This window comes from Lissotriton vulgaris, chromosome 8 (genome assembly GCF_964263255.1).
Source record: "Lissotriton vulgaris chromosome 8, aLisVul1.2, whole genome shotgun sequence".
Lineage (NCBI taxonomy): Eukaryota > Metazoa > Chordata > Amphibia > Caudata > Salamandridae > Lissotriton > Lissotriton vulgaris.
In genome coordinates, this window is record NC_141696.1 from 1,209,408,658 (window position 1) to 1,209,480,746 (window position 72,089).

Here is a 72,089-nt window from a genome sequence, read left to right on the forward strand (position 1 = left end):
GTGCCCCCAGTGCCCAGCATCAGAGTGTGTGCCTAACACCCCCCCCAGTGCCCAGCATCAGAGTGTGTGCCTAACACCCCCCCACCAGTGCCCCCCAGTGCCCAGCATCAGAGTGTGTGCCTAACACCCCCCCACCAGTGCCCCCCAGTGCCCCCCAGTGCCCAGCATCAGAGTGTGTGCCTAACACCCCCCCACCAGTGCCCCCCAGTGCCCACCAGTGCCCAGCATCAGAGTGTGTGCCTAACACCCCCCCACCAGTGCCCCCCAGTGCCCAGCATCAGAGTGTGTGCCTAACACCCCCCCACCAGTGCCCCCCAGTGCCCAGCATCAGAGTGTGTGCCTAACACCCCCCCCAGTGCCCCCCAGTGCCCAGCATCAGAGTGTGTGCCTAACACCCCCCACACCAGTGCCCCCCAGTGCCCAGCATCAGAGTGTGTGCCTAACACCCCCCACCAGTGCCCCCCAGTGCCCCCCAGTGCCCAGCATCAGAGTGTGTGCCTAACACCTCCCCCCACCAGTGCCCCCCAGTGCCCCCTAGTGCCCAGCATCAGAGTGTGTGCCTAACACCCCCCCACCAGTGCCCCCCAGTGCCCAGCATCAGAGTGTGTGCCTAGCACCCCCCCCACCAGTGCCCCCCAGTGCCCAGCATCAGAGTGTGTGCCTAACACCCCACCACCAGTGCCCCCCAGTGCCCAGCATCAGAGTGTTTGCCTAACACCCCCCCACCAGTGCCCCCCAGTGCCCAGCATCAGAGTGTGTGCCTAACACCCCCCCCACCAGGGCCCCCCAGTGCCCAGCATCAGAGTGTGTGCCTCACACCCCCCACCAGTGCCCCCCAGTGCCCAGCATCAGAGTGTGTGCCTAACACCCCCCCCAGTGCCCCCCAGTGCCCAGCATCAGAGTGTGTGCCTAACACCCCCCCCACCAGTGCCGCCCAGTGCCCAGCATCAGAGTGTGTGCCTAACACCCCCCCACCAGTGCCCCCCAGTGCCCCCCTGTGCCCAGCATCAGAGTGTGTGCCTAACACCCCCCCCCCACCAGTGCCCAGCATCAGAGTGTGTGCCTACCACCCCCCCACCAGTGCCCCCCAGTGCCCCCCAGTGCCCAGCATCAGAGTGTGTGCCTAAAACCCTCCCACCAGTGCCCCCCAGTGCCCAGCATCAGAGTGTGTGCCTAACACCCCCCACCGGTGCCCCCCAGTGCCCACCAGTGCCCACCAGTGCCCAGCATCGAAGTGTGTGCCTAACACCCCCCCACCAGTGCCCCCCAGTGCCCAGCATCAGAGTAGGTGCCTAACACCCCCCACCAGTGCCCCCCAGTGCCCCCCAGTGCCCAGCATCAGAGTGTGTGCCTAACACCCCCCCCACCAGTGCCCCCCAGTGCCCAGCATCAGAGTGTGTGCCTAACACCCCACCACCAGTGCCCCCCAGTGCCCAGCATCAGAGTGTGTGCCTAACACCCCCCCACCAGTGCCCACCATCAGAGTGTGTGCCTAACACCCCCCACCAGTGCACCCCAGTGCCCAGCATCAGAGTGTGTACCTAACACCCCCCCCCACCAGTGCCCCCAGTGCCCAGCATCAGAGTGTGTGCCTAACACCCCCCCACCAGTGCCTCCCAGTGCCCAGCATCAGAGTGTGTGCCTAACACCCCCCCACCAGTGCCCCCCAGTGCCCAGCATCAGAGTGTGTGCCTAACACCCCACCACCAGTGCCCCCCAGTGCCCAGCATCAGAGTGTGTGCCTAACACCCCCCCACCAGTGCCCCCCAGTGCCCAGCATCAGAGTGTGTGCCTAGCACCCCCCCCACCAGTGCCCCCCAGTGCCCAGCATCAGAGCGTGTGCCTAACACCCCCCCCCACCAGTGCCCCCCAGTGCCCAGCATCAGAGTGTGTGCCTAACACCCCCCCCAGTGCCCAGCATCAGAGTGTGTGCCTAACACCCCCCACCAGTGCCCCCCAGTGCCCAGCATCAGAGTGTGTTCCTAACACCCCCCCACCAGTGCCCCCCAGTGCCCACCAGTGCCCAGCATCAGAGTGTGTGCCTAACACCCCCCTCCACCAGTGCCCACCAGTGCCCAGCATCAGAGTGTGTGCCTAACACCCCCCACCAGTGCCCCCCAGTGCCCCCCAGTGCCCAGCATCAGAGTGTGTGCCTAACACCTCCCCCCACCAGTGCCCCCCAGTGCCCCCCAGTGCCCAGCATCAGAGTGTGTGCCTAACTCCTCCCCCACCAGTGCCCCCCAGTGCCCAGCATCAGAGTGTGTGCCTAACACCCCCCCCCCCACCAGTGCCCCCAGTCCCCCATAGTGCCCAGCATCAGAGTGTGTGCCTAACACCCCCCCCACCAGTGCCCCCCAGTGCCCAGCATCAGAGTGTGTGCCTAACACCCCCCCTCCAGTGCCCCCAGTGCCCAGCATCAGAGTGTGTGCCTAACACCCCCCCCCCAGTGCCCCCCAGTGCCCAGCATCAGAGTGTGTGCCTAACACCCCCCCACCAGTGCCCCCCAGTGCCCAGCATCAGAGTGTGTGCCTAACACCCCCCCACCAGTGCCCCCCAGTGCCCCCCAGTGCCCAGCATCAGAGTGTGTGCCTAACACCCCCCCACCAGTGCCCCCCAATGCCCAGCATCAGAGTGTGTGCCTAACATCCCCCCAGTGCCCCCCAGTGCCCAGCATCAGAGTGTGTGCCTAACACCCCCCCACCAGTGCCCCCCAGTGCCCAGCATCAGAGTGTGTGCCTAACACCCCCCCACCAGTGCCCCCCAGTGCCCAGCATCAGAGTGTGTGCCTAACACCCCCCACCAGTGCCCCCCAGTGCCCACCAGTGCCCAGCATCAGAGTGTGTGCCTAACACCCCCCCACCAGTGCCCCCCAGTGCCCCCCAGTGCCCAGCCTCAGAGTAGGTGCCTAACACCCCCCCACCAGTGCCCCCCCAGTGCCCCCAGTGCCCAGCATCAGAGTGTGTGCCTAACACCCCCCCCACCAGTGCCCCCCAGTGCCCAGCATCAGAGTGTGTGCCTAACACACCACCACCAGTGCCCCCCAGTGCCCAGCATCAGAGTGTGTGCCTAACACCCCCCCCACCAGTGCCCACCAGTGCCCAGCATCAGAGTGTGTGCCTAACACCCCCCCCACCAGTGCCCCCCAGAGCCCAGCATCAGAGTGTGTGCCTAACACCCCCCCCCCACCAGTGCCCCCAGTGCCCAGCATCAGAGTGTGTGCCTAACACCCCCCCACCAGTGCCCCCAGTGCCCAGCATCAGAGTGTGTGCCTAACACCCCCCCACCAGTGCCCCCCAGTGCCCAGCATCAGAGTGTGTGCCTAACACCCCCCCCACCAGTGCCCCCCAGTGCCCAGCATCAGAGTGTGTGCCTAACACCCCACCACCAGTGCCCCCCAGGGCCCAGCATCAGAGTGTGTGCCTAACACCCCCCCACCAGTGCCCCCCAGTGCCCAGCATCAGAGTGTGTGCCTAACACCCCCCCCCCACCAGTGCCCCCCAGTGCCCAGCATCAGAGTGTGTGCCTCACACCCCCCCACCAGTGCCCCCAGTGCCCAGCATCAGAGTGTGTGCCTAACACCCCCCCCAGTGCCCCCCAGTGCCCAGCATCAGAGTGTGTGCCTAACACCCCCCCACCAGTGCCCCCCAGTGCCCCCCAGTGCCCAGCATCAGAGTGTGTGCCTAACACCCCCCCCACCAGTGCCCCCCAGTGCCCAGTGTTGGACAGGCCACATGAAGGGCCCGCTCCCCCTCTGCCCGACCAGGCCCGAGCCCGGTCCCTCAAGTGTTACACACCACCTCTCCACGTTTTCCGTCCCCTCCGGGACCCCTGCCTCTGAACATCTCGACCTCTTGGGCCCGATCCCCTACTGGCCCGCGCACCCGACCTGGGCGCCATCTTGGACACTGCACCACGAGGCCGCGTGGCCTCCGATCGACCCTAACCCTGGGCCTGGCCAGGCCTCAGACATCCCGGCACCACCATCCACCCAGGAGGTGAGCGGACTACTTGGCAGGTCAATGGGAGAAAGAGGTGTCGATGGCTCTCCCCCGCCAGGTACCGCTCGCCCCCAGCCTCCCCGGGCGCTGGCTCCACCCCCCTGCTGGGTGTCTGGACTCCCTCATCCTGGACCCCCCGACCTCCAAGTGCGAGGGTCCGGACATCAAAGGGCACCAGCCCTATAACTAAGGCAGCTCCAGAGCAGGAAGGCAGTTGTATCCTGGAGTCGAGAGACGCAGAGAAGAACTCATCCTTGACGGACTACTGGCGCTGCCGTAGCCCTACCTTGTGAACTATCGTCCTGCCTGCTGGCGCTGCCGCAACCTTCGTAAACCTTCATCGTCGTCGGGACCTGCTGGCGTGGCCGCGGACCGTTTGTACCACCATCTTCATCGGGACCTGCTGGCTCCGCCGCGGACCGTCGCTACCGTCAACCACCTCGGGACCTGCCTGGCTCCGCCGCGGCCCGATCATCTAGAACGCCGAGCTCAAGGATTGAGAGCTATCCATCCACCCAATTGGTAACAAGACTGTCCCGCTACCCCTTTTCCCAACCAGAGACCCGAACCGAGGGGACCCCTGAGTCCAGACCTCCTTGTATCATTTGACCGTACTCGAAGAATTGCTGATAAAGTATCGTTTAACCTTATCCTTGTGTGGTGTCCGTCTGTGGGGGGGAAGTTACTTGTCTGTACGATCGCTGGAGACGGCTCTCCCTGGAGACCTCTCCCCTTATACTCGGCCGACCCTCCCGGTCCGTCTAACATTGGTGGCCAGCGGCGCGATCCGAATCACCGCATAATCGTACAGAGAGTAGCTCACCCCACGACGAAATCACGATGACAACCAAAGAAAGCGGATCCACCGAGAAATTTCAGATGGAGAAATTGGAAGAATACAGCCATCGTGAATTAAAACAATTCTGCATCGAACTAGGTATCGCTACCACCGGTCTAAGTACCAAAGACGATTTCAAGCATGCCCTGGAGTCCTGGGCAGAAACCGGGGCCGTCAGACCCCCGGACCAAAATATCGCAGCAGTAGAAAAAGATACCGCGGCTCCCGAGGAGCGAAGAACGGGCCTCTCGCAAGACGAGATCCAGGAACGAGAAAGAACAAGACTACATGAACTAGAAATGGCCCGGCTCAAAATGGATGGTGAACTCAAGTTGGCCGAACAGAAACTGAACTTAGAACATCTGAGGCTCCGAGAAGAAAGAGAGGAAAAACAGAGACAAAGAGAGCTCGAGGAAAAAAGACTGGCATACGAGCATGAGCGCAAATTAGCCGAGATAGACTTACGCAAGCAAAACAAGGAATCAGGGGCGACCGAGCAACCCCGCACCCCGGGAGCAACAGATAAGAAGGTACACATCCCCAAGGATGTCGTCCGAGAATACTTCCGAGAGGACGACATCCAACAATGGTTCAAGGCCTACGAAATAGCTATGACCTCCCACCGGATCGATCGAAGCGACTGGGGAGCCGGTCTATGGGGGAGATTCCTCAATGAGGGCCGCGATGCCCTGCTACAGCTCCCGGACCATCTGATGACCTCCTATGACCACATGAAAGCGGCCCTCCTCACCCGCTATGGGCTCACACCCGAGATGTACCGCCAGAGGTTCCGAGACTGCACCCGGATCCCGGGTACAACTTGGGTGGAGTACGTGAACTATTTCAGCAGAGCCTTCGAGGGTTGGATCAAAGGAAGCAATGTCACAACTTACGAACAGCTCTTCAACCTCATGGTGTGGGAGCATCTGTCAAACAATTGCTTCATCGAGCTCCGGCAGCACCTCCTCGACAGCAAATTGACTGATCCACGGCAGCTCGCAGCCGAAGCTGACCGGTGGGAAATCACCAGAGTGGGCCGAAATGGGTCCTATGAACAGAACCGAAACCACCACGGTCAGCACCGTCCCCGAGGAGGAGGAGGAGGGGGCCAAGGACGAGGAAGAGACAGCGCTCCGGCCGCCCCCGCTGCCAGCACCACCCCCCCGGCCAACCGGGGCAGCACCCCGGCACGACCGGGATATAGGGCCAATGTCACGTGTCACCGATGCCAGCGAGTCGGCCACTACGCAAACGACCCAAATTGCCCACAGAACCAGAGCCCGAGACCCCGCCAGGTGGCTGCTGCTGCCCTGGGGGAAGAACAGATCTCCGAGGAACAAGAAGAATATGAGCAAGAACATCAAGAATGGGAGCCAGCCGCCATGGCTCTAGCCTGCTTAGGGGGGAAAGACATGGTCCCGCGGGTCCCCCTACCCGCTAACACCCGGAAGTACAGTCAATGGGTGAGCATCAATGGACGCCGGGCCGAAGCCCTCCGTGACACCGGGGCCAGTGTAACAGCCGTCCGCTGTCACCTGGTGACCCCAGAACAGTTCCTACCAAATATTCTCTGCCCTGTCCGTTCAGCCGATAACTCGGAGAGTCTGTGTCGGATGGCCTGCGTCCCTTTCGAATGGGGAGGAGTCTCCGGCATGTTGAAGGTGACGGTCCGAGATGATGCTCCCGTAGACTGCCTCCTGGGGAATGACCTTGAAAGCTCTCCGTGGGCAGCCGTAGAACGAAGAGAACACCTGGGGATGTTAGGCATCCCGGACTGGGCGTGCGTCACCACCCGGTCCATGGCCGCCCGTGCCAATCCCCAACCCGAGGAACCTGAATGGCCGGCGCCTCCTCCCCCGGTCGCTCCAGTAGAAGACGCCGACCGTGCCGTCCCCCCAGAACCAGCTCAATCCCCGGACCTCTCTGGCCTCGACCAGTGGCATCAAGAGGGGGGGCCCACACAGGAGCAGTTTCGCCAAGAGCAGAAGACCTGTCCCTCCCTCGAGGGACTCCGCCAACAAGCCCTCGCCCAGAGCGCAGGGGATACCTCCGGAACACATTGGGTCTATTGGGACAATGATCTGCTATACAGTGAACAAAGGATCGCGGAGTTGGGGGCCAGTCGAGTGCTAGTGGTGCCCCTCCGTTTTAGAGACTTCTTGCTAAATCTGGCCCACGATGTCCCCCTGGCTGGGCACCTGGGTCAGGATAAAACTTACAGCCGCCTAGTGACCCACTTCTTCTGGCCTAAAATGAGGAATGATGTACTCCAGCATTGCCGATCTTGCCCCACGTGCCAAGCCAGTGGGAAGAGCGGCCGCAAACTAAAAGCCCCCCTGCAACCATTTCCAGTGGTCACCACCCCGTTCGAGAGGGTCGGGATAGACATTGTGGGGCCCCTGGACCCCCGTACAGCACAAGGACATCGGTTCATCCTGGTACTGGTGGACCACGCCACCCGCTACCCCGAGGCTGTTCCCCTGCGAACTGTGACAGCCCCGGTAGTCGGCCGGGCCCTGATGGGGATCTTCTCCCGTGTGGGCTTCCCCCGAGAAGTCGTCAGTGACAGAGGCACGAACTTTATTTCAAAATATATGAAGTCCCTCTGGCAACAGTGTGGGGTCACCTACCGATTCACGACCCCCTATCACCCTCAAGGAAACGGACTCGTTGAGCGGTTCAACCGCACGCTCAAAGGGATGATTGGGGGGTTGGAAGAGCCCCTCCGTCGCCAGTGGGATGTGCTACTGCCGTGCCTCCTCTTCGCATATCGAGAAGTCCCCCAGAAGTCCCTCGGCTTCAGCCCGTTTGAACTGTTGTATGGACACCCCGTACGGGGGCCGCTCAGCCTAGTCAAGGAAGGCTGGGAAATGCCCCCTCTAAAGAACCCTCCAGATGTCTTCAAATACCTCCTAACCCTCCGCAACCAGACCCGACGATTCAGGGAGATAGCGAAAGCAAATTTGGAGGCCAGTCAAGAGGACATGAAAAAGTGGTATGACCAAAATGCCTCCTCCATCGAATTTGAACCCGGCCAACAAGTATGGGTAATGTCCTCCACCGAACCATGCGCCCTGCAAGACAAGTGGACGGGGCCCTTCAAAGTAGTCGAGCGCAAGGGCCCTGTCACCTATCTCATCGGCATGGAATCTTCACGGAACCCCCTCCGGGTCCTCCACGCTAATAGACTGAAACCCCATTTCGTGCGTTCAGAACTCAGCCTCCTGATGGCCACAGACAATGGAGCCGAAGAAGACTCCGAACCCCTCCCTGACCTCCTACGGACTCGGGAGAAAGACGGCTCCGTGGACGGGGTCCGACTCTCGGAGGCCCTCACCCTGGAACAACGCCAAGAATGTCGAGACCTTCTGCTGCAGTTCGCCAGCCTGTTCTCCCTCACCCCAGGTGTCACCTCCTGGTGTGTGCACGACGTGGACACGGGGGACAGCCCCCCTATCCGCCACCGGGCCTACCGCGTACCAGATCGGGTACGGGCCTGCATCCAAGAAGAAGTAACCAAGATGCTCACGCTCGGGGTCATTGAGCCCTCAGACAGCCCCTGGGCCAGCCCAGTAGTACTGGTCCCCAAAGCAGCCACCCCCGGCACCACACCGGAACTCCGGTTCTGCGTCGACTACCGGGGCTTGAATGCGGTCACCAGAACAGACGCACATCCCATCCCCCGGGCAGATGAACTAATCGACCGCATGGGAGCTGCCCGCTACCTCAGCATTTTCGACCTGACGGCGGGCTACTGGCAGATCGGCCTCACACCCGGGCCCAAGAACGATCTGCGTTTTCCACTCCTGACGGCCATTATCATTTCAAGGTCATGCCCTTCGGCATGAAGAATGCCCCAGCAACATTTCAGCGACTCGTTAATCAGGTCTTGGCCGGACTCGAAGGATTCAGTGCCGCCTACCTAGACGACATCGCTGTATACAGCCACCACTGGTCCGACCACCTCCGCCACCTCCGAGAGGTGCTACAGGCCCTTCAGCGAGCTGGCCTCACGATCAAGGCCAGCAAATGCCAGATTGGTCAGGGGTCCGTGACCTACCTCGGACACCAGGTGGGAAGCGGCCTGGTGGCCCCTCTGCAGCTCAAGATCGCCGCCATCCAGTCCTGGCAGCCCCCCATCACCCAGACCGAGGTACGCGCCTTTCTGGGACTCACGGGCTATTACCGACGGTTCGTGAAGGACTATGGTAGCATAGTGGGGCCCCTCACAGAACTCACATCCAAAAATCAACCAAAGAAGGTCAACTGGACCCCAGATTGTCAAACAGCCTTCGAACAACTAAAGGCCGCCATGTGCTCCGCCCCTGTGCTCCAGGCCCCCGACTACAGCCGGGAATTCGTCGTCCAGACGGATGCCTCCGACCACGGCATTGGGGCGGTCCTGTCTCAATTGAACCCCGAAGGCCTTGATCAACCAGTGGCCTTCATCAGCAGGCGACTCCTGCCTCGAGAGCAACGCTGGAGCACCATTGAGAGGGAGGCCTTCGCCGTGGTATGGGCCCTCAAAAAGCTCCGGCCCTATCTCTTTGGCACACACTTTCGGGTACAGACCGATCATCGACCCCTGCAGTGGCTGATGCAGATGCGGGGGGAGAACCCAAAACTACTACGTTGGTCCATCTCCCTACAGGGGATGGACTTCACTGTGGAACATCGACCTGGACAAGACCACGCCAACGCGGATGGCCTGTCACGCTTTTTCCGCCTCGACGAGGAGAGTCCCCAAGAGGATGGGTGACTCTCCCCGCCTTCAGCTGGGGGGGACGCATGTTGGACAGGCCACATGAAGGGCCCGCTCCCCCTCTGCCCGACCAGGCCCGAGCCCGGTCCCTCAAGTGTTACACACCACCTCTCCACGTTTTCCGTCCCCTCCGGGACCCCTGCCTCTAAACATCTCGACCTCTTGGGCCCGATCCCCTACTGGCCCGCGCACCCGACCTGGGCGCCATCTTGGACACTGCACCACGAGGCCGCGTGGCCTCCGATCGACCCTAACCCTGGGCCTGGCCAGGCCTCAGACATCCCGGCACCACCATCCACCCAGGAGGTGAGCGGACTACTTGGCAGGTCAATGGGAGAAAGAGGTGTCGATGGCTCTCCCCCGCCAGGTACCGCTCGCCCCCAGCCTCCCCGGGCGCTGGCTCCACCCCCCTGCTGGGTGTCTGGACTCCCTCATCCTGGACCCCCCGACCTCCAAGTGCGAGGGTCCGGACATCAAAGGGCACCAGCCCTATAACTAAGGCAGCTCCAGAGCAGGAAGGCAGTTGTATCCTGGAGTCGAGAGACGCAGAGAAGAACTCATCCTTGACGGACTACTGGCGCTGCCGTAGCCCTACCTTGTGAACTATCGTCCTGCCTGCTGGCGCTGCCGCAACCTTCGTAAACTTTCATCGTCGTCGGGACCTGCTGGCGTGGCCGCGGACCGTTTGTACCATCATCTTCATCGGGACCTGCTGGCTCCGCCGCGGACCGTCGCTACCGTCAACCACCTCGGGACCTGCCTGGCTCCGCCGCGGCCCGATCATCTAGAACGCCGAGCTCGAGGATTGAGAGCTATCCATCCACCCAATTGGTAACAAGACTGTCCCGCTACCCCTTTTCCCAACCAGAGACCCGAACCGAGGGGACCCCTGAGTCCAGACCTCCTTGTATCATTTGACCGTACTCGAAGAATTGCTGATAAAGTATCGTTTAACCTTATCCTTGTGTGGTGTCCGTCTGTGGGGGGGAAGTTACTTGTCTGTACGATCGCTGGAGACGGCTCTCCCTGGAGACCTCTCCCCTTATACTCGGACGACCCTCCCGGTCCGTCTAACACCCAGCATCAGAGTGTGTGCCTAACACCCCCCCACCAGTGCCCCCCAATGCCCAGCATCGGAGTGTGTGCCTAACACCCCCCACCAGTGCCCCCCAGTGCCCAGCATCAGAGTGTGTGCCTAACACCCCCCACCAGTGCCCCCCAGTGCCCACCAGTGCCCAGCATCAGAGTGTGTGCCTAACACCCCCCCACCAGTGCCCCCCAGTGCCCAGCATCAGAGTAGGTGCCTAACACCCCCCCACCAGTGCCCCTCAGTGCCCAGCATCAGAGTGTGTGCCTAACACCCCCCCACCAGTGCCCCTCAGTGCCCAGCATCAGAGTGTGTGCCTAACACCCCCCCACCAGTGCCCACCAGTGCCCAGCATCAGAGTGTGTGCCTAACACCCCCCCACCAGTGCCCCCCAGTGCCCAGCATCGGAGTGTGTGCCTAACACCCCCCCACCAGTGCCCCCAGTGCCCAGCATCAGAGTGTGTGCCTAACACCCCCCCCACCAGTGCCCCCCAGTGCCCAGCATCAGAGTGTGTGCCTAACACCCCCCCACCAGTGCCCCCCAGTGCCCAGCATCAGAGTGTGTGCCTAACACCCCACCACCAGTGCCCCCCAGTGCCCAGCATCAGAGTGTGTGCCTAACACCCCCCACCAGTGCCCCCCAGTGCCTAGCATCAGAGTGTGTGCCTAACACCCCCCCCACAAGTGCCCCCCAGTGCCCAGCATCAGAGTGTGTGCCTAACACCCCCCCCCCAGTGCCCCCCAGTGCCCAGCATCAGAGTGTGTGCCTAACAACCCCCCCACCAGTGCCCCCCAGTGCCCAGCATCAGAGTGTGTGCCTAACACCCCCCCACCAGTGCCCCCCAGTGCCCAGCATCAGAGTGTGTGCCTAACACCCCCCTCCACCAGTGCCCCCTAGTGCCCACCAGTGCCCAGCATCAGAGTGTGTGCCTAACACCCCCCACCAGTGCCCCCCAGTGCCTCCCAGTGCCCAGCATCAGAGTGTGTGCCTAACACCTCCCCCCACCAGTGCCCCCCAGTGCCCCCCAGTGCCCAGCATCAGAGTGTGTGCCTAACACCCCTGCCACCAGTGCCCCCCAGTCCCCCCCAGTGCCCAGCATCAGAGTGTGTGCCTAACACCCCCCCACCAGTGCCCCCGCAGTGCCCAGCATCAGAGTGTGTGCCTAACACCCCCCCTCCAGTGCCCCCAGTGCCCAGCATCAGAGTGTGTGCCTAACACCCCCCCCAGTGCCCCCCAGTGCCCAGCATCAAAGTGTGTGCCTAACACCCCCCCACCAGTGCCCCCCAGTGCCCAGCATCAGAGTGTGTGCCTAACACCCCCCCCCACCACTGCCCCCCAGTGCCCCCCAGTGCCCAGCATCAGAGTGTGTGCCTAACACCCCCCCACCAGTGCCCCCCAGTGCCCACCAGTGCCCAGCATCAGAGTGTGTGCCTAACACCCCCCCACCAGTGCCCCCAGTGCCCATCATCAGAGTGTGTGCCTAAAACCCCCCACCAGTGCCCCCCAGTGCCCAGCATCAGAGTGTGTGCCTAACACCCCCCCCAGTGCCCCCCAGTGCCCAGCATCAGAGTGTGTGCCTAACACCCCCCCACACCAGTGCCCCCCAGTGCCCAGCATCAGAGTGTGTGCCTAACACCCCCCACCAGTGCCCCCCAGTGCCCAGCATCAGAGTGTGTGCCTAACACCTCCCCCCACCAGTGCCTCCCAGTGCCCCCCAGTGCCCAGCATCAGAGTGTGTGCCTAACACCCCCCCACCAGTGCCCCCCAGTGCCCAGCATCAGAGTGTGTGCCTAGCACCCCCCCACCAGTGCCCCCCAGTGCCCAGCATCAGAGTGTGTGCCTAACACCCCACCACCAGTGCCCCCCAGTGCCCAGCATCAGAGTGTGTGCCTAACACCCCCCCACCAGTGCCCCCCAGTGCCCAGCATCAGAGTGTGTGCCTAACACCCCCCCCCCACCAGGGCCCCCCAGTGCCCAGCATCAGAGTGTGTGCCTCACACCCCCCCACCAGTGCCCCCCAGTGCCCAGCATCAGAGTGTGTGCCTAACACCCCCCCAGTGCCCCCCAGTGCCCAGCATCAGAGTGTGTGCCTAACACCCCCCCACCAGTGCCGACCAGTGCCCAGCATCAGAGTGTGTGCCTAACACCCCCCCACCAGTGCCCCCCAGTGCCCCCCAGTGCCCAGCATCAGAGTGTGTGCCTAACACCCCCCCAGTGCCCAGCATCAGAGTGTGTGCCTAAAACCCTCCCACCAGTGCCCCCCAGTGCCCAGCATCAGAGTGTGTGCCTAACACCCCCCACCAGTGCCCCCCAGTGCCCACCAGTGCCCAGCATCAGAGTGTGTGCCTAACACCCCCCCACCAGTGCCCCCCAGTGCCCAGCATCAGAGTAGGTGCTTAACACCCCCCCACCAGTGCCCCCCAGTGCCCAGCATCAGAGTGTGTGCCTAACACCCCCCCACCAGTGCCCCCCAGTGCCCAGCATCAGAGTGTGTGCCTAACCCCCCACCACCAGTGCCCCCCAGTGCCCAGCATCAGAGTGTGTGCCTAACACCCCCCCACCAGTGCCCACCATCAGAGTGTGTGGCTAACACCCCCCCACCAGTGCCCCCCAGTGCCCAGCATCAGAGTGTGTACCTAACACCCCCCCACCAGTGCCCCCAGTGCCCAGCATCAGAGTGTGTGCCTAACACCCCCCCACCAGTGCCCCCCAGTGCCCAGCATCAGAGTGTGTGCCTAACACCCCCCCACCAGTGCCCCCCAGTGCCCAGCATCAGAGTGTGTGCCTAACACCCCACCACCAGTGCCCCCCAGTGCCCAGCATCAGAGTGTGTGCCTAACACCCCCCCACCAGTGCCCCCCAGTGCCCAGCATCAGAGTGTGTGCCTAGCACCCCCCCCACCAGTGCCCCCCAGTGCCCAGCATCAGAGCGTGTGCCTAACACCCCCCCCACCAGTGCCCCCCAGTGCCCAGCATCAGAGTGTGTGCCTAACACCCCCCCCAGTGCCCAGCATCAGAGTGTGTGCCTAACACCCCCCCACCAGTGCCCCCCAGTGCCCAGCATCAGAATGTGTGCCTAACACCCCCCCACCAGTGCCCCCCAGTGCCCACCAGTGCCCAGCATCAGAGTGTGTGCCTAACACCCCCCTCCACCAGTGCCCCCCAGTGCCCACCAGTGCCCAGCATCAGAGTGTGTGCCTAACACCCCCCACCAGTGCCCCCCAGTGCCCCCCAGTGCCCAGCATCAGAGTGTGTGCCTAACACCTCCCCCCACCAGTGCCCCCCAGTGCCCCCCAGTGCCCAGCATCAGAGTGTGTGCCTAACACCCCCCCCCCACCAGTGCCCCCAGTCCCCCCCAGTGCCCAGCATCAGAGTGTGTGCCTAACACCCCCCCCACCAGTGCCCCCCAGTGCCCAGCATCAGAGTGTGTGCCTAACACCCCCCCTCCAGTGCCCCCAGTGCCCAGCATCAGAGTGTGTGCCTAACACCCCCCCCAGTGCCCCCCAGTGCCCAGCATCAGAGTGTGTGCCTAACACCCCCCCACCAGTGCCCCCCAGTGCCCAGCATCAGAGTGTGTGCCTAACACCCCCCCACCAGTGCCCGCCAGTGCCCCCCAGTGCCCAGCATCAGAGTGTGTGCCTAACACCCCCCCACCAGTGCCCCCCAGTGCCCACCAGTGCCCAGCATCAGAGTGTGTGCCTAACACCCCCCCCCACCAGTGCCCCCCAGTGCCCAGCATCAGAGTGTGTGCCTAACACCCCCCCACCAGTGCCCCCCAGTGCCCAGCATCAGAGTGTGTGCCTAACACCCCCCCCCAGTGCCCCCCAGTGCCCAGCATCAGAGTGTGTGCCTAACACCCCCCACACCAGTGCCCCCCAGTGCCCAGCATCAGAGTGTGTGCCTAACACCTCCCCCCACCAGTGCCCCCCAGTGCACCCCAGTGCCCAGCATCAGAGTGTGTGCCTAACACCTCCCCCCACCAGTGCCCCCCAGTGCCCCCCAGTGCCCAGCATCAGAGTGTGTGCCTAACACCCCCCCACCAGTGCCCCCCAGTGCCCAGCATCAGAGTGTGTGCCTAGCACCCCCCCATCAGTGCCCCCCAGTGCCCAGCATCAGAGTGTGTGCCTAACACCCCACCACCAGTGCCCCCCAGTGCCCAGCATCAGAGTGTGTGCCTAACACCCCCCCACCAGTGCCCCCCAGTGCCCAGCATCAGAGTGTGTGCCTAACACCCCCCCACCAGTGCCCCCCAGTGCCCATCATCAGAGTGTGTGCCTAACACCCCCCCACCAGTGCCCCCCAGTGCCCAGCATCAGAGTGTGTGCCTAACACCCCCCCACCAGTGCCCCCAGTGCCCACCAGTGCCCAGCATCAGAGTGTGTGCCTAACACCCCCCTCCACCAGTGCCCCTCAGTGCCCACCAGTGCCCAGCATCAGAGTGTGTGCCTAACACCCCCCACCAGTGCCCCCCAGCGCCCCCCAGTGCCCAGCATCAGAGTGTGTGCCTAACACCTCCCCCCACCAGTGCCCCCCAGTGCCCAGCATCAGAGTGTGTGCCTAACACCTCCCCCCACCAGTGCCCCCCAGTGCCCAGCATCAGAGTGTGTGCCTAACACCCCCCCCACCAGTGCCCCCAGTCCCCCCCAGTGCCCAGCATCAGAGTGTGTGCCTAACACCCCCCCCACCAGTGCCCCCCAGTGCCCAGCATCAGAGTGTGTGCCTAACACCCCCCCTCCAGTGCCCCCAGTGCCCAGCATCAGAGTGTGTGCCTAACACCCCCCCCCAGTGCCCCCCAGTGCCCAGCATCAGAGTGTGTGCCTAACACCCCCCCCCACCAGTGCCCCCCAGTGCCCAGCATCAGAGTGTGTGCCTAACACCCCCCCCACCAGTGCCCCCCAGTGCCCCCCAGTGCCCAGCATCAGAGTGTGTGCCTAACACCCCCCCCCCACCAGTGCCCCCCAGTGCCCACCAGTGCCCAGCATCAGAGTGTGTGCCTAACACCCCCCCCACCAGTGCCCCCCAGTGCCCAGCATCAGAGTGTGTGCCTAACACCCCCCCACCAGTGCCCCCCAGTGCCCAGCATCAGAGTGTGTGCCTAACACCCCCCCAGTGCCCCCCAGTGCCCAGCATCAGAGTGTGTGCCTAACACCCCCCACACCAGTGCCCCCCAGTGCCCAGCATCAGAGTGTGTGCCTAACACCCCCCGACCAGTGCCCCCCAGTGCCCCCCAGTGCCCAGCATCAGAGTGTGTGCCTAACACCTCCCCCCACCAGTGCCCCCCAGTGCACCCCAGTGCCCAGCATCAGAGTGTGTGCCTAACACCCCCCCCCACCAGTGCCCCCCAGTGCCCAGCATCAGAGTGTGTGCCTAGCACCCCCCCACCAGTGCCCCCCAGTGCCCAGCATCAGAGTGTGTGCCTAACACCCCACCACCAGTGCCCCCCAGTGCCCAGCATCAGAGTGTGTGCCTAACACCCCCCCACCAGTGCCCCCCAGTGCCCAGCATCAGAGTGTGTGCCTAACACCCCCCCACCAGTGCCCCCCAGTGCCCAGCATCAGAGTGTGTGCCTAACACCCCACCACCAGTGCCCCCCAGTGCCCAGCATCAGAGTGTGTGCCTAACACCCCCCCACCAGTGCCCACCATCAGAGTGTGTGCCTAACACCCCCCCACCAGTGCCCCCCAGTGCCCAGCATCAGAGTGTGTACCTAACACCCACCCACCAGTGCCCCCAGTGCCCAGCATCAGAGTGTGTGCCTAACACCCCCCACCAGTGCCCCCCAAGGCCCAGCATCAGAGTGTGTGCCTAACACCCCCCCACCAGTGCCTCCCAGTGCCCAGCATCAGAGTGTGTGCCTAACACCCCACCACCAGTGCCCCCCAGTGCCCAGCATCAGAGTGTGTGCCTAACACCCCCCCACCAGTGCCCCCCAGTGCCCAGCATCAGAGTGTGTGCCTAACACCCCCCCCACCAGTGCCCCCCAGTGCCCAGCATCAGAGCGTGTGCCTAACACCCCCCCCCACCAGTGCCCCCCAGTGCCCAGCATCAGAGTGTGTGCCTAACACCCCCCCCCAGAGCCCAGCATCAGAGTGTGTGCCTAACACCCCCCCACCAGTGCCCCCCAGTGCCCAGCATCAGAGTGTGTGCCTAACACCCCCCCCACCAGTGCCCCCCAGTGCCCACCAGTGCCCAGCATCAGAGTGTGTGGCTAACACCCCCCTCCACCAGTGCCCCCCAGTGCCCACCAGTGCCCAGCATCAGAGTGTGTGCCTAACACCCCCCACCAGTGCCCCCCAGTGCCCCCCAGTGCCCAGCATCAGAGTGTGTGCCTAACACCTCCCCCCACCAGTGCCCCCCAGTGCCCAGCATCAGAGTGTGTGCCTAACACCTCCCCCCACCAGTGCCCCCCAGTGCCCCCCAGTGCCCAGCATCAGAGTGTGTGCCTAACACCCCCCACCAGTGCCCCCCAGTCCCCCCCAGTGCCCAGCATCAGAGTGTGTGCCTAACACCCCCCCACCAGTGCCCCCCAGTGCCCAGCATCAGAGTGTGTGCCTAACACCCCCCCTCCAGTGCCCCCAGTGCCCAGCATCAGAGTGTGTGCCTAACACCCCCCCCAGTGCCCCCCAGTGCCCAGCATCAGAGTGTGTGCCTAACACCCCCCCCACCAGTGCCCCCCAGTGCCCAGCATCAGAGTGTGTGCCTAACACCCCCCCACCAGTGCCCCCCAGTGCCCCCCAGTGCCCAGCATCAGAGTGTGTGCCTAACACCCCCCCACCAGTGCCCCGCAGTGCCCACCAGTGCCCAGCATCAGAGTGTGTGCCTAACACCCCCCCCCCCACCAGTGCCCCCCAGTGCCCAGCATCAGAGTGTGTGCCTAACACCCCCCACCAGTGCCCCCCAGTGCCCAGCATCAGAGTGTGTGCCTAACACCCCCCCCCAGTGCCCCCCAGTGCCCAGCATCAGAGTGTGTGCCTAACACCCCCCACACCAGTGCCCCCCAGTGCCCAGCATCAGAGTGTGTGCCTAACACCCCCCCACCAGTGCCCCCCAGTACCCCCCAGTGCCCAGCATCAGAGTGTGTGCCTAACACCTCCCCCCACCAGTGCCCCCCAGTGCCCCCCAGTGCCCAGCATCAGAGTGTGTGCCTAACACCCCCCACACCAGTGCCCCCCAGTGCCCAGCATCAGAGTGTGTGCCTAGCACCCCCCCCACCAGTGCCCCCCAGTGCCCAGCATCAGAGTGTGTGCCTAACACCCCACCACCAGTGCCCCCCAGTGCCCAGCATCAGAGTGTGTGCCTAACACCCCCCCACCAGTGCCCCCCAGTGCCCAGCATCAGAGTGTGTGCCTAACACCCCCCCCCCACCAGTGCCCCCCAGTGCCCAGCATCAGAGTGTGTGCCTCACACCCCCCCCACCAGTGCCCCCCAGTGCCCAGCATCAGAGTGTGTGCCTAACACCCCCCCCAGTGCCCCCCAGTGCCCAGCATCAGAGTGTGTGCCTAACACCCCCCCCACCAGTGCCGCCCAGTGCCCAGCATCAGAGTGTGTGCCTAACACCCCCCCACCAGTGCCCCCCAGTGCCCAGCATCAGAGTGTGTGCCTAACACCCCCCCCACCAGTGCCCCCCAGTGCCCAGCATCAGAGTGTGTGCCTAACACCCCCCCACCAGTGCCCCCCAGTGCCCAGCATCAGAGTGTGTGCCTAAAACCCTCCCACCAGTGCCCCCCAGTGCTCAGGATCAGAGTGTGTGCCTAACACCCCCCACCAGTGCCCCCCAGTGCCCACCAGTGCCCAGCATCAGAGTGTGTGCCTAACACCCCCCACCAGTGCCCCCCAGTGCCCAGCATCAGAGTAGGTGCCTAACACCCCCCCACCAGTGCCCCCCAGTGCCCCCCAGTGCCCAGCATCAGAGTGTGTGCCTAACACCCCCCCACCAGTGCCCCCCAGTGCCCAGCATCAGAGTGTGTGCCTAACACCCCACCACCAGTGCCCCCCAGTGCCCAGCATCAGAGTGTGTGCCTAACACCCCCCCACCAGTGCCCACCATCAGAGTGTGTGCCTAACACCCCCCCCACCAGTGCCCCCCAGTGCCCAGCATCAGAGTGTGTACCTAACACCCCCCCACCAGTGCCCCCAGTGCCCAGCATCAGAGTGTGTGCCTAACACCCCCCCACCAGTGCCCCCCAGTGCCCAGCATCAGAGTGTGTGCCTAACACCCCCCCACCAGTGCCCCCCAGTGCCCAGCATCAGAGTGTGTGCCTAACACCCCACCACCAGTGCCCCCCAGTGCCCAGCATCAGAGTGTGTGCCTAACACCCCCCCACCAGTGCCCCCCAGTGCCCAGCATCAGAGTGTGTGCCTAACACCCCCCACACCAGTGCCCCCCAGTGCCCAGCATCAGAGCGTGTGCCTAACACCCCCCCACCAGTGCCCCCCAGTGCCCAGCATCAGAGTGTGTGCCTAACACCCCCCCCCAGTGCCCCCCAGTGCCCAGCATCAGAGTGTGTGCCTAACACCCCCCCCACCAGTGCCCCCCAGTGCCCAGCATCAGAGTGTGTGCCTAACACCCCCCCACCAGTGCCCCCCAGTGCCCACCAGTGCCCAGCATCAGAGTGTGTGCCTAACACCCCCCTCCACCAGTGCCCCCCAGTGCCCACCAGTGCCCAACATCAGAGTGTGTGCCTAACACCCCCCTCCACCAGTGCCCCCCAGTGCCCACCAGTGCCCAGCATCAGAGTGTGTGCCTAACACCCCCCACCAGTGCCCCCCAGTGCCCCCCAGTGCCCAGCATCAGAGTGTGTGCCTAACACCTCCCCCCACCAGTGCCCCCCGTGCCCCCCAGTGCCCAGCATCAGAGTGTGTGCCTAACACCCCCCCACCAGTGCCCCCCAGTGCCCCCAAGTGCCCAGCATCAGAGTGTGTGCCTAACACCCCCCCCACCAGTGCCCCCCAGTGCCCACCATCAGAGTGTGTGCCTAACACCCCCCCTCCAGTGCCCCCAGTGCCCAGCATCAGAGTGTGTGCCTAACACCCCCCCCCAGTGCCCCCCAGTGCCCAGCAGCAGAGTGTGTGCCTAACACCCCCCCACCAGTGCCCCCCAGTGCCCAGCATCAGAATGTGTGCCTAACACCCCCCCACCAGTGCCCCCCAGTGCCCCCCAGTGCCCAGCATCAGAGTGTGTGCCTAACACCCCCCCACCAGTGCCCCCCAGTGCCCACCAGTGCCCAGCATCAGAGTGTGTGCCTAACACCCCCCCCCACCAGTGCCCCCCAGTGCCCAGCATCAGAGTGTGTGCCTAACACCCCCCTCCACCAGTGCCCCCCAGTGCCCAGCATCAGAGTGTGTGCCTAACACCCCCCCCCCAGTGCCCCCCAGTGCCCAGCATCAGAGTGTGTGCCTAACACCCCCCACACCAGTGCCCCCCAGTGCCTAGCATCAGAGTGTGTGCCTAACACCCCCCCACCAGTGCCCCCCAGTGCCCAGCATCAGAGTGTGTGCCTAATAAGTATGGGCGGAAAATCCGTTCCGCTCGCGGATTTTGCGGATTTTCGGTAAATTCGCAATCCGCGAGATTCGCGAATTTCCCGCAAAATCCGCAAATCCGCGAGCAGCCGATTTTATGGCTTGCTCGCACTGTTCGCGTGAGTTCGCGGCTTCCCAGTTCAACTTCGCGCTCCGCGAATAAGCGCTAAATTGCAGAAATACGATCTTAGCAAAACTGAAACTACTTACCAGGTTCAAAAGTTCAAGCTCATCATTCGTAGCCATTTCCTGTAGTGCTTCCTGAGGGGCCCCTCCAGAGTTCAGTTGCCTACTTGCAACTATTATGTGACCCTGCTCTGACCCTCAGAATAGTTACACAAAGGTCCTGAATTACAGCTAAGGCAGACAAGCAGGAGCCAGGCTGGAAGTTCAAATCCAGTGACACATTAATCAGCCTCTAATTCATTATTGTCAGTTGGGGCAGGGCAGGTGTTGTAACTAATTTTGCAACAATGAAAGCACTTAGCAAGTGCAAAAGATCACTAATCAGGAAGCACTAAGGAAGCAGGTGCCAGCTAAAAAAATATTCTGAGACACATTAATCAGCCCCAAATTAATTCAGGTCACTTGAGGCAGGGAAGGTGTGCTTTGCTTTGCCACAATAATGTACACTGGACAACCAGAGGGTGCTGTGATGAAACAGAGGGTGGCATGGGTAGGCCAGAGGGTGGCATGAGTAGTCAGAGAGTGGCAGTGGTGACAGAGAGTGGCAGTGATGAAGAAGAGTGTCCCAAACAGGCTGGACACGTAGAAACAACAAGTTCGCAAAACTTGCGACCCGACAGATAAGTTTGCGTTTGCGAAATTGTACAAAACCCTCGCGAACTGGCAGAAACCCGCGCGAACACACAAAAAAAAATCCGCAAATTCGCGAGAATTCGCGGATTTTGCAGATTGCGGGTTCGCAAATCCGCAAAATTCGTGAACGCGAGATTCGCAAAATTCGCCCATGCTTAGTGCCTAACACCCCCCCCACCAGTGCCCCCCAGTGCCCACCAGTGCCCAGCATCAGAGTATGTGCCTAACACCCCCCCACCAGTGCCCCCCAATGCCCAGCATCAGAGTGTGTGCCTAACACCCCCCCATTGCCCAACAGTGCCCAGCATCAGAGTGTGTGCCTAACACCCCCCCCACCAGTGCCCCCCAGTGCCCAGCATCAGAGTGTGTGCCTAACACCCCCCCACCAGTGCCCCCCAGTGCCCAGCATCAGAGTGTGTGCCTAACTGTTGGACAGGCCACATGAAGGGCCGCTCTCCCCCGGCCCGACCAGGCCCGAGCCCGGTCACGCAGGTACCACACACCACCATTACACGTCCTCCGTCCCCTCAGGGACCCCTGCCCTCGAACATGTCGACCTCGTGGGCCCGATCCACTGCCGGCCTGCGCGCCCATCCTGGGCGCCATCTTGGACACTCCACCACGAGGCCGCCTGGCCCCCGATCGACCTCAACCCTGGGCCTGGCCAGGCCTCAGACATCCCGGCACCACCATCCACCCAGGAGGTGAGCGGGCTACTTGGCAAGTCAATGGGAGAAAGAGGTGTCGATGGCTCTCCCCCGCCAAGTGCCGCTCGCCCATCGCCTCCCCGGGCGTTGGCTCCACCCCCCTGCTGGGTGTCTGGACTCCCTCATCCTGGACCTCCCGACCTCCAAGTGCGAGGGTCCGGACATCAAAGAACACCAGCCCTATAACTGGGGCAGCTCCAGAGCAGGAAGGCAGTTGTATCTTGGAGTCGAGAGACGTAAAGAGGAACTCATCCTGGACGGACTACTGGCGCTGCCGTAGCTCTGTCTTGTGTACCATCGTCCTGCCTGTTGGCGCTGCCACAGCCGTCGTAATCTTCATCACCTTCATCGTCGTCGGGACCTGCTGGCGTGGCCGCGGACCGTTGTAACCGCCATCTTCACCGGGACCTGCAGGCTCCGCCGCGGACCGTCGTTTTCCTTCGTCCATCTCGGGACCTGCCTGGCTCCGCCGCGGCCCGATCATCTAGAACGCCGAGCTCGAGGATTGAGAGCTATTTTCCACTCGTTGGTAACAAAGACTGTCCCGCTACCCCTTTCCTAAACCAGAGACTAGAACCGAGGGGACCCCTGAGTCCAGACCTCCTTGTATCCATCATCGTAACCTAAGAATTGCATATAAAGTCTCGTTAACCTTCAACCTTGTGTGGTGTCCGTCTGTGGGGGGGGAAGTTGCTTATCTGTACAGTCGTTGGAGACGGCTCTCCCTGGAGACCTCTCCCCGTAACCTCGGCCGACCCTCCCGGTCCGTCTAACATTGGTGGCAGCGGTGGGATCCGAATCACCGCATAAACGTACAGAGAGTAGCTCACCCCACGACGAAGTCACAATGACCACGAAAGAGAGCGGATCAACCGAGAAATTCCAAATGGAGAAATTGGAGGAGTACAACCATCGTGAACTAAAACAATTCTGCATCGAACTGGGTATCGCTACCACCGGACTGAGTACCAAGGACGATTTTAAGCATGCCCTAGAATCTTGGGCAGAGACCGGGGCTGCCGGAACCCCTGATCAAAGCACCGTAGAAAAAACGACCACGGCCCCTGAAGGACAAAGAACGGGTCTCTCGCAAGACGAGATCCAGGAAAGAGAAAGGACCCGACTACACGAACTAGAAATGGCTCGACTCAAAATGGACGTTGAACTTAAGTTGGCCGAACAAAAAATCAACTTAGAGCACCTGCGTCTCCGAGAAGAAAGAGAGGAGAAACAGAGACAAAGGGAGCTCGAGGAAAAGAAACTAGCGTACGAACACGAACGGAACCTAGCCGAGATCAACCTACGCAAGCAGAATAAAGAAGCAGGGGTGCCCGAGCGACCCCCCACCTCCGGGACCACAGACAAAAAGGTACACATCCCCAAGGATGTTGTCCGAGAATATTTCAGAGAGGACGACATCCAACAATGGTTTAAAGCCTATGAAATCGCTATGACTGCACACCGGATCGATAGAAGCGACTGGGGAGCCGGTCTCTGGGGAAGATTCCTCAATGAGGGCCGCGACACCCTGCTACAGCTCCCGGACCACCAGATGACCTCCTACGACCATATGAAAGCGGCACTCCTCACCTGCTATGGTCTCACACCCGAGATGTACCATCAGAGGTTCCGAGACTGCACCCGCATCCCGGGTACAACTTGGGTGGACTATGTAACATACTTTAGCCGAGCCTTCGAGGGCTGGATCCGAGGAAGCAACGTCACGACCTACGAGCAACTATTTAATCTGATGGTATGGGAGCATCTGTCGAACAATTGCTTCATTGAACTCCGCCAGCACCTCCTCGACAGCAAGTTAACGGATCCCCGGCAGCTCGCAGCCGAAGCTGACCGGTGGGAGATCACCAGAGTGGGCCGGAATGGGTCCTACGAACAGAACCGGAACAACAATGGTCAGCACCGACCCAGAGGAGGAGGAGGGGGCCAAGGGCGAGGAAGAGACAACGCCCCGGTCGCCCCCGCTACCAACACCACCCCCCCGGCCAACCGGGGCAGCACCCCAGCGCGACCGGGGTACAGAGCCAATGTCACGTGTCACCGATGTCAACGAGTCGGCCACTATGCGAACGACCCAAACTGCCCGCAGTACCAGAGCCCAAGACCCCGCCAAGTGGCCGCTGCAGCCCTAGGGGAAGAACAGATCTCCGAGGAACAGGAAGAATACGAACAAGAGCATCAAGAGTGGGAGCCAGCCGCCATGACTCTAGCCTGCTTAGGGGGGAAAGACATGGTCCCGCGGGTCCCCCTACCCGCTAACACCCAGAAGTACAGCCAATGGGTGAGCATCAATGGACGCCAGGCCGAAGCCCTCCGTGACACCGGGGCCAGTGTAACAGCCGTCCGCTGTCACCTGGTGGCCCCAGAACAATATCTACCGAACATTCTCTGCCCTGTACGATCAGCCGATAACTCGGAAAGCCTGTGTCGGATGGCCTGCGTCCCCTTCGAATGGGGGGGGGTCTCCGGCATGTTGAAAGTAACGGTCCGAGACGATGCCCCCGTAGACTGCCTCCTGGGCAATGACCTGGAAAGCTCTCCGTGGGCCGCCGTGGAGCGAAAGGAACACCTGGGGATGTTGGGCGTCCCGGACTGGGCGTGCGTCACCACCCGTTCCATGGCCGCCCGTGCCAACCACCGGCCAGAAGAACCCGAATGGCCGGCGCCACCGCCTCCGGTCGCCCCAGCCGAAAACACCGACCGTAACATTCCCTCCGAACCAGCTCAACCTACCGACCTCGCTAACCTCGACCAGTGGCCTCAAGAAGGGGGGCCCACGCAAGAACAATTTCGCCAAGAACAGAAGACCTGTCCCTCCCTCGAGGGACTCCGCCAGCAAGCGCTCGCCCAAAGCGCAGGGGATACCTCCGGAACTCATTGGGTCTACTGGGACAATGATCTGCTGTACAGCGAGCAAAGAATCGCCGAGCTGGGGAGCAACCGAGTACTAGTGGTACCACTCCGTTTCAGAGACTTCCTGTTAAACCTGGCCCACGATGTCCCCCTGGCAGGACATCTGGGACAAGATAAAACCTACAGTCGCCTAGTGACCCACTTCTTCTGGCCCAAAATGAGGAACGATGTGCACCAGCATTGCCGATCTTGCCCCACGTGCCAAGCCAGTGGAAAGAGCGGCCGCAAACTAAAGGCCCCCCTGCAACCTTTTCCCGTGGTCACTACCCCGTTTGAGAGAGTCGGAATAGACATTGTGGGGCCCTTGGACCCACGCACAAAACAAGGCCATCGATTCATCTTGGTGCTAGTGGACCACGCCACCCGCTACCCTGAGGCTGTTCCTCTGTGAACTGTGACAGCCCCGGTAGTCGGCCGGGCCCTGATGGGGATCTTCTCCCGTGTGGGCTTCCCCCGAGAAGTCGTCAGCGACAGAGGCACGAACTTTATTTCCAAATACATGAAGTCCCTCTGGCAACAGTGCGGGGTTACCTACCGATTCACAACCCCCTATCACCCTCAAGGGAACGGACTCGTTGAGCGGTTCAACCGCACGCTAAAGGGAATGATCGGGGGGTTGGAAGAGCCCCTCCGTCGCCAGTGGGATGTGCTGCTGCCGTGCCTCCTCTTCGCGTATCGAGAGGTCCCCCAGAAATCCCTGGGCTTCAGCCCGTTTGAACTGCTATATGGACACCCAGTGCGAGGGCCGCTCAGTCTCGTCAAAGAAGGCTGGGAGATGCCTCCGTTAAAGAACCCTCCAGATGTCTTCCGGTACCTCCTCACCCTCCGCAACCAGACCCGGCGGTTCAGAGAACTAGCGAAGGCCAACCTAGAGGCCAGTCAAGAGGACATGAAAAAATGGTATGACCAGAATGCCTCATCCATTGAATTCGAACCTGGCCAACAGGTATGGGTGATGTCCCCCACTGAGCCATGCGCCCTACAAGACAAATGGACGGGGCCCTTCAAAGTAATAGAGCGCAAGGGTCCTGCCACCTATCTCATCGACATGGAATCCTCCCGGAACCCTCTCCGGGTCCTCCACGCTAACAGACTAAAGCCCCACTTTGTGCGAACAGAGCTCAGCCTCCTGATGGCCACGGACACTGGGGTTGAAGAAGACTCCGAGCCTCTCCCTGACCTCCTACGGACTCAAGAGCAAGACGGCTCCGTGGATGGGGTCCGGCTCTCAGAGGCCCTCACCAGAGAACAACGCCAAGAGTGTCAAGCCCTCCTATCACAGTTCGCCAGCCTGTTCTCCCTCACCCCAGGTGTCACTTCCTGGTGTGTGCACGATGTGGACACCGGGGACAGCCCCCCTATCCGCCACCGGGCCTACCGCGTGCAAGACCGGGTACGGGCCTGCATCCAGGAAGAAATAGCCAAGATGCTCACGCTCGGGGTCATCGAGCCCTCAGACAGTCCCTGGGCCAGCCCTGTCGTACTGGTCCCCAAAGCAGCTGCCCCCGGCACCACACCAGAACTCCGGTTCTGCGTCGACTACCGGGGCTTGAATGCGGTCACCAGAACAGACGCACATCCCATCCCCCGGGCAGATGAACTAGTCGACCGAATGGGAGCTGCCCGCTACCTCAGCATCTTCGACCTGACAGCAGGCTATTGGCAGATCGGCCTCACACCCCGGGCGCAAGAACGTTCTGCCTTCTCCACCCCCGATGGCCATTACCATTTCACGGTCATGCCCTTCGGCATGAAGAATGCCCCAGCAACATTCCAACGGCTCGTCAATCAGGTCCTGGCGGGGCTCGAAGGATTCAGCGCCGCCTACCTAGACGACATCGCTGTATACAGCCACCATTGGACCGAGCACCTCCACCACCTCCGAGCAGTGCTGCAAGCCCTTCAGCGAGCTGGCCTCACGATCAAGGCCAGCAAGTGTCAAATTGGGCAAGGGTCTGTAACCTACCTCGGACACCAGGTGGGAAGCGGCCTAGTGGCCCCTCTACAGCTGAAAATTGCCGCCATCCAGGCTTGGCAGCCCCCCATCACCCAAACCGAGGTACGAGCCTTCCTGGGCCTCACGGGCTATTACCGAAGGTTCGTGAAAGACTATGGTACCATAGTGGGGCCCCTCACAGAACTCACGTCAAAGAACCAGCCCAAGAAAGTCACCTGGACCCCAGAGTGTCAAACTGCATTTGAACAATTGAAGGCCGCCATGTGTTCCGCCCCTGTGCTCCAGGCCCCAGACTACAGCCGGGAGTTCGTCGTCCAGACGGACGCCTCCGACCAGGGCATTGGGGCAGTCCTGTCTCAAGTGAATACCGAAGGCCTTGATCAACCGGTGGCCTTCATCAGCCGGAGACTCCTACCACGGGAGCAACGCTGGAGCACCATAGAGAGGGAAGCCTTCGCTGTGGTATGGGCCCTCAAGAAGCTCCGGCCCTACCTTTTTGGCACTCACTTTCGGGTGCAGACCGACCACCGACCCCTGCAGTGGCTGATGCATATGCGGGGGGAGAACCCAAAGTTGCTACGCTGGTCCATCTCCTTGCAAGGTATGGACTTCACAGTCGAACACCGGCCTGGGCCAGATCACGCCAACGCGGATGGCCTGTCCCGGTTCTTCCGCCTCGACGAGGAGAGTCCCCAAGAGGATGGGTAACTCTCCCCGCCTTCAGCTGGGGGGGACGCATGTTGGACAGGCCACATGAAGGGCCGCTCTCCCCCGGCCCGACCAGGCCCGAGCCCGGTCACGCAGGTACCACACACCACCATTACACGTCCTCCGTCCCCTCAGGGACCCCTGCCCTCGAACATGTCGACCTCGTGGGCCCGATCCACTGCCGGCCTGCGCGCCCATCCTGGGCGCCATCTTGGACACTCCACCACGAGGCCGCCTGGCCCCCGATCGACCTCAACCCTGGGCCTGGCCAGGCCTCAGACATCCCGGCACCACCATCCACCCAGGAGGTGAGCGGGCTACTTGGCAAGTCAATGGGAGAAAGAGGTGTCGATGGCTCTCCCCCGCCAAGTGCCGCTCGCCCATCGCCTCCCCGGGCGTTGGCTCCACCCCCCTGCTGGGTGTCTGGACTCCCTCATCCTGGACCTCCCGACCTCCAAGTGCGAGGGTCCGGACATCAAAGAACACCAGCCCTATAACTGGGGCAGCTCCAGAGCAGGAAGGCAGTTGTATCTTGGAGTCGAGAGACGTAAAGAGGAACTCATCCTGGACGGACTACTGGCGCTGCCGTAGCTCTGTCTTGTGTACCATCGTCCTGCCTGTTGGCGCTGCCACAACCGTCGTAATCTTCATCACCTTCATCGTCGTCGGGACCTGCTGGCGTGGCCGCGGACCGTTGTAACCGCCATCTTCACCGGGACCTGCAGGCTCCGCCGCGGACCGTCGTTTTCCTTCGTCCATCTCGGGACCTGCCTGGCTCCGCCGCGGCCCGATCATCTAGAACGCCGAGCTCGAGGATTGAGAGCTATTTTCCACTCGTTGGTAACAAAGACTGTCCCGCTACCCCTTTCCTAAACCAGAGACTAGAACCGAGGGGACCCCTGAGTCCAGACCTCCTTGTATCCATCATCGTAACCTAAGAATTGCATATAAAGTCTCGTTAACCTTCAACCTTGTGTGGTGTCCGTCTGTGGGGGGGGAAGTTGCTTATCTGTACAGTCGTTGGAGACGGCTCTCCCTGGAGACCTCTCCCCGTAACCTCGGCCGACCCTCCCGGTCCGTCTAACACTAACACCCCCCCCCACCAGTGCCCCCCAGTGCCCACCAGTGCCCAGCATCAGAGTGTGTGCCTAACACCCCCCCACCAGTGCCCCCCAGTGCCCAGCATCAGAGTGTGTGCCTAACACCCCCCCACCAGTGCCCCCAGTGCCCAGCATCAGAGTGTGTGCCTAACACCCCCCCCAGTGCCCCCCAGTGCCCAGCATCAGAGTGTGTGCCTAACACCCCACCACCAGTGCCCCCCAGTGCCCAGCATCAGAGTGTGTGCCTAACACCCCCCCACCAGTGCCCACCAGTGCCCAGCATCAGAGTGTGTGCCTAACACCCCCCCCACCAGTGCCCCCAGTGCCCAGCATCAGAGTGTGTGCCTGACACCCCCCCCCACCAGTGCCCCCCAGTGCCCCCCAGTGCCCAGCATCAGAGTGTGTGCCTAACCCCCCCATCAGTGCCCCCAGTGCCCAGCATCAGAGTGTGTGCCTAACACCCCCCCACCAGTGCCCCCCAGTGCCCAGCATCAGAGTGTGTGCCTAACACCCCACCACTAGTGCCCCCCAGTGCCCAGCATCAGAGTGTGTGCCTAACACCCCCCCACTAGTGCCCCCCAGTGCCCAGCATCAGAGTGTGTGCCTAACACCCCCCCCCACCAGTGCCCCCCAGTGCCCAGCATCAGAGTGTGTGCCTAACACCCCCCTCACCAGTGCCCCCCAGTGCCCAGCATCAGAGTGTGTGCCTAACACCCCCCCAGTGCCCCCCAGTGCCCAGCATCAGAGTGTGTGCCTAACACCCCCCCACCAGTGCCCCCCAGTGCCCAGCATCAGAGTGTGTGCCTAACACCCCCCCCCACCAGTGCCCCCCAGTGCCCCCCAGTGCCCAGCATCAGAGTGTGTGCCTACCACCCCCCACCAGTGCCCCCCAGTGCCCACCAGTGCCCAGCATCGGAGTGTGTGCCTAACACCCCCCACCAGTGCCCCCCAGTGCCCAGCATCAGAGTGTGTGCCTAACACCCCCCACCTGTGCCCCCCAGTGCCCCCCCGTGCCCAGCATCAGAGTGTGTGCCTAACACCCCCCCACCAGTGCCCCCCAGTGCCCAGCATCAGAGTGTGTGCCTAACACCCCCCCTCCAGTGCCCCCTAGTGCCCAGCATCAGAGTGTGTGCCTAACACCCCCCCACCAGTACCCCCCAGTGCCCAGCATCAGAGTGTGTGCCTAACACCCCCCCCCCAGTGCCCCGCATCAGAGTGTGTGCCTAACACCCCCCACCAGTGCCCCCCAGTGCCCAGCATCAGAGTGTGTGCCTAACACCCCCTCCACCAGTGCCCCCCAGTGCCCACCAGTGCCCAGCATCAGAGTGTGTGTGGCTCAGATCCCCCCACCTGCCCAGCTGTTACACAAAAACACATACCATTGTGAACCGCATTACCATCTGGAGATTGACACATATGAACATACCTAAATTACAACTTGACACCAGCTCCCAGGCACACAGCAGTCACAGACATTATCACACAAAGTCAACTTCAGAAAATAACAAGAATTGCTTTATTCAGCTGCTCCAAAAAAGAAACGCAAATAAGAGTCCCTGCTCATTAAAGGCCAATGTCCAGTCCAAAAAAGTCTGAGCAACAGTTTGTACCTCCATGGGTGTGGGCACACCCAAACTTGCCTGCACATGGCGTTTAATTTGCAGTGGAAACGATTTGGCCACCATCTGTGGAATCCTCTGGCACCGCATGGACAGGAGAGGGAAGGACAGGCGGAGTGGGTGCAGGTGTAGTGGATTCAGCCACACTGGCTGGTGTATTGCCAAAAGTAGCTTCGAAAACCTGGCTGCACACCTCAGCCAGTGCGGAAAAACTACCACCTGAACCCGGGGACACATTGGGGGTGGAGGTAGAGGGCTGTGAGTCTGTACTCCTGGGTGTGTGGATGCGTGTGTGCGTTGTGTCCCCTCTCCCTGTGGGTGTGCCTACATCCCCTTGAGATTGCGTGCGTGGAGCTTTGAGCTTTTTCTGACGTGTGGGTGTGCTGGGTGTGTGTGACCTGTGGCGTCTGCGTGTATGTTGTGTAGATATGGGAGAGGCAGAGGTGGATGGGTCTGAAGGACGGGGGGGGGAGACAGATGCTGCTGGGAGTACATTGCTGCCGTCAGTGTTGACTCTATGGCAGCCACACTCCGACGTAGATCAGACATGGCAGATGACATGCCTGTTGGACAGGCCACATGAAGGGCCGCTCTCCCCCGGCCCAAACCGGCCCGAGCCCGGTCACACAGGTACCACACACCACCATTGCACGTCCTCCGTCCCCTCAGGGACCCCTGCCTTCGAACATATCGACCTCGTGGACCCGATCCACTGCTGGCCCGCGCGCCCATCCTGGGCGCCATCTTGGACACTCCACCACGAGGCCGTCTGGCCCCCGATCGACCACAACCCTGGGCCTGGCCAGGCCTCAGACATCCCGGCACCACCATCCACCCAGGAGGTGAGCGGGCTACTTGGCAAGTCAATGGGAGAAAGAGGTGTCGATGGCTCTCCCCGCCAAGTGCCGCTCGCCCATCGCCTCCCCGGGCGCTGGCCCCACCCCCCTGCTGGGTGTCTGGACTCCCCCATCCCGGACCTCCCAACCTCCAAGTGCGAGGGTCCGGACATCAAAGAACACCAGCCCTATAACTGGGGCAGCTCCAGAGCAGGAAGGCAGTTGTATCTTGGAGTCGAGAGACGTAAAGAAGAACTCATCCTTGACGGACTACTGGCGCTGCCATAGCTCTGCCTTGTGCACCATCGCCCTGCCTGCTGGTGCTGCCGCAACCTTCGTAACCTTCGTAATCCTTCATCGTCGTCGGGACCTGCTGGCGTGGCCGCGGACCGTTTGCAACCATCATCTTCATCGGGACCTGCTGGCTCCGCCGCGGACCGTCGCTTCCTTCGTCCATCTCGGGACCTGCTGGCTCCGCCGCGGCCCGATCATCTAGAACGCCGAGCTCGAGGATTGAGAGCTATTTCCATCTTTTGGTAACCAAGACTGTCCCGCTACCCTTTCCCCAAACCAGAGACCAGAATCGAGGGGACCCCTGAGTCCAGACCTCCTTGTACCATTTTATCGTACTTTAAGAATCGCCTATAAAATCTCGTTGAACCTTACCCTTGTGTGGTGTCCGTCTGGGGGGGGAAGTTACTTGTCTGTACGGTCACTGGAGTCGGCTCTCCCTGGAGACCGCTCCCCTTATCCTCGGCCGACCCTCCCGGTCCGTCTAACATTGGTGGCCAGCGGCGCGATCCGAATCACCGCATAATCGTACAGACAGTAGCTCACCCCACGACGAAATCAAGATGACAACTAAAGAAAGCGGATCCACCGAGAAATTCCAGATGGAGAAATTGGACGAGTACAACCATCGTGAACTAAAACAATTCTGCATCGAACTAGGTATCGCTACCACCGGACTAAGTACCAAAGACGATTTCAAGCATGCCCTAGAGTCTTGGGCAGAGACCGAGGTCGCCGGAACCCCCGATCGAAGCACCGCAGCAAAAACCACCATGGCTCCTGAAGAGCAAAGAACGGGTCTCTCGCAAGACGAGATGCAGGAACGAGAAAGAACCCGACTACACGAGCTAGAAATGGCTCGGCTCAAAATGGACGTTGAACTTAGGTTGGCCGAACAGAAAATAAACCCCACACCCCAGGGACAACGGAGAAAAAGGTACACATCCCCAAGGATGTCGTTCGAGAATACTTCCGAGAGGACGACATCCAGCAATGGTTTAAAGCCTACGAAATCGCTATGACTGCACACCGGATCGATAGAAACGACTGGGGAGCCGGCCTATGGGGGAGATTCCTCAATGAGGGCCGCGACACCCTGCTACAGCTCCCGGACCACCAGATGACCTCCTATGACCATATGAAAGCTGCCCTCCTCACCCGCTATGGCCTCACACCCGAAATGTACCGTCAGAGGTTCCGAGACTGCACCCGCATCCCGGGTACAACTTGGGTGGACTATGTAACCTACTTTAGCCGAGCCTTTGAGGGCTGGATCAAAGGAAGCAAGGTTACAACCTACGAACAACTGTTCAATCTCATGGTATGGGAGCATCTATCGAACAATTGCTTTATTGAACTCCGCCAGCACCTCCTCGACAGCAAGTTAACCGATCCCCGGCAGCTCGCAGCCGAAGCTGACCGATGGGAAATCACCAGAGTGGGCCGGAATGGGTCCTACGAACAGAACCGGAACAACAATGGTCAGCACCGTCCCCGAGGAGGAGGAGGAGGCCAAGGACGCGGAAGAGACAACGCTCCGGTCGCCCCCGCGGTCAGCACCACCCCCCCGGCCAACCGGGGCAGCGCCCCGGCGCGACCGGGATACCGAGCCAATGTTACGTGCCATCGATGCCAACGAGTCGGCCACTATGCCAACGATCCAAATTGCCCACAGTACCAGAGCCCAAGACCCCGCCAGGTGGCTGCTGCTGCCCTGGGGGAAGAACAGATCTCCGAGGAGCAAGAAGAATATGAGCAAGAGCATCAGGAATGGGAGCCAGCCGCCATGGCTCTAGCCTGCTTAGGGGGGAAAGACATGGTCCCGCGGGTCCCCCTACCCGCTAACACCCAGAAGTACAGCCAATGGGTGAGCATCAATGGACGCCGGGCTGAAGCCCTTCGTGACACTGGGGCCAGTGTAACAGCCGTCCGCTGTCACCTGGTGACCCCGGAACAGTATCTACCGAACATTCTCTGCCCTGTACGTTCAGCCGATAACTCGGAAAGTCTGTGTCGGATGGCCTGCGTCCCTTTCGAATGGGGGGGGGTCTCCGGCATGTTGAAAGTCACGGTCCGAGACGATGCCCCCGTAGACTGCCTCCTGGGGAATGACCTTGAAAGCTCCCCGTGGGCCGCCGTAGAACGAAGAGAACACCTGGGGATGTTAGGCGTCCCGGACTGGGCGTGCGTCACCACCCGGTCCATGGCCGCCCGTGCCAGCCCCCGCCCAGAGGAACCCGAATGGCCGGCGCCACCGCCTCCGGTCGCCCCAGCCGAAACCACCGACCGTGACGTCCCCCCAGAACAAGCTCAACCTCCAGACCTCACTAACCTCGACCAGTGGCCTCAAGAGGGGGGGCCCACGCAAGAACAATTTCGCCAAGAACAGAAGACCTGTCCCTCCCTCGAGGGACTCCGCCAGCAAGCGCTCGCCCAAGGCGCAGGGGATACCTCCGGCACTCACTGGGTCTACTGGGACAATGACCTGCTGTACAGTGAGCAAAGAATCGCGGAGCTGGGGGCCAGCCGAGTACTGGTGGTGCCCCTCCGTTTTAGAGACTTTCTGCTAAACCTGGCCCACGATGTCCCCCTGGCGGGACACCTGGGTCAAGATAAAACCTACAGTCGTCTGGTGACCCACTTCTTCTGGCCCAAAATGAGGAACGATGTACACCAGCATTGCCGATCTTGCCCCACGTGCCAAGCCAGTGGAAAGAGCGGCCGCAAACTAAAAGCCCCCCTGCAACCTTTTCCCGTGGTCACCACCCCGTTCGAGAGGGTCGGGATAGACATCGTGGGGCCCCTGGACCCGCGCACAAAACAAGGTCATCGGTTCATCCTGGTGCTAGTGGACCACGCCACCCGCTACCCCGAGGCTGTTCCCCTGCGAACTGTGACAGCCCCGGTAGTCGGCCGGGCTCTAATGGGGATCTTCTCCCATGTGGGCTTCCCCCGAGAAGTCGTCAGCGACAGAGGCACGAACTTTATTTCTAAATATATGAAGTCCCTCTGGCAACAGTGCGGGGTTACCTACCGATTCACGACCCCCTATCACCCTCAAGGAAACGGACTCGTTGAGCGGTTCAACCGCACGCTCAAAGGGATGATCGGGGGGTTGGAAGAACCCCTCCGTCGCCAGTGGGATGTACTGCTGCCGTGCCTCCTCTTCGCATATCGAGAGGTTCCCCAGAAGTCCCTGGGCTTCAGCCCGTTTGAACTGCTATATGGACATCCAGTGCGGGGGCCGCTCAGCCTAGTCAAAGAGGGCTGGGAGATGCCCCCTCTAAAGAACCCACCAGATGTCTTCCGGTACCTCCTAACACTCCGCAACCAGACCCGGCGGTTCAGAGAGCTGGCAAAAGCCAACCTAGAGGCCAGTCAAGAGGACATGAAAAAGTGGTATGACCGGAATGCCTCCTCCATCGAATTTGAACCTGGGCAACAGGTATGGGTGATGTCCCCCACCGAACCCTGCGCCCTGCAAGACAAGTGGACGGGGCCCTTCAAAGTAGTCGAGCGCAAGGGTCCTGCCACCTATCTCATCGACATGGAATCTTCCCGGAACCCCCTCCGGGTCCTCCACGCTAACAGACTGAAACCCCACTTTGTGCGCTCCGAACTCGGCCTCCTGATGGCCACCGACAATGGGGTTGAAGAAGACTCCGAGCCCCTCCCTGACCTCCTACGGACTCAGGAGAAAGACGGCTCCGTGGATGGGGTCCGACTCTCGGAGGCCCTCACCCGAGAGCAACACCAGGAGTGTCGAGTCCTCCTGTCACAGTTCGCCAACCTGTTCTCCCTCACCCCAGGGGTCACTTCCTGGTGTGTGCACGATGTGGACACGGGGGACAGCCCCCCTATCCGCCACCGGGCCTACCGCGTGCCAGATCGGGTACGGGCCTGCATCCAGGAAGAGGTAGCCAAAATGCTCACACTCGGGGTCATCGAGCCCTCAGACAGCCCCTGGGCCAGTCCTGTAGTACTGGTCCCCAAAGCGGCCGCCCCTGGCACCCCACCGGAACTCCGGTTCTGCGTCGACTACCGGGGCTTGAATGCGGTCACCAGAACAGACGCACATCCCATCCCCCGGGCGGATGAACTAATCGACCGCATGGGAGCTGCCCGCTACCTCAGCATTTTCGACCTGACGGCGGGCTACTGGCAAATCGGCCTCACACCCCGGGCCCAAGAACGTTCTGCCTTTTCCACCCCCGATGGGCATTACCATTTCAAGGTCATGCCCTTCGGCATGAAAAATGCCCCAGCAACATTTCAGCGGCTCGTCAATCAGGTCCTGGCGGGGCTCGAAGGGTTCAGTGCCGCCTACCTAGACGACATCGCTGTATACAGCCACCATTGGTCCGAGCACCTCCACCACCTCTGAGCAGTGCTACAAGCCCTTCAGCGAGCTGGCCTCACGATCAAGGCCAGCAAATGTCAAATTGGGCAAGGATCTGTGACCTACCTCGGGCACCAGGTGGGAAGCGGCCTGGTGGCCCCTCTGCAGCTCAAAATTGCCGCCATCCAGTCCTGGCAGCCACCCATCACCCAGACCGAGGTACGAGCCTTCCTGGGCCTCACGGGCTATTACCGAAGGTTCGTGAAAGACTATGGTACTATCGTGGGGCCCCTCACAGAACTCACGTCAAAAAATCAACCCAAAAAAGTCAACTGGACCCCGGAGTGCCAAACAGCATTCGAACAATTGAAAGCCGCCATGTGTTCCGCCCCGGTGCTCCAGGCCCCCGACTACAACCGGGAGTTCGTCGTCCAGACGGATGCCTCCGACCATGGCATTGGGGCAGTCCTGTCTCAAGTGAACACCGAAGGCCTTGATCAGCCAGTGGCCTTCATCAGCAGGCGCCTCCTACCACGGGAACGACGCTGGACCACCATAGAGAGGGAGGCCTTTGCTGTGGTATGGGCCCTCAAGAAGCTCCGGCCCTACCTCTTTGGCACACACTTTCGGGTGCAGACCGATCACCGACCCCTGCAGTGGCTGATGCAGATGCGGGGGGAAAACCCGAAGTTACTACGTTGGTCCATCTCCCTACAAGGGATGGACTTCACAGTTGAACACCGGCCTGGGCCGGATCACGCCAACGCAGATGGCCTGTCCCGGTTCTTCCGCCTCGACGAGGAGAGTCCCCAAGAGGATGGGTAACTCTCCCCGCCTTCAGCTGGGGGGGACGCATGTTGGACAGGCCACATGAAGGGCCGCTCTCCCCCGGCCCAAACCGGCCCGAGCCCGGTCACACAGGTACCACACACCACCATTGCACGTCCTCCGTCCCCTCAGGGACCCCTGCCTTCGAACATATCGACCTCGTGGACCCGATCCACTGCTGGCCCGCGCGCCCATCCTGGGCGCCATCTTGGACACTCCACCACGAGGCCGCCTGGCCCCCGATCGACCACAACCCTGGGCCTGGCCAGGCCTCAGACATCCCGGCACCACCATCCACCCAGGAGGTGAGCGGGCTACTTGGCAAGTCAATGGGAGAAAGAGGTGTCGATGGCTCTCCCCGCCAAGTGCCGCTCGCCCATCGCCTCCCCGGGCGCTGGCCCCACCCCCCTGCTGGGTGTCTGGACTCCCCCATCCCGGACCTCCCGACCTCCAAGTGCGAGGGTCCGGACATCAAAGAACACCAGCCCTATAACTGGGGCAGCTCCAGAGCAGGAAGGCAGTTGTATCTTGGAGTCGAGAGACGTAAAGAAGAACTCATCCTTGACGGACTACTGGCGCTGCCATAGCTCTGCCTTGTGCACCATCGCCCTGCCTGCTGGTGCTGCCGCAACCTTCGTAACCTTCGTAATCCTTCATCGTCGTCGGGACCTGCTGGCGTGGCCGCGGACCGTTTGCAACCATCATCTTCATCGGGACCTGCTGGCTCCGCCGCGGACCGTCGCTTCCTTCGTCCATCTCGGGACCTGCTGGCTCCGCCGCGGCCCGATCATCTAGAACGCCGAGCTCGAGGATTGAGAGCTATTTCCATCTTTTGGTAACCAAGACTGTCCCGCTACCCTTTCCCCAAACCAGAGACCAGAATCGAGGGGACCCCTGAGTCCAGACCTCCTTGTACCATTTTATCGTACTTTAAGAATCGCCTATAAAATCTCGTTGAACCTTACCCTTGTGTGGTGTCCGTCTGTGGGGGGGAAGTTACTTGTCTGTACGGTCACTGGAGTCGGCTCTCCCTGGAGACCGCTCCCCTTATCCTCGGCCGACCCTCCCGGTCCGTCTAACAATGCCCTCCATGAACGACACCAACTGTGTAATCAGTTGTGTATGTCCATGGAGGACAGTCAGTATGGATGTCTGACCTACTGCAATCTGCTGGAGTAGGTCCACAGTCTCAGCACTGAGGGCAGCAGGGGACACAGGGGCAGGGGCTGCGGTGCCGGGAACAAAGGAGACACGAGTGCTAGCACGGACCCTGGGGACACTAACGACTGGGAGGGTGGAGATGGTACTGGAGGAGGGGACGCCAGCCAAAGATGATGGAGAGACCATTGCTGCATATTCCCTGTTGGACTTGGCCCGTCTGGCAGGTCCACCCCTGAAGTTTTGTGCTCATTATATGTGTCCGGGGAATGGTGATTCCCCCTCTGAGTGTGTGTGTGGTGAGAGAGACCTGCCTCCCATAGGAATGCATGGGGAATGTATGTGGCTCGGGGAGTTCCTGGTGCATGGGGCGTGCCGGGTCGTGTTTGGTATGTATGTGCTCGTGAGGTTGAATGCTACAAGATGATGTATGCGGCATGTGTGTGACTAGAAGGGAAGTGCCACTTCTCGACTTTGGTGTGTATGTGCAGTAGGTGTGCTGGCGCCTGATTGGCTGAAGCTGGCCGGGCCTTCCCCCACCAGGCTGGCTCCACCCCCCTGGGGTGCGTCCAGTGTCCCTGGCCTGGCCAGTAACCTGAAACTCATTATAACCAGTTCTGGCTGGTTCTCTCCCTGCCTGCCCCTTTGGGAGACAAAGGAAGCTCCTGTATAAAAGGAGGGTGGGCCCTCTTCTCTCTCTCTTCTTCTTCCTGCTTGGGACCCTGCCTGGGTCGTGTGCTGCTGGGGCTCAGGGAAGGGCGTGCCCCCCTGGGCCCTGCTCTGCTCCTGAACTACGGACTCCCCGAACTTCCTATGGCTTCTGCTTTCTGTGCCCTAGCCCGTGGGAGCGCTTCCCTGCGGTCCTAGCGCCCTGGGGCGCTTCATCTATGCTCCTAGCGCTCGGGAGCACTCTCTTGCGCCTTGGGGCGCTTCATTCATGCCCTCGCGCTGGGAGCGCTATATTCAACAAGACCGGTGCCCACCCGGCGTCTGCCTCGTGCTACCGAGGCTCTACAACCCCAGCGAGTGCCTACCTCGCTTTATCTCCTTCCTGGCTGCCTTATCGAGGGAGCCGGGCCCTCGTCAATTTCCCCTGTGTTCACCGCCGCAGCCCGGGACCCCGCGTGAAGCCCGCCCCCGGGCCGCGCTCTGATAGGCGGCTGGCCCGATGACGTTTCCCCGGGCCGCGCTCTGATTGGCCGGCGGCCCGGGGAGCTGCACACCCAGAAGAGATCCGAGTAATGCAGGAGGCAGCGGGAGCCGACTCCGCGCCCCTGCGTCCCCCCAACAGAAGTGCTGCTGACCCCCCCCGGGTCCCCCCAGGAGCGAGCGGGAGCCCCGGGGAGCGAAGAGAGACCGGCGCGTCTGGCAGATGAGCGGTGAGTGCGCCGGAGGGGAGGCGGGGCATCGGAGCACATTGTCGGTGCTCGCCCCTCCCCTCCAGCGCGAGCCCCCATGTGCCTGGAGACCCGCGGGCCCCCAGTGATGCCGGGTTCCCCGAGGGGGACCCCACCTGCCCGCAATCTTGTCCCTGAGCCCCGCGAGGCTCCGTCATGGCCCCTGGGGCCCCCAGTGATGCCGGGTCCCCCGAGGGGGGCCCAACCTGCCCAGATAATCCCTGAGCCCCCGAGGAGGCTCCACCACGTGTCTCTGGCCCTCCGAGGCCGCGAGGCCCCGCCCAGCGGTCTCGAGCCCTGAGAGGCTCCACCATTGTTCTCGAGCCCGGAGAGGCTCCACCATTGTCCTCGAGCCCGAGAGGCTCCACCGTTGGCCCCAGTCCCTACGAGCCTGCGAGGCTCCGCCACTATCCTGTCCTAAGAGCCCCGAGAGGCTCCCACGTGGCCCCTTCCTCCTCGAGCCCCGAGGGGCTCCCCCCATTGTCCCTTGCCTTCTCGAGCCTGCGAGGCTCCTACGTGATGTCCCCATCATCCCCGGTTGCCCAGCACTTCGTGGGCAGCCGCCACGTTTAGGTTTGCCCTGGGCCCCTTGCAGCCCACTCAGGACACCGAGACTCTAAGGCGCCCTCGCACCAGGAAGGCCATCTGGCCTAGGGGGCGCTACTGACTATTATCAAAGTGTTGCTGAGAATGATTATGTGTTGCCCTGCTGATGGGGGCCTCTGTTGTGTTATGTACCTTGCCATTCCTTCCCTCCTGTATAACCTTGCCTCATGTATGTCTATCCTGGTTAGAGGGAGTTCTATTGCTAGTCCTATGAGACCCCGGGGCGTGACGTATCCTAATGCTAAGCTCCTGGTGATTATGTGTTCTAGTCCTAGTCCGAGGAAGCTCCCAGTTGTTCTATGTTCTAAATGCCAACTCCATCATGTGCACCTTCCTGGCAGTGGTCCCTTGGCTCTGCTCTGTACCTCCTTCCCTGTAACCCCTGCCCGTGCCCCTGGCACCTTGTACAATGTGTGTTCCTATGTGCCCTGCTTAATACAAAGACTATTTTTATATATACTTTGCGTGGAGTTCCTTTTGTGGGAGGCCTGGGATGTTGCTGTTGGTGGGTGCGTGCGCAAATGCTTCACACATGTCCTCCGAGATAGGCCTGACTGCCCGCGCCGCGTTACCTAGAGGGCGAGCAGGGGTCGACTTTACATAGGAGTGGCGGTCTCTGACTGGCTGTGGCGCAAGCCCTGGCCGGCCGGGGGTCCCATTTCCTACATTCCCCCTCCTCCTGAGAGTCTGACTCGGAGTTGTCAGCATGGTCAGATGTGTCAGTCACATGTCGTCCGGCCTGCAGACTCTCATCACCCTCCGTGCCACTGCCTCCCTCTGACTCCTCAAAGCAGGTGGCACTGTCGGTGTGTCCCTCTTCCTGGTCCGCGCCTGTGTCCCCTCCAGATTCAGATGATGATGCTGTGGCCAAGGAGAATAATAATAACATATCAGTCACCTGTACACATCAGACATGTCAGCTACAATTCATTAGGCTTCATTTCTGAACATGATTCAGAAAAGGGGGTGGTGAATTGGCTTTGTAGTTTGGTTTGCCCTGTTCCCATCATGCACTGGGACAGGAACAGACTAATTTGCATATAGCCAGGTTCTGAGCTGGGATGGTGCAGTGAGCTAAAAAACGGTGTTGGATCTAGCCCTGATCTCTTGACTGGGTGAGAGTATTCTGCTTAATTCAGAAACTCTGTCCATCACCACCCCTTGTTGTTTAATTATTTTGTCCACCATAAGCGTGGAAGGGTATACTCAGATGTGAGTCCCTTGCTCATTGCACCATCGGGATTCAAGCAAGCCGGGCCGAAGACGGCTGTAATGCCAGAAACCGGTCCCCGGAAGCTTGTTTCCTTCCCAGTGAAAGAATTGGCTTTGTAGTTTGGTTTGCCCTGTTCCCATCATGCACTGGGACAGGAACAGACTAATTTGCATATAGCCAGGTTCTGAGCTGGGATGGTGCAGTGAGCTAAAAAACGGTGTTGGATCTAGCCCTGATCTCTTGACTGGGTGAGAGTATTCTGCTTAATTCAGAAACTCTGTCCTTCACCACCCCTTGTTGTTTAATTATTTTGTCCACCATAAGCGTGGAAGGGTATACTCAGATGTGAGTCCCTTGCTCATTGCACCATCGGGATTCAAGCAAGCCGGGCCGAAGACGGCTGTAATGCCAGAAACCGGTCCCCGGAAGCTTGTTTCCTTCCCAGTGAAAGAATTGGCTTTGTAGTTTGGTTTTCCCTGTTCCCATCATGCACTGGGACAGGAACAGACTAATTTGCATATAGCCAGGTTCTGAGCTGGGATGGTGCAGTGAGCTAAAAAACGGTGTTGGATCTAGCCCTGATCTCTTGACTGGGTGAGAGTATTCTGCTTAATTCAGAAACTCTGTCCATCACCACCCCTTGTTGTTTAATTATTTTGTCCACCATAAGCGTGGAAGGGTATACTCAGATGTGAGTCCCTTGCTCATTGCACCATCGGGATTCAAGTAAGCCGGGCCGAAGACGGCTGTAATGCCAGAAACCGGTCCCCGGAAGCTTGTTTCCTTCCCAGTGAAAGAATTGGCTTTGTAGTTTGGTTTGCCCTGTTCCCATCATGCACTGGGACAGGAACAGACTAATTTGCATATAGCCAGGTTCTGAGCTGGGATGGTGCAGTGAGCTAAAAAACGGTGTTGGATCTAGCCCTGATCTCTTGACTGGGTGAGAGTATTCTGCTTAATTCAGAAACTCTGTCCATCACCACCCCTTGTTGTTTAATTATTTTGTCCACCATAAGCGTGGAAGGGTATACTCAGATGTGAGTCCCTTGCTCATTGCACCATCGGGATTCAAGCAAGCCAGGCCGAAGACGGCTGTATTGCCAGAAACCGGTCCCCGGAAGCTTGTTTCCTTCCCAGTGAAAGAATTGGCTTTGTAGTTTGGTTTGCCCTGTTCCCATCATGCACTGGGACAGTGTTAGACGGACCGGGAGGGTCGGCCGAGGATAAGGGGAGAGGTCTCCGGGGAGAGCCGTCTCCGACGATCGTACAGACAAGTAACTTCCCCCCCACAGACAGACACCACACAAGGGTAAAGTTCAACGATACTTTATAGGCAATTCTTTAAGTACGATGAATGGTACAAGGAGGTCTGGACTCAGGGGTCCCCTCGGTTCTGGTCTCTGGTTTGGGAAAAGGGTAGCGGGACAGTCTTGTTACCAAAAGATAGCTCTCAATCCTCGAGCTCGGCGTTCTAGATGATCGGGCCGCGGCAGAGCCAGGCAGGTCCCGAGATGGACGAAGGAAGCGACGGTCCGCGGCGGAGCCAGCAGGTCCCGGTGAAGATGGTAGTTACAAACGGTCCGCGGCCACGCCAGCAGGTCCCGACGACGATGAAGGTTTACGAAGGTTACGAAGGTTGCGGCAGCGCCAGCAGGCAGGACGATGATGCGCAAGGCAGAGCTACGGCAGCGCCAGTAGTCCGTCAAGGATGAGTTCTTCTCTGCGTCTCTCGACTCCAGGATACAACTGCCTTCCTGCTCTGGAGCTGCCCCAGTTATAGGGCTGGTGCCCTTTGATGTCCGGACCCTCGCACTTGGAGGTCGGGAGGTCCGGGATGAGGGAGTCCAGACACCCAGCAGGGGGGTGGAGCCAGCGCCCGGGGAGGCGATGGGCGAGCAGCACCTGGCGGGGGAGAGCCATCGACGCCTCTTTCTCCCATTGACTTGCCAAGTAGCTCGCTCACCTCCTGGGTGGATGGTGGTGCCGGGATGTCTGAGGCCTGGCTAGGCCCAGGGTTGAGGTCGATCGGGGGCCAGGCGGCCTCGTGGTGGAGTGTCCAAGATGGCGCCCAGGCTGGGCACGCGGGCCAGTAGTGGATCGGGCCCACGAGGTCGATGTGTTCAGGGGCCGGGGTCCCGGAGGGGACGGAAGACGAGCAATGGTGGTGTGTGGCACTTGTGTGACCGGGCTCGGGCCTGGTCGGGCCGAGGGGGGGAGCGGCCCTTCATGTGGCCTGTCCAACATGCGTCCCCCCCAGCTGAAGGCGGGGAGAGTCACACATCCTCTTGGGGACTCTCCTCGTCGAGGCGGAAAAACCGGGACAGGCCATCCGCGTTGGCGTGATCCGGCCCAGGCCGGTGCTCCACAGTGAAGTCCATCCCTTGTAGGGAGATGGACCAACGTAGTAGTTTCGGGTTTTCCCCCCGCATCTGCATCAGCCACTGCAGGGGTCGATGGTCGGTCTGTACCCGAAAGTGCGTGCCAAAGAGGTAGGGCCGGAGCTTTTTGAGGGCCCATACCACAGCGAAGGCCTCCCTCTCTATGGTGCTCCAGCGTTGTTCTCGGGGTAGGAGTCGCCTGCTGATGAAGGCCACTGGCTGATCAAGGCCTTCGGTGTTCACTTGAGACAGGACTGCCCCAATGCCATGGTCGGAGGCATCCGTCTGGACGACGAACTCCCGGCTGTAGTCGGGGGCCTGGAGCACAGGGGCGGAGCACATGGCGGCCTTCAATTGTTCGAAGGCTGTTTGACAATCCGGGGTCCAGTTGACTTTCTTGGGTTGATTTTTGGACGTAAGTTCTGTGAGGGGCCCCACTATGGTACCATAGTCTTTCACGAACCTTCGGTAATAGCCTGTGAGGCCCAGGAAGGCGCGTACCTCGGTCTGGGTGATGGGGGGCTGCCAGGACTGGATGGCGGCAATCTTGAGCTGCAGAGGGGCCACCAGACCGCTTCCCACCTGGTGTCCGAGGTAGGTTACGGACCCCTGACCAATTTGGCATTTACTGGCCTTAATCGTGAGGCCAGCCCGCTGGAGGGCCTGTAGCACCGCTTGGAGGTGGTGGAGGTGCTCGGGCCAATGGTGGCTGTATACAGCGATGTTGTCTAGGTAGGCGGCGCTGAATCCTTCGAGCCCTGCCAGGACCTGGTTGACGAGCCGCTGAAATGTTGCTGGAGCATTCTTCATGCCAAAGGGCATGACCTTGAAATGGTAATGGCCATCAGGGGTGGAAAAGGCAGAACGTTCTTGGGCCCGGGGTGTGAGGCCGATCTGCCAGTAGCCCGCCGTCAGGTCGAAAATACTGAGGTAGCGGGCAGCTCCCATGCGGTCGATTAGTTCGTCTGCCCGGGGGATGGGATGTGCGTCTGTTCGGGTGACCGCATTCAAGCCCCGGTAGTCGACGCAGAACCGGAGTTCTGGTGTGGTGCCGGGAGCGGCTGCTTTGGGGACCAGGACTACAGGGCTGGCCCAGGGGCTGTCTGAGGGCTCGATGACCCCGAGCGTGAGCATTCTGGTCACTTCTTCCTGGATGCAGGCCCGTACCCGATCTGGCACGCGGTAGGCCCGGTGGCGGATAGGGGCGTTGTCCCCCGTGTCCACGTCGTGCACACACCAGGAAGTGACACCTGGGGTGAGGGAAAACAGGCTGGCGAACTGCAACAGAAGGTCTCGACACTCCTGGCGTTGCTCCCGGGTGAGGGCCTCCGAGAGTTGGACCCCATCCACGGAGCCGTCTTTCTCCCGAGTCCGTAGGAGGTCAGGAAGGGGCTCGGAGTCTTCTTCGGCCCCATTGTCTGTGGCCATCAGGAGGCTGAGTTCTGAACGCACAAAGTGGGGTTTCAGTCTATTAGCGTGGAGGACCCGGAGGGGGTTCCGGGCAGATTCCATGTCGATGAGATAGGTGGCAGGGCCCTTGCGCTCGACTACTTTGAAGGGCCCCGTCCATTTGTCTTGCAGGGCGCAGGGTTCGGTGGGGGACATCACCCATACCTGTTGCCCAGGTTCAAATTCGATGGAGGAGGCATTCCGGTCATACCACTTTTTCATGTCCTCTTGACTGGCCTCTAGGTTGGCTTTTGCCAGCTCTCGGAATCGGCGGGTCTGGTTTCGGAGGGTTAGGAGGTATCGAAAAACATCTGGGGGGTTCTTTAGGGGGGGCATCTCCCAGCCTTCCTTGACTAGGCTGAGTGGCCCCCGTACTGGATGTCCATACAGCAGTTCGAACGGGCTGAAGCCGAGGGACTTCTGGGGGACCTCCCGATAGGCGAAGAGGAGGCACGGCAGCAGCACATCCCACTGGCGACGGAGGGGCTCTTCCAACCCCCCAATCATCCCTTTGAGCGTGCGGTTGAACCGCTCAACGAGTCCGTTTCCTTGAGGGTGATAGGGGGTCGTGAATCGGTAGGTGACCCCACACTGTTGCCAGAGGGACTTCATATATTTTGAAATAAAGTTCGTGCCTCTGTCACTGACGACTTCTCGGGGGAAGCCCACACGGGAGAAGATCCCCATCAGGGCCCGGCCGACTACCGGGGCTGTCACAGTTCGCAGGGGAACAGCCTCGGGGTAGCGGGTGGCGTGGTCCACTAGCACCAGGATGAACCGATGGCCTTGTTTTGTACGCGGGTCCAGGGGCCCCATAATGTCTATTCCGACCCTCTCGAACGGGGTGGTGACCACGGGAAAAGGTTGCAGGGGGGCTTTTAGTTTGCGGCCGCTCTTTCCACTGGCTTGGCACGTGGGGCAAGATCGGCAATGCTGGTGTACATCGTCCCTCATTTTGGGCCAGAAGAAGTGGGTCACCAGGCGGCTGTAGGTTTTATCTTGACCCAGGTGTCCAGCCAGGGGGACATCGTGGGCCAGGTTTAGCAGAAAGTCTCTAAAACGGAGGGGCACCACTAGCACTCGGCTGGCCCCCAACTCCGCGATCCTTTGTTCACTGTATAGCAGGTCATTGTCCCAGTAGATCCAATGTTTTCCGGAGGTATCCCCGGCACTTTGGGCGAGGGCTTGTTGGCGGAGTCCCTCGAGGGAGGGACAGGTCTTCTGTTCTTGGCGAAACTGTTCTTGCGTGGGCCCCCCCTCTTGAGGCCACTGGTCGAGGTTAGCGAGGTCTGGAGGTTGAGCTGGTTCTGGGGGGACGTCACGGTCGGTGGTTTCGGCTGGCGCGACCGGAGGCGGAGGTGCCGGCCATTCGGGTTCCTCGGGTCGGGGTTTGGCACGGGCGGCCATGGACCGGGTGGTGACGCATGCCCAGTCCGGGATGCCTAACATCCCCAGGTGTTCTCGTCGTTCTACGGCTGCCCACGGAGAGCTTTCAAGGTCATTCCCCAGGAGGCAGTCTACGGGGGCATCATCCCGGACCGTCACCTTCAACATGCCGGAGACCCCTCCCCATTCGAAAGGGACGCAGGCCATCCGACACAGACTCTCCGAGTTATCGGCTGAACGGACAGGGCAGAGAATGTTTGGTAGGAACTGTTCTGGGGCCACCAGGTGACAGCGGACGGCTGTCACACTGGCCCCGGTGTCACGGAGGGCTTCGGCCCGGCGTCCATTGATGCTCACCCATTGGCTGTACTTCTGGGTGTTAGCGGGTAGGGGGACCCGCGGGACCATGTCTTTCCCCCCTAAGCAGGCTAGAGCCATGGCGGCTGGCTCCCATTCTTGATGCTCTTGCTCATATTCTTCTTGTTCTTCGGAGATCTGTTCCTCCCCCAGAGCAGCAGCGGCTACTTGGCGGGGTCTTGGGTTCTGATACTGGGGGCAGTTTGGGTCGTTTGCATAGTGGCCGACTCGTTGGCATCGATGGCACGTAACATTGGCTCGATATCCCGGTCGCGCCGGGGTGCTGCCCCGGTTGGCCGGGGGGGTGGTGCTGCTAGCGGGGGCGACCGGAGCGTTGTCTCTTCCACGTCCTTGGCCTCCTCCTCCTCCTCGGGGACGGTGCTGACCGTTGTTGTTCCGGTTCTGTTCATAGGACCCATTCCGGCCCACTCTGGTGATTTCCCACCGGTCAGCTTCGGCTGCGAGCTGCAGGGGATCGGTCAATTTGCTATCGAGGAGGTGCTGGCGGAGCTCAATGAAGCAATTGTTCGATAGATGCTCCCATACCATGAGGTTGAAGAGTTGTTCGTAAGTTGTGACCTTGCTTCCTTTGATCCAGCCCTCGAAGGCTCGGCTAAAATAGTTTACATAGTCCACCCAAGTTGTACCCGGGATGCGGGTGCAGTCTCGGAACCTCTGACGGTACATCTCGGGGGTGAGGCCATAGCGGGTGAGGAGTGCAGCTTTCATATGGTCATAGGAGGTCATCTGGTGGTCCGGGAGCTGTAGCAGGGCGTCGCGGCCCTCGTTGAGGAATCTCCCCCATAGACCGGCTCCCCAGTCGCTTCTATCGATCCGGTGGGCTGTCATAGCGATTTCGTAGGCCTTAAACCATTGCTGGATGTCGTCCTCTCGGAAGTACTCTCGAACGACATCCTTGGGGATGTGTACCTTTTTCTCTGTTGCCCCTGGGGTGTGGGGTTGCTCGGGCACCCCTACTTCCTTATTCTGCTTGCGTAGGTCGATCTCCGCTAATTTTCGCTCGTGTTCATATGCCAATTTCTTCTCCTCGAGCTCCCTTTGTCTCTGTTTTTCCTCTCTTTCTTCTCGGAGACGCAGGTGCTCTAAGTTTATTTTTTGTTCGGCCAACTTAAGTTCGACATCCATTTTGAGCCGGGCCATTTCCAGCTCGTGTAGTCGGGTTTTTTCTCGTTCCTGGATCTCGTCTTGCGAGAGACCCGTTCTTCGCTCTTCAGGGGCTGTGGTTTGTTTTTCTATTGCTGCGATGTTTTGATCGGGGGTTCCGGCAGCCCCGGTTTCTGCCCAAGACTCTAGGGCATGCTTGAAATCGTCCTTGGTACTTAGACCGGTGGTAGCGATACCTAGTTCGATGCAGAATTGTTTTAATTCACGATGGCTGTACTCGTCCAATTTCTCCATTTGAAATTTCTCGGTGGATCCGCTTTCTTTGTTTGACATCGTGATTTCGTCGTGGGGTGAGCTACTCTCTGTACGATAATGCGGTGATTCGGATCGCGCCGCTGGCCACCAATGTTAGACGGACCGGGAGGGTCGGCCGAGGATAAGGGGAGAGGTCTCTGGGGAGAGCCGTCTCCGACGATCGTACAGACAAGTAACTTCCCCCCCACAGACAGACACCACACAAGGGTAAAGTTCAACGATACTTTATAGGCAATTCTTTAAGTACGATGAATGGTACAAGGAGGTCTGGACTCAGGGGTCCCCTCGGTTCTGGTCTCTGGTTTGGGAAAAGGGTAGCGGGACAGTCTTGTTACCAAAAGATAGCTCTCAATCCTCGAGCTCGGCGTTCTAGATGATCGGGCCGCGGCGGAGCCAGGCAGGTCCCGAGATGGACGAAGGAAGCGACGGTCCGCGGCGGAGCCAGCAGGTCCCGGTGAAGATGGTAGTTACAAACGGTCCGCGGCCACGCCAGCAGGTCCCGACGACGATGAAGGTTTACGAAGGTTACGAAGGTTGCGGCAGCGCCAGCAGGCAGGACGATGATGCGCAAGGCAGAGCTACGGCAGCGCCAGTAGTCCGTCAAGGATGAGTTCTTCTCTGCGTCTCTCGACTCCAGGATACAACTGCCTTCCTGCTCTGGAGCTGCCCCAGTTATAGGGCGGGTGCCCTTTGATGTCCGGACCCTCGCACTTGAAGGTCGGGAGGTCCGGGATGAGGGAGTCCAGACACCCAGCAGGGGGGTGGAGCCAGCGCCCGGGGAGGCGATGGGCGAGCGGCACCTGGCGGGGGAGAGCCATCGACGCCTCTTTCTCCCATTGACTTGCCAAGTAGCTCGCTCACCTTCTGGGTGGATGGTGGTACCGGGATGTCTGAGGCCTGGCTAGGCCCAGGGTTGAGGTCGATCGGGGGCCAGGCGGCCTCGTGGTGGAGTGTCCAAGATGGCGCCCAGGCTGGGCGCGCGGGCCAGTAGTGGATCGGGCCCACGAGGTCGATGTGTTCAGGGGCCGGGGTCCCGGAGGGGACGGAAGACGAGCAGTGGTGGTGTGTGGCACTTGTGTGACCGGGCTCGGGCCTGGTCGGGCCGAGGGGGGGAGCGGCCCTTCATGTGGCCTGTCCAACAGACAGGAACAGACTAATTTGCATATAGCCAGGTTCTGAGCTGGGATGGTGCAGTGAGCTAAAAAACGGTGTTGGATCTAGCCCTGATCTCTTGACTGGGTGAGAGTATTCTGCTTAATTCAAAAACTCTGTCCATCACCACCCCTTGTTGTTTAATCATTTCTGAACATGGCATGCATCATGAGTCACATGAGACTGAACACTGCACAATGATAAGTCTAGTTGTGGCCAATTGCGAGAGACACTACGCATAATGTATAGTAGGATACAAGCAACAGTGAAGGGAAAAATCTATCATGAGCGACACAATGATGATTGACTGCCTGACAACAGGATAGCTGATGAAGCATCACAGCTCACTTACACACCCTGCCACCCAAACCCAGACCTGCACATGTTGAATTTCCTTACACCTTGTGCCACATGGGAAAAGTCCTTCCTGAAGTGACATGTGATGCCATCCTGGGACCTGAACCAAGTGTAACATCACCTCACACTGGCATCACAGCTGTTGACACCCCAAGCCTCATTGTGTGACTGACCATCAATAGTAATTACAAAGAACATTCGACTTATTTGGCAACTATGCACACACGCACTGCCCAGTGTGAGTATGCATAAGCCCAAAATATTGCACATGTACATTGTGCACCTGTAGCCAACACATGACTATTTGAAAGTGTACCATGGACAAAGGCCACTGAGGCTGACTCGTGCAGAAGACACATGTTTAGACTCAAGATCAGTGCCTAAATATGAAGAACGGCAGACACAGTGCACATGTGGTGCCACATGTAAGGTTCCAACAGGTGTCACAGACCCCCCCTCCAACATGATGATGTGCAAAGGAAGATGCATACATAGACATTGCACCATAGGAGTACATGTGAAAAACAAACATCATCCAAAGCGCAGGTCAAAAGTGGATTAGGGCAAGGCATGTAAAGAAGCAGCTGCAGAAACTGGGACATTCTGATGCCAATGCATTGAGTGCCTGTCTGACCACAACACTCAAACTATGGGAGTGTAACCATGCCTTGGAGCACTGCAGGGAGCATGTGACACACATCACAACAAACAGACATAAACCTACCCACTACTTGCTGCTGTCCCTCCTGCAACTGCCTATGGAGGTCTGGGAACACCACTTCCAGGACCCGGAGCATGTTGGGGGTGAGGTGGCGGGTGCCGCCATGCCGGCGTGGAGCTTCCAGCTTTAGCTGTACTCTGGCGATGCGGCGGCCCCAGCACCGGATGTCCTGCCACCTCTTCTTGATGTTCCGGAGCCTCCTGCGAGGCCCCCCCTCACTCCTGACAGCCCTGACAATGTCCAGCCAGATTTCACCCTTCTCATAGGCAGATACCTGTCACAAATGTAAAGTAAAACAGCATCAGTACACCTGGTCCATGTTCCAAACACACACATATGTGCACAAAAAACTTGATGATAACAGGGCATTGTAAGCTAAACACATTAGCATTTTTGGCCACGAGTATGTGGCCTGTGAGCAAACACCACTGCATGACATGCCATTGAAAGGCTACAGATGACATGATGGGTGCTAAACACTCTCCGAGCATGGCTCCGAGCATGGCACTCACTGAGCAATGTATGCTACATCTGGGTGCACTGCAGCACGTGACACACTGTCACACACCCCACTGCAACAAAGAACCCTCTAGTAACAACACTGTACACCCTGGCACTCACTCCCAACAACATTGCATCTAGACACTATACATACACAGTGGCTATAATGTCACACACACAATAGGTGCACACTCCAAGGTATTGCACACATCACTCACCTGATCCTCTGGTCTCCCATACAGCTTGCTGTAGTTAGGCAGGAGGGCATCCAGCAGGGCCTTGTTCTCACCATCAGTGAATGCAGGTGCCCTCTCCATGCTAAGCCAATCAGGGTCCAGAGGATTCAGAGACAGCAGCTGTGGTTACCACACCAATGTTGTGCAGGCAAGTGCCCTACCACAGCCACATGCTGCCTTATATCTGTGCTGCAGAGGGGCTGTGAGTCCAAGGAGTAGTGTTTGATAGGCCACCATAGTTAGCACCCTACGTTCCATCCAATCCCTTCACACATAAGGACATGACACACATATGCATGGTTTGAAAACTGAGCCTGAGCTGAACAACAACTTTTGCAACATTGTATACTTTTGCCCAACTGAATTTTCTCTAACACCTGTAGGAGGCTCAAAAAATTCTGTATCCATGACAACCTGGTTGCATTTTGATCTGTCCACTGTTCCCCTAGATGTTCCCTATGTATTTAATCAAATACCCACACAAGTAAGGTGACATTGCCGTTGCCAATGCAACCCATTCAATGGTGTAACGAGGAGTACACACGCACGTACCATTGGGGTACGCTTTGCTCGCGTAGGGCTGAAATGCAATAGGGAAACGAGGCGTACACATGCACGTACCATTGGGGTACGCTTTGCTCGCGTAGGGCTGAAATGCAATAGGGAAACGAGGCGTACACACGCACGTACCATTGGGGTACGCTTTGCTCGCGTAGGGCTGAAATGCAATAGGGAAACGAGGCATACACACGCACGTACCATTGGGGTACGCTTTGCTCGCGTAGGGCTGAAATGCAATAGGGAAACGAGGCGTATGTACAGTGCGTCAGACATGCTCAAGTGAACGATTGTGTAGGCTGCGTTCCTGACCTCCTTCATGTCACCATTGGGAGAGTGACTCCAGGAAATCACATAGCAGGGATGTAGTCTACCCTCATGTTGACAATGTGGATGCATACATCAGCATGGCATCCTCACATCAGCATGCCCCAGGTGTGGCAGACATTGAAGAAGCACAGGGACTGTGACCTAGTGCCTCAGTTGATGTGTGAAGAGCTGGCAAGACTTGTCATTACTCCTTCAGCACATGTGCATCACATGCATACAACACTTTGCACCGGCGTAACGTCTACAACATATTGCGATGCACATCAACACTGGACTGCCACACCATTCAGTACAGGGAACTGGCACATGATGACAGCAACATGCCCACTGTGACAGAGGTGTAATAGACGCACAGCATGACCCTGAGTCACCACGTCATGTGTGTTATTGTGCCTGCTGTTTGCATATGAAATGTTCAGGACAGTATCATATTACTCACCTTAGAATATCCCCACGTGTCATCCTGGACATGCCAATTTCCGCTCAGTAGTACACTTGTGTGTCGGTAGGCATGTCCTGCGGCTCACCGTGTGTTGTTGGCGTTGTGTGTGCCGTGATGACGTTGTCTGGGTACTCATACGTGACCTCAGCGTGCTCACGTCAGGTCCTCTGTATTAACAACACCTGCGCTGGTCCCGTATAAGTGTAACCGAACTCATTTTTCAAACAAGATCATAGTACGATCACTTCTGACCATTTCACTTGAATTGTCTGACTCAGGACGGTGCCAATAGGGATGTCCATTTCAAAGCCTGTGAGGATTGCAACCCTCTCATGTTGGTGACTGACCCTCACCGTCGGTGTCTCCACAGTATTCACGTCAAGCAAGACAAGTAGAGCTGCTCCGACTGCTGGGACCAGACATATGAATGCAGGTGTGATTGGTCACACATGCCGCTCAGATTCCAGCAGTTGTCCCTGCGGCACAATGGCTCATGGTCTGGACGTAGGAGGAGTGCATGGGCGTGGGTGTTGAGACATCATAGCCCCTGGATTTGACATCAGTCCTCCAGGGCCAAGTCGTCAGGTAACCCATATATGTGAAAGAGATGTCATCATACTTCCAAATCAACACAATGCACGTGCACGTGCAATGCTGCATGGGATTCGGGTGACACCGCCCACGCGGCTCTGTCAGATTTGCAGCCGTCGTAGCCTGCACCACAACCTGTGGTCCTCATGTCCATGATGTCCCTCACACCACCAAAGGCCTACGCGGCAGATTCTGGCCCAGCGGACCCGTCTGGGGGCACTTGCGCATCTGGTGATTTGCCCGTGACGCCATCACTCACTTTGTCCCTGACGCAGGCGGCGCATTTGTGCCAGACCCGCTGTGACAGAAAGGATCTGAATGTTGATCCTGGTCCTCGCTAGTTCACCTCACAACCTCACTGGCAACTGTCCCCCAGGTGCCAGCCTTTGCGTCGTTCTCGGGTGTGGTGTCCCCGATACCACACCCTGTACGGCACTGGCGTGGGAACTGTGCGGCAGTATACCGCCATTAATGCTGCAGGGGGGGGTTCAACTCCTACGAGCCGGCCACAGCTCATGACAGGCCTGATTATCAGGGAATGGGTGTCAATGAGTATTGGGAGGGTCTTGAAGACCCACTGACACATGAGTGTCGGTCCCAAGGTGACAGGACAGGTGGACTGGGGCATGTAAGTGGTCTGGACACCTAGCCAGACACTGGTGATGTCTCTACTCCAAACGTGTTAATGGATGAGCGGCCAACGTACAGTGTAATGTTTATGTGGGCGGCCAGAGCCTTGCCCATTCATTTCCCCGTTGCCGCGGTGAGGACCAACCTCCTCACTGAGGTCCTTCAAGTGCAGTCACGCTCCGCTGAGCGTCTGCAGGCCTATCCTGAGGAATGTACTGTATCTATATTGTTCTGCATGTACAGGTACGCTGCATGTTTGGCTGTAGATAGGCACGTTGTCAGACGACCACACCCCTCCCCGGACTGACCATGTGCCCTGTCCTCCCACCCCACCCCAGAGAGCATGGGTATCCAGCCCGCCAAATCACAGACCACATTCCCCGTAGCTCCGCTGTAGAGGGTATCCAAGAGGTCTGAGCAGTACGGACAGATGTCATCATCCTCCCTGAGTCTGGGACTGAGGTCTTACAACATCACATGCCTCTTTGTCCGCTTCCCACACTGTCTGTGGGACATGGTTGTGTAACTGCTGGCAGAGTGTGCGTTGTAGGCACGGGCAATACTTGGCCAAGCACTTGTAGGATGCCAGTCAGTGACACCGTATTTCATCCAGTGATGGCTCAATATCCCCGACTCACATAGATGGCATCCAGGGAGGCAAATTTGTCTGAAGATTGGTATGTATTCAAAGTCAGGAAAATGCTACTTACTACTGTTCCATTATGATATTTTGTTACGAAAGGTAAGTAACCAGTTCATACATTTCAGTACATCTTCTGTAAGAGCATCCATATTGTGTCCTTGCCGTGATTACAGGGTTTCTAATGTACGCACACCATGCCACTTGTGTCAATGAAGCGCTATATGTGTGATTGCATCACAGACCATTTGTGACTTTTCAAACATTAATGCAGTATGATGATGTTCATGTAATAGTTAGGGAAATATCACACCGCAACTTGACTATGTCAGAACTGTGCAAATGATGCCACATGTGGTGTGTGTATTGCTGTAAGCTGTCTGGATGTGCAGACAACCTCCTACTGACATTCACATGCCGTGTGTCACTGACATGATACATTGTCATGCTCAATAAGACCTTTCCATCAGATATTTTGTATGCATGTCATATCCATTCCACAGACCACAGGTCTTGTACTGTTCACGGAGGAGTGGCTGGGAGTTGGAACATGTTACAACAGTGTGTCTCCCACGCCACACTCACACTTGTCTAGATTTGTTGAAGCAGCGTTGCTTGTGCCATGTACATTGTTATTGTCTTAGTCAGACAGTTGAACACATTTTCTAATATTTGTGTATTGCAGAGCACCCTCTCTGGAACGGCCGTTACCTGACTTGCAAGCCATGAGGGAACGCAATTGCATCCGTCGTTATCGCTTCACCAGACAGATGATCAAGGACCTGACGGACAGACTTGAGGCTCACCTGCAACCACGACACAGGTATCCAACGGCGCTGACATCCAAGGTAAAGGTGATGGCAGCCCTCCATTTCTTTGCCACAGGTACGTTCCAATTGACCATAGCTGATGTGGGAGGGATGTCTCAGACCATGTTCAGACGTGTATTGACAGATGTTTTGGCAGCAATGTTGCTCCACCTTGATGAATTCATCACATTCCCTACTCCAGAACAGTTGACAGATGTCAAGGGGGAATTCTATGCCCTGGGACGCATGCCACATGTAATTGGTGCAATTGATAGTACACATGTTAGTCTGGTGCCACCACAGGCTCAGGAGCAAGCGTATCACAACAGGAAACACTACCACTCAATAAATGCCCTGGTGGTGTGTCTTGCCAACATGATTATCTCACATGTCTCTGCACGTTTTCCAGGATCGTGCCACGATGCTTTCATCATGAGGCATAGCAGGGTACCACAGATGATGCTGCAGCTGCACAACCACCGGGCATGTCTTGTTGGTGAGTATACTCTGTCAGCTATGTATGTCAGTATGTCACACCTTCTTCATCTGAATCATATTACACACTCATTTCCATGATGTGGATTTGCAGGAGACGCTGGATATCCAAACATGCCGTGGCTAATGACTCCACTACGCAACCCCAGGACAGCTGCAGACCAGCGGTACAACAATGCTCATGGGAAGACCAGGCGGGTGATTGAGCGGACATTTGGAGTCCTGAAGAGCCGGTTCAGGTGCCTGGACAAGACAGGCGGAGCCCTCCAATACAGCCCACGCAAGGTGTGTGACATCTTCACTGTGTGCTGCATGCTTCACAACATGGCAGTGGAGAAGGCCGTGCCGCTCTACCTTGACCCTGATGAGCTGGAACATCCGCCCGTAGAGGATGAAGGCCTTGCCCAGGATACCAGTGATGAGGAGGTAGAAGATGATATCCGGAGTCACCTCATCCGCAACTTCTTCTCATAATGGTGAGTCATAGCTGGTTTTATGTAATACATGTATTACAGAGTTGCATGGGTAGCATGATGTGTATGCAGCAGACTGTATGCAATGTCACGTGGATGTCTGTAGTGCTGTGTCACACAGGTGCAGATGTAATGCAACACACATACGTGCTATGTGTGTACTTGGAATGTACAGGTGTACTACAACATCTGGATATTGAACAGGACATTGTCTGAATGACATTGTACAGAATTTGACCCCTTGTGTGCCACTCTCATCCACAGCTCACCCTGCCTGTTGTCCGTTTGGGTCATCGTGGTCACCCTGCTATTGCTCAAAATGATTGCAACGTCAGCCTAATCAACCGAGCATGCATGGACATGTGGAGAAGTCATTTTGGGTAAGGACTCATACGAGGCTGTTTAACGTTGGTATGTGTTGAAACGTGTGGTACATGTTCATGTGCATGTAGTGCGACCATGAATACATGCAACAACAATATGTTACTTATTACATGTATGCCCACTCCCATGACAGGATAGTCACCCCATCTGACAGTCATCTGTTGTAGTTGTATACTCTGGTGGATGCATCAATGTGTGTAGACATTGCCACTGCAACATTGCATATACCATGGTTTGACATTGTGTCAGAGGTCTCAAACACAGACTCTGTGGGGGATTGCAGCATCACTGTGTGCATTTGAATGTGACTGGATCCTCACCTCCACCTTGTGGGACAGTCCAGTTTGGTTGCCATTCTACCATGTCGTGTAGGTGTTGCCCACTGTATGTTCCACATGTCCTGAGAACTGTCCTGTGAATCTGTGGACATGGATGCATTGCCCCTTGTTGCACTATTTCATGTCACTGTCATGTCGTTACCTCCGTGCAGGTTGAAAATACTGCTCCACCAGCCTTCACAGTGAGTAGCACTTCTGTTTTGAATCACATGATGCCATGTATGTTTTGCTTGAGACATGACAATGTTGGGATGATGCATATCTTAATTATTGTGTTGCACCAGTGGAGTGCGGTCATTCACATGATTCTCGAGTCCCGTGCAACATTTATGTGCAATGGTAGGGTATCATTTTGTGGTTTGGTTCAACTTCACTTCCAGTTGATATTTCTTCTAACAGCATCTCATGTTTAGCTTAGTAATGCTATGTTGATAGATCAAAAGACTGGCTACAGAGTGCCTTCATGTAGGTCATTAGCTTCCTCATCATATGTGATTCTTACAGCTGTTGTGGGTGAAGTAAATTTTGCCTACATGGCCCTTATGGGTACACATGATCAAAAACAGATATTACAGTCTGCGTAAGTAGCATTGCCAACTGTTTTCATTTGTTTGTGAGGTCCACCGCATCTGAGCCAGTGAATGATTTTTTACCAACATAGGTCTCATTGCATGGTTGCTCACTTGTGAGCGTTTCACAATACTCTAATGGATCACAGACTGTCCTAGGTTTTATGTGTCCGTGTCATTGCATCAGATCTGATGTGATAGCATGATGACTAATGTAATGTTGTCTCCAGTCATTTTACTTCACAGGTGTGACTGGTACAGTGTATCACATGAGGTTTTTGTATTAGCAGTGACATGAGAATGTACTCCTAATGGTTATTTGCCTCTGTTTCAGGTCTCCCTCCCAGCAGTTCCCATCCTCTCCTTCCGTCGCCTGATCACCCTTTTGTGTCTGTCATTTGTACTCAGACCAAGGGGCTATTTGGAGGTGGAACCCTTTGAGCATCACACCACTCTGATGAAGAAAGGTACTGCCAGTCCTTGACAGGCTTGTACCCAATATTACTGCTGCATTACAGGTGACATCATTAATAGTGTCCTTTTGAGTCCTTGCCAATGCACATGTATGTTTGACAGTGCTCCATGGGCTCACAATGTAATTAACTCATGTTGTGCATGACGCGTGTTTATTTTTAAGATTCTGCTGCCTTCATGTCAACGGACATGTCCTTCTAATGTGCATGTTTAGTATTTGGCATGTAGTATGCTTATGCTTGTTATGTGTTGACGTGTCCAGCGGGCACATGCATGGTGTTTGGGAAGGCTGTAATACTATATTTTGTGTAAGGTCGATGGCTTTGTAGCAGCTGTTTAGCTTTCCACACCCTAGCTGTAGTCTACACCTGCTGACGCTGTGTGTCCTGTGCCCCACTTGTCTGTAAGGGCCCTGATACAGTGACTGTGATCTTTGGTCATTACTGTGCCATTTTATTTGCAGTGACCCCGAGTGAGTCAGACACTCCTGCCTTCACATTCACATGTAACTCTGTGGCTTGCAAATGCCCTTGCGGTATGTGCCCATTTGGCAAGTTGTCACACCCCTCCTGCCGTCATGTCTTCACTCATTGCTGCTGCATGCACAGGCACGATGCAGCACACACGATCCAGGTACACAGACACCTACAGGATGACCCTCCTTCCATCCTTTTGTAGAGCATGCTCCTGCCACCCTACACACAGACAACACCAGACGATCACCCTCCTGGTATCACAATGCTTCTGACTCAGCCACTGCAGCTTATGTATCTGTGTGTGCAGCACATACTGGCACAACTATGCAGATTCACATGACATTGGGTCTACGTACCACCAGGTCATGTGCCGTGTACAGCACACACACACCTTCCATAGGCACAATATTGTACATTGTTACCTTGTCAACACCACAGCAGGAAAAATCATCTTGCTAACAGTCACGTGGCAGTACACAACCTGGTCACACCACTTCGACATAGCTGTCACAGTCAGTCAAGTTGCCACAGGGAACACACACCATGACCACGTCTCTTGGGTGTGGTGTGATTTACCCAGTCTGGTGTAGGTATGTGTCAGACGTGGGTAGTTGTTCTGTATGCGTTGCTCCCATAACAGGAGTCTAGTACTTGTAGCTACATAGGGGTAGGTCACCTAGTCAGGTGTGCTTGTGTAGAGTGCAACAGCCCATTGCCCACAGTCTGTCCTGCCACCCTTGTCCTTTGCGCCATTCATGACATCCACAGTACTGCATCATGTTGATGATAGTTCACATAACCCTAGGACACAATTGTAGGTACTCCCTAGGTGGACAACTAGTTTTGTCACAATGATCTGTACACCTCAATGTGACTCTCCTGGGCCTGGCTGTGATAGCAGTTTGGCATCCAAACCCCCCTCCAGCATTTACTATCCCACACAGTTGTGTCTTGCCATCCATGTATGTAGTTGTTTGTGATTTCTGACCGATGTGTGTCCTCACACGGAATCTGATACAAGTGTGTGGATTGCTGCTGTTTGTTGGATACCCTTGCATTGTATACATTTGCACACACATATCATTTTATGCTGTGGTTCAAAGATAAATCGACAAATGCGTATGTGGTTCAGTGTATTTATTTGGTGATCTTGTGCAGGAAACGTGAATAGGTGCTGTACATAAAGGGGTTGAATCCAAAGTTCAGTGGTGGAGATGAGATGCCTTACAGTTACTCTCAACATAGTCCAGGCCACAGTGCTTGGCATCATCGGGTAGACTGTGACCAGCAAGTCCATGTGGGAGAGTCGCATAGGGGATACTGTTGCACCCATGGGCAATATGCCAGGTCCTGTGTCCTGGGAGTCGTGCATGGGCCACTGCCCCTCAACGTCTTAGCCGTGGACGACCCACCTTCCTTGGGGGACCCTCAGGTGCAGGCCTGGACGATGCATGGGACGCTACATCAGAGAGTTCCTCCTCCTCCGCCTCCCCCCTCCCTGCGGCTGGTGTCACACTTTGCCGTGATGTTGCTGGCCTTGTGACACAGGGAGGGTGCTGCATGTTGGCAGCTATCTGATGTAGCGATTGGCTCATTTCCCGATGCACCGTCAAGAGCTGAGCCAGACTTTCCTCCACCCGTCCATAATGTTGTTGTTGCCTGGCTATTTGCTCTGCCTGCTGTTCTTTCACCTGGTTGAGGACCTCCGCAAGCTGGCCTACCTCCCTGGTGTCCCGCCGATATGCCTCCAGGATGTTAGTGAGTTCAGGCATACCGGGCCCTGCAGCTGGCTGGCCAGATTCCCGCCTCCGCCTTGCACCTCTGCCACCACCCTGACCCACATGTGCACCGCCTGCGCTTGTGGGCACATCCGGTCGACGGGCCCCCCGAGTGCTGGCAGAGTGGAGGTTGTCTGCCACCTCAGGGGCGCCCGACAAAGGGTGTCCCTCATCTTCAGACAGGCCCTCTGATGGATCATGTGCAGGGCTCTGACCTGTCTGCTGTGATGTGTTGGGAATGGTTCCGGTGGTTGGCAGAGATGTAGCTGGTACAGTTGCTGTAGGTGTTTGGGATCCAGAGGTGCCAGGTTGGTTGGGGTCATCCACAGTGCGTTGAGTGGCATGGCTGTTGGTGGGGTCTGTGTCTGGCTGAGCCTGGGACTGGGATCCTTCTCCCCCCTGGGGGGGGGGGGTGGGCTCCACACGTTGCCCAGGGTGTGGGAGAGAGAGACACTGTTAAGGCACTATCAAGTGACATATTGTTTATTTATCCATTATCTGCATCACTGTTCCACATGCTTTACATTGTTGTCATTGTTCAGTTGTGCATGTAGTGGTAGTAAATTGACATGTACTCAGGGGTATTTTCATTCTTCCATTCTCTTGACAATGACTGACACAGCCATTGCTGTGTCTTGTATTGCCGGCACAACACATGTTAAGCATTGCTCGGGTTCACGCAACATCCAGGATATGGTGAAAATCCTTATGTCTGCGTCAAGCATGCACAGAGTTTAGATGCAGCATGTTGATGTAAGACACAGGGCATCATAAATTTGCATAACATCAACTACTTTGGATGTATTTTGCTGTTCCGTGATGGCCACACAATGCCAACACCCCTGGACCTGTACACACACTTATCGATCATGGCTTTTGAACGTGTCACTTCTCTAAGACGCATCACCTTGTCAATACCCATGTCCATGTTGTTACTTACGTGCATCCACATCAGTCATGAGATGGGGCACGTGCATTGTTTGAGAGGCACAATGGACTGGAGCTTCTGCCATGTGCATGTCTTACTTGTATGCGTATTCATATGAGTGAGTGTTTAGTTGTGATACCTGACAATTGTGACATTGTTGCACTCCTATGCTTGTCCCCAGGGGATGAGTTTCTGTAAGGGGTGTGTATGACAGGCCATGTTAGTAGTTTGCGTGTGATTAGCAAGCCTCCATCGTTCATTAATTGGCTGCCCCCTGATGTGGCATGCTGGCATATTTGTGATTTTGGGTTCATGCACAGGATGTGTGACCTTGTCCTGGTGTTTGTGTTTGCAGTGATCACATGAGAGACTTGTGGTGCCTACACCTGTGCCCATTGTGTACTACAGACCATTCCCAAATGTGTGTCCTGACACAGTACATTGTCCACTGCAAATGGTGGGTGTGTTGCAGGCAATTAGTAGATGACTGCTGTCCCTGGACATTCATCTCTATGGTATTTTAAGGCTGTTCGGAATTCGGTTTAAACCGAATGTGCTCGATAGTACCCCATAGCCTAAAAATCAGCTGACCCGGTTGAAACCGAGTGTCACTGATTTTTCACATTCTTATACTGCTTGGCCACTTGAGGGAGCCAAAGCAGTACAAAGCTGAACTGTGTTGAAAAGTTTGCTCGGGAACGGAAACCTCCCAGCTGCCTGCACTGGCTCTTTTGAGGGTTTTCCATCGTTTGTTTCCCTGTGTTACTCGATGAATATTGCTGATTGGGTTGGGTGCACGGGTGGTCTGTGTGCAGGGGCTCTGATAGTGTTTAAAGGACTGTTAGTATGCTGACTTCTGGAGGGGCCCCTTTTTATCTGGGTAGAAGAGCTAATCAGTCTTCGCCCGCAGGGGTCTCCAGCCCCTTTTGGAGAATTCTCAAGCGTCCTCGTCCCCCTCCCTCCCCTACCACCCCCCCCCCACCCCCTCCCCCTTGTGGTGTGTGTCAACCTGGGTTGAGTCAGCTTGCCGGGCGCGCACACAGCCGCTCCCGAGTACTTCACGGGTCTTTAAACGACCATTGACGTGTGAATGAGGCTTTGTTGCTATTTCACCCCTTCAAAAAGCAACAAAGCCTCGTTCACACGTCAAAGACCTGTGAAGTACTCGGGTGCTGCTTCGTGTACGCCCGGGAAGCTCCATTACTTCCTCTCGGCGAATTTGTGCTCCTGAGCTAATTTATCTCAATCACTGTTGCATAGCTCAGAGACAAATATTAGAGTGCCACTCAATTGGCAGCAAAGCACTTTGTTGGCATATGCTGGGTTGAATTGAGCCTTCTGACTTTGCACCTCAGTAGGTGATGGTTGACGCCCTTGTCCTACCGAGAAACTAGCAGGAGAATATGTCTCTTTTGCAGCTCTCTGCATCTTGACACCTGCTCTGATTTTAAATGGTGCCGTATTCCAGTGGCCCAAAGCTGTATCTATGTCTGGTCCCTCTGGAAAACATTTTACCACACAGTTTACAGATAACAATGTTTGCAGACACCTTGTACACACCCTCTGGAATAAGAAAAAAAATCCCAAACCAAAGATGCTTTGACAGCCATGGGAGCTTTTGCAGTAGAATGGAGATGAAGGGTTGAAAAATCATCAAAGCCTCGTTCACACGTAAATGGTGCCTATTGCTGGAAGAATTACACTCCACCCCCCACCCCCCCCACCCCCACAAATTTGGCTATAGTTGCACCTCTGAGAATTCCTCTACAAGTGTTATCCCTGCAGCTGCTTAGGTGTGCATTTTCAATTATTATTCTTAATGCCAATATAATCCGTTTTTTATGTGTATATGTGTGCAGATAGGAACCAGCCCTCGTTCTGACTAAAAACGTATAGTTTTGATTTTAAACTGTGCAGTGCATGCTGCACCGGAGTCACGCTGGTGACAGCCTGGGGGCCTACGCTGCAAAAGACCTCATTAGCAATTTAATCTGACCCAGGGCACATTTCCTGGAAGCCCATGAAGGAGTGGAGGGGATTCACCACTGCGGAGGGAGGGGGATATTGCTTAAAAACAAGTGGGAAAGACTTGCCACACCACTGCTCAATAAATCTTTTCCAGTTCCAGTTGGAGAGGGGATAGTGAAAATCATTCACCACAGCAAGGTCACCTGGCACGTTGTGTTCTAGGCGGCTGGAAATGTGAAATTCAGCCAGCACGTTATTTCACCTGATGCAAAAATAATCTAGAACACGGCGACCTCCTTTAAAGGTTAGTAATTAGTTTGGAGACTGTGGGCTAGATGTAGGTAAAATAGATTTACCGATTTTTAATTACCGAATTTTACCGATTCGGTAATTAAAAATCTGTAAATCTAAGCTGTGGACATGTAGGTATTCCAGATGTGCTGGAATACCGAATCGGAAGTATTCGGTATTTACCGATTCGGTAAATACCGAATCGGTAATGCCCATTCATTCCTATGGGCTTTGAAGCCCATAGGAATGAATGGGCATTACTGAATCAGTATTTACCGAATCGGTAAATACCGATTTTCACAAGGGTGCAGGAGGTGTCACTTTGACACCCTCTGGCACCCCCAAAACAGGCTCGGGTGCCATGTGGCAGGCATATATGCCCCAAGGGCAGGTCTGCCTGTCACATGGCATAGGTGTGCATGCACACATGTGCATGCACACCAAAATCGGTATTTTACCATCAAATTGGATTTGATGGTAAAATACCGATTCTGTAAGGCCTCTGGGACTCAGAAGAGTCCCACCTACATCTGGGAGCCTCAGATTCGGCAAATTTACCGAATTTTTATTTTACCGATTCGGTAAAATTACAGAATCGGTAATTTTACCGAATCGGTAAAAAAATGCCCCCTACATATCTGTCACCCATTTACCGATCGGTAACGGCCAAAATCGGCCGTTACCGATCGGTAAATGGTCTGAAACGGCCACCTACATCTGGCCCTATGCCTCATCTGATTTACAAATTCTGGCCCACTCCCCCTCAGGGCTAATCTCCACCATGTCAGATAACGTGTTCTTTTTTTTAGCTGCTTTTTTGTGTCAGTTTAATCACCGCCCATGCGTCTCTTTTTGTCAGTTTTCATGTGGTATTTAACCTGACAGTCATGAGGCATATATTGGATTCATATAAGACACCTCTTCCTTTGTTTGTAGTATCTTCAGTTATTTCTCTCCACCAGATTTTATGATTTGCTGCGCAGTACTCCGTGTTGAAATCTGTGGCTCAGGTTTTTAAGAGGAAGATGAATATTTCAGTATTGTATTTATTAATTTTCTCAGAGATTGTGTATGCTGAAAGTGTGCAGGTGCAACAGAAATGAAAGAAGAATTACTGGATGCACTGAAACTATCTCAGAGGCAGAATTTAATAGCAAAGTTCCAATGCTGGCACTGACTAGGATTCTAGGTACCCCAAGCAGCTCAGAAGTTGTTTAGTAGTCTGAACATCCACCACCAGAAATGCTGCCCAACTTGAGTCACTCAATCAGTAGGAGGCACTCTTCAATGCCAAATAAATGAAAGCGGGGAACATGCATGCTTTTAGGCAGATGTGTTCAAGTTTGAGATGCTACATCTACACAGAAGACCAATGTCCTTAAAAGTTCTGTTACAATAAATGCAATTTTTTGTTCAAGCCATTTGGTTCAACTGTAAATTGTATTTATATAGCCATGACTTGTACCTTGGCACAATCTATGGCAATCTGCAATGGAGTTGAAATGGAAGTCAAAAATCCTCAAATGGGCAAGGCAACCAACTGTGTCAGAAGAGGGCCTTAGTTGTTGGATAGCTTCTGGGCGAGGTCAGGGTGAAGTCAATGACATTTGGTGGAAATCTCTGAGATATATTTGAATTTCACACCCAAAGAAGGTCCCTAGCCAGTTGGATACTTTGTACACTTTCGCTAGTGAAGATTTCTACCTCCAGACATAGTCACTTCTTTGGACCTTATATTCTTCCAGTGGAGCAAGGCTGCAGGCTGTAGTCGAAGAGCGCTCCACAAGGCGAGATACCTTCTACACCAGGTCCATCTGAATTGGTTTTGCTGCTGCAGAAAACATCAGAGCGGGAGCAACCTAATTTTTGGGGCAGTGTCAATGCAAAGTCGTCGGATCAGCTTGGCAGGAGGTCTTGAAGATCCGACTGTGATTTGGGCCTTCCCAGCCTGTGGTGGACACTCCTATTGTAGCAGATGTAGACCGCCAATCATTGGAACATCTGCAGAATTACTGAGTCTTTGCTTCCATATTTGGTTCTGGGTTGGCATTGCTGCTCGCAGTATGAGACATTTTGACCCCAATAATGACCGATTTTCTGCACAGACAGTTCTGCACCTACAAAGACTCAGTGAAGAAGTATTGTATGTTGTACTACAATAAGATTGATTTATAAGATGTGTTTGGACCCCATAAACACTGTAGTACACTGCCTATATACCATTCCCTATCATTGCAGAAAGAAAGCAATAATAAAAGCAAAATGTTCCATAAACACCGAAAAAACACAGTTTCTGTTGTTTTTAACGGCACAAAAATGTGTAACCACTGATAACCACAGTTTTTTTAAGGTATTGAAATCACTGGAATACTCTGAAAAAACACCACCAGAATTTACCGAAAATAGAAACTGAAAACAGGAAAGCCTAGGTATTTTGAAGGCCTGTGCAGTGCTTGGGTGCAACTGTCTGCATGCCCAGGGGGCTGAGGTGAGGTGACTGAGGCAGGTAGACAGAGAGATGGAGGGAGACAGAGGGAGGGAGGGAGTGCAACAGGGGGAGGGGGCGACAGGGGGAGGGGGCGACAGAGGGAGAGGGCAACAGAGGGAGTGGGCGACAGTGGGAGTGGGAGGGAGAGGGAGACAGGGATAGAGCCAGGTTGTTTGTGCGTGCTTGCTCGCTACACTGCCTTACTGTGCCACAAAATGTTGCTTCTCTGGAAGGTGTGTCCACCACATGAAATTGTTTGGCAACTGTAGTATACTATCTAGTGTGATATTTCCCTATCCCTGTGCACTGGGTATGGTGCTTGGGTGTGTCCCTGGGACATATGGGATGGGAGTAGCCTCCTACCCTCCACCTTCCACCCTTTGTGCCTCCCCCTTGCATCAATCCCCATGTTGTTTAGTCATGCTGGGACTCATGGCCACCCACCCCATGCTGCTGGGCACTGTTGTAAGTCCACCCCTGTAACATGTTTTTCTTGTACACTCACCAGGCTCAACGGCTCCTCCTATTCCGTGTACTCCCACCGGTGCCAGCAGCTCCATGACTTTCTGCTCCCAGGGATGGTATACAGGAGGTCTGCGGGGACCACCACCTCCAGTGTAGTGTGCATTGGCGTAGTCCTGGTCCATCTTCTTCTTGACCATCCTCCGCAGATCATACCACCTGTTCTGGCATTCCCCGCTGGTGCGCCTGATGGGTGCAACAGCATTGACCCGGTCTACGATCCTCTCCCACAGGCGAGTTTTTTCTGCCATGCTGGTCTGTCTGACCAATGCGCCAAACAGCTGTGGCTCGACTCTGATGATTTCATCTGTAAGGATCTCCATCTCCGGGTTAGTGAACTTTGGATTCTTGTGTGTGCTCATGGTGTGGGGTGTATGTGATTGAGGGGGTGATGGTGTGTATGGATGAGGGTGTGTGGTTCTGATTGTGAAGGGGGTGGTGTGGGTGTAGATGTGATAGGGAGTATGTGTGAAGGTATGTTGCTGCAATTGTTGGTGTGCTCTCAGTTTCTTCGCAATAATGGGTATGTTGCAAAGGATGATGGGTTGTATGTGTGGACCCTTTTATTGGTGAAGATGTGGGTGTGGCTTATTTAGAATTGGTTGGGTGTGTTATATATGGGGTGGGTGTCAGTGTTGACCTCTGTTTGCCTGTTTAGCTGTGACCAGTTCATTCTTACTCAATGGTGTGTACACAGGAGACATGTTTGGTGTTGTTGTGCTGGTTTGGGTTTTGGCGTTGTGTGCGTGCGGTACTTGGGCGTGCGATCGAGTTGTACGGGCCGTTGGCGGGTGGGGGGCTCGTGTACGCTTGTTGGGGGGGTGCGTGCGGTACGGGCCGTTGGCAGTTGGGGGGCTTGCGTACACTTGTTGGGGGGGTGGTGCGTGTGGTACATGTGCGAGCGATCGAGTTGTACGGGCCGTTGGCGGGTGGGGGGCTCGCGTACGCTTGTTGGGGGGGTGTGCGTGCGGTACAGGCTGTTGGCGGTTCAGGGGCTCGGGTACGCTTGTTGGGGGGGTGTGCGTGCGGTACTTGTGCGTGCGAGCGAGTTGCTTGGGGTGGTGCGTGCGGTACATGTGCGTGCGATCGAGTACGGGCCGTTGGCGGGGGGGCTCGTGTACGCTTGTTGTGGGTGTGTGCGTGCGGTACTTGGGCGTGCGATCGAGTACGGGCCGTATAGCGGGGGGGCTTACGTACGCTTGTTGGGGGTGTGTGCGTGCGGCACATGTGCGTGCGATCGAGTTGTACTGGCCGTTGGCGGGTCGGGGGGGCTCGCGTACGCTTGTTGGGGGGTGTGGGTGCGGTACTTGGGCGTGCGATCAAGTTGTACGGGCCGTTGGCGGGTGTGGGGCTCGGGTACGCTTGTTGGGGGTGTGTGCGTGCAGTACTTGGGCGTGCGATCGAGTACGGGCCGTTGGGGGGGCTCGCGTACGCTTGTTGGGGGTGTGTGCGTGCGGTACTTGGGCGTGCGATCGAGTATGGGCCATTGGCGGGAGGGGGGCTCGCGTACGCTTGTTGGGGGTGTGTGCGTGCGGTACATGTGCGTGCGATTGAGTTGTACGGGCCGTTGGCGGGTCGGTGGGCTCGCGTGCGCTTGTTGGGGGGGTGTGTGTGCGGTACTTGGGCGTGCGATCAAGTTCTACGGGCCGTTGGTGGTGTGGGGCTCGGGTACGCTTGTTGGGGGGGTGTGCGTGCGGTACTTGTGCATGCGAGCGAGTTGCTTGGGGTGGTGCGTGCGGTACATGTGCGTGCGATCGAGTACGGGCCGTTGGCGGGGGCTCGCGTACGCTTGTTGGGGGTGTGTGCGTGCGGTACTTGGGCGTGCGATCGAGTTGTACAGGCGGTTGGCGGGTCGGGGGCTCGCGTACGCTTGTTGGGGGTGTGTGCGTGCGGTACTTGGGCGTGCGATCGAGTACGGGCCGTTGGCGGGGGGGGCTCGCGTACGCTTGGTGGGGGTGTGTGCGTGCGGTACATGTGCGTGCGATCGAGTTGTACGGGCCGTTGGCGGGTCGGGGGCTCGCGTACGCTTGTTGGGGGGGTGTGCGTGCGGTACTTGGGCGTGCGATCAAGTTGTACGGGCCGTTGGCGGGTGTGGGGCTCGGGTACGCTTGTTGGGGGGGTGTGCGTGTGGTACTTGTGCGTGCGAGCGAGTTGGCTTGGGTGGTGCGTGCGGTACATGTGCGTGCGATCGAGTACGGGCCGTTGGCGGGGGGGGGGCTCGCGTACTCTTGTTAGGGGTGCGTGCGGTACTTGGGCGTGCGATCGAGTTGTACGGGCGATTGGCGGGTCGGGGGCTCGCGTACGCTTGTTGGGGGTGTGTGCGTGCGGTACTTGGGCGTGCGTTCGAGTTGTACGGGCGGTTGGCGGGGGGGCTCGCGTACGCTTGTTGGGGGGTGTGCGTGCGGTACTTGGGCGTGCGATCGAGTACGGGCTGTTGGCGGGGGGGCTCGTGTACGCTTGTTGGGGGGTGTGCGTGCGGTACTTGGGCGTGCGATCAAGTTGTACGGGCCGTTGGCGGGTCGGGGGGCTCGTGTACGCTTGTTATGGGGGTGCGTGCGGTACGGGCCGTTGGCGGTTGGGGGGCTTGCGTACGCTTGTTGGGGGGGTGGTGCGTGTGGTACATGTGCGTGCGATCGAGTTGTACGGGCCGTTGGCGGGTGGGGGGCTCGCGTACGCTTGTTGGGGGGGTGTGCGTGCGGTACAGGCTGTTGGCGGTTCAGGGGCTCGGGTACGCTTGTTGGGGGGGTGTGCGTGCGGTACTTTGCGTGCGAGCGAGTTGCTTGGGGTGGTGCGTGCGGTACATGTGCGTGCGATCGAGTACGGGCCGTTGGCGGGGGGGCTCGTGTACGCTTGTTGTGGGTGTGTGCGTGCGGTACTTGGGCGTGCGATCGAGTACGGGCCGTATAGCGGGGGGGCTCACGTACGCTTGTTGGGGGTGTGTGCGTGCGGCACATGTGCGTGCGATCGAGTTGTACTGGCCGTTGGCGGGTCGGGGGGGCTCGCGTATGCTTGTTGGGGGGTGTGGGTGCGGTACTTGGGCGTGCGATCAAGTTGTACGGGCCGTTGGCGGGTGTGGGGCTCGGGTACGCTTGTTGGGGGGGTGTGCGTGCGGTACTTGTGCGTGCGAGCGAGTTGCTTGGGGTGGTGCGTGCGGTACATGTGCGTGCGATCGAGTACGGGCCGTTGGTGGGGGGGGCTCACGTACGCTTGTTGGGGGTGTGTGCGTGCGGTACTTGGGCGTGCGATCGAGTACGGGCCGTTGGGGGGCTCGCGTACGCTTGCTGGGGGTGTGTGCGTGCGGTACTTGGGCGTGCGATCGAGTATGGGCCGTTGGCGGGAGGGGGGCTCGCGTACGCTTGTTGGGGGTGTGTGCATGCGGTACATGTGCGTGCGATCGAGTTGTACGGGCCGTTGGCGGGTCGGTGGGCTCGCGTGCGCTTGTTGGGGGGGTGTGCGTGCGGTACTTGGGCGAGCGATCAAGTTGTACGGGCCATTGGTGGTGTGGGGCTCGGGTACGCTTGTTGGGGGGGTGTGCGTGCGGTACTTGTGCGTGCGAGCGAGTTGCTTGGGGTGGTGCGTGCGGTACATGTACGTGCGATCGAGTACGGGCCGTTGGCGGGGGCTCGTGTACGCTTGTTGGGGGTGTGTGCGTGCGGTACTTGGGCGTGCGATCGAGTTGTACAGGCGGTTGGCGGGTCGGGGGCTCGCGTACGCTTGTTGGGGGTGTGTGCGTGCGGTACTTGGGCGTGCGATCGAGTACGGGCCGTTGGCGGGGGGGGGGGCTCGCGTACGCTTGGTGGGGGTGTGTGCGTGCGGTACATGTGCGTGCGATCGAGTTGTACGGGCCGTTGGCGGGTCGGGGGGCTCGCCTACGCTTGTTGGGGGGGTGTGCGTGCGGTACTTGGGCGTGCGATCAAGTTGTACGGGCCGTTGGCGGGTGTGGGGCTCGGGTACGCTTGTTGGGGGGGTGTGCGTGTGGTACTTGTGCGTGCGAGCGAGTTGGCTTGGGTGGTGCGTGCGGTACATGTGCGTGCGATCGAGTACGGGCCGTTGGCGGGGGGGGGGGCTCGCGTACTCTTGTTGGGGGTGCGTGCGGTACTTGGGCGTGCGATCGAGTTGTACGGGCGATTGGCGGGTCGGGGGCTCGCGTACGCTTGTTGGGGGTGTGTGCGTGCGGTACTTGGGCGTGCGATTGAGTTGTACGGGCGGTTGGCGGGGGGCTCGCGTACGCTTGTTGGGGGGTGTGCGTGCGGTACTTGGGCGTGCGATCGAGTACGGGCTGTTGGCGGGGGGGCTCGTGTACGCTTGTTGGGGGGTGTGCCTGCGGTACTTGGGCGTGCGATCAAGTTGTACGGGCCGTTGGCGGGTCGGGGGGCTCGTGTAGGCTTGCACGAGGGGTACACGTGTGGTATGTATTGATTGCGCTTGCTATGAGGCATAGGATCCCGTACGAATCCATCTTCATGCGCGACTACTTTGGCCCGTACGAATCGCGTACAGGGTTCCCCAACTGGATCGTACTTGTGTGGTTGTACGGCAGGTTTACAAATCGTACGGTTTGATTTCCGACGCAGAGTCGTACGGGGCTTCGACTGTTGTTCGTACGGATGGCTGATGTTCGTACGGGAATAGGCGCAAAAGGATCGTACTACGCAGGTCGGATTGTTTTTTTCTATTCGTACGGATTCGGCTACGAATACGAATCGTACGGGGGAATTTTTTACCGGATCGGAATCGAGCCCTAAGTGTCCAATACGCCACAGACAGCACCTTTGCTTATCAAATTAAAAAACGTATTTCTCTAGCCTATGTTCCTGTAACAGACGTTGCAGAGCACTATAACCTATTAATAGACAGCCCCTACTATAAAAGAAACGAAGAAAGATTAAGCCCTATGCTTGACTACGAAGACACATGGGTAGGAAGGCTACACCGATCAGGTCATAGAAGACAACCTAAATATCAAATAACCTGGTGGAATGTCTACCGTAGCACCCTAAATAAGGAAGCAAAAACAAACAACGCAGTTGAGGGATGGGATAACGCCTTCCAAGCAACCACAGGCAGAGGAACACCAACTCTTTACAAATTAATTCAATCCCTACAAAAAGAGCAAAGTTACCAAGAGCTCCGAATTGAGCAATCAGTAATCCTGATAGGACCAACATTTTCTAAACAAACCAAACAAATGTATAACACACTCCAAAGCCAAGTTACCCTCTATCGAAGTACCAGAGGACTAGACTATCTCCAAATGATAGCTAAAACGATTCTATAAAATAAATCACAACTATACATACATTACCCATTTATAAATATAAATATTCCTAGTATTACTATATGTAATTAAATTATCAATTAAATTTCAAACACATTTATTAAATTTATTATGATAATTTACTTTCAAACTGTTACATGTAACATAGCAATTCAACAAATTAAAACAGATTTCCCATCCAAAAACATTTCTTTATATACTTACAGTTTCTGTCGCTTCTTCAAAAGTAATCCAATATTGAAAAATCCATACCAAATAATCCAAAATCTCTGTACAATCCAAGGAAGCCCAAAATAAATTGAAAAAATACAAGCAGATCCATGGCGACTCCTCTCCAATGTAATCCACAGAGTAGACCCTTCAAAACCCTAAAATAGTAATTTAAAAAAATAAACGCTCCAGGAAAACCCGAAAAAAAAGTATGTGTATAAAAATCTGAGTATTTAATACTTGTCACACTAGTTCCTCCAAAAACTAAAAGGGCGACGACAACCTAAAAATAGAAAAAAGACACACCCACCCACACAAATACACCCATACACATATAAAAATACATATTTATACTGTCAACATAAGCATTTACTAACATTTAAACATATAAACATACCTCACACACCTAGCACTAAAACGCGATAAACACTAAATATCGAACACTTGAGCTAACACCTAAAACACAATGTATGATCGATATTACAATCCTACTCAACCTAAATACACCACACATACACTTAAATTAAATTTAGTAACTTATAAAATACAACAAAAACAAACTTACCCTCTCCAACGCGACGCAGCATCCAACCGCGAGCTGTTCCAGTACCAAATCAAACAAAATAACATTACGCGGTTAAAAAATAGTCCCTGTATAACTGGAAAGCCTATTTATTTTCTATTTTCTTACACTTAAAAATTAAAAATATAGTCTTACATTATA